Source organism: Lygodium microphyllum, chromosome 28 (assembly GCF_053477565.2).
Source record: "Lygodium microphyllum isolate KBCC chromosome 28, Lygodium_microphyllum_v1.1.10, whole genome shotgun sequence".
Classification (NCBI taxonomy): domain Eukaryota; kingdom Viridiplantae; phylum Streptophyta; class Polypodiopsida; order Schizaeales; family Lygodiaceae; genus Lygodium; species Lygodium microphyllum.
The window spans coordinates 97,118,783-97,190,871 of NC_141162.1; the positions used below are offsets into that span (position 1 = coordinate 97,118,783).

General features: G+C 42.7%; 1 protein-coding gene across 1 annotated transcript; it reads left to right on the plus strand.

The window, feature by feature from the left end:
- The first annotated feature begins 2,813 nt into the window (after positions 1 to 2,813).
- On the plus strand, positions 2,814 to 47,014 carry LOC148011781 (protein S-acyltransferase 8-like). Its single transcript, XM_087670148.1, has 6 exons — positions 2,814 to 3,008; positions 37,126 to 37,308; positions 37,447 to 37,707; positions 37,955 to 38,188; positions 38,329 to 38,364; positions 38,457 to 47,014. The coding sequence occupies exons 1-5, from the start codon at positions 2,901 to 2,903 to the stop codon at positions 38,335 to 38,337; spliced, it is 795 nt and encodes a 264-aa protein (XP_087526274.1). The 5' UTR covers positions 2,814 to 2,900; the 3' UTR covers positions 38,338 to 38,364; positions 38,457 to 47,014.
- The last annotated feature ends 25,075 nt before the right edge of the window (positions 47,015 to 72,089 follow it).

Genomic DNA, 72,089 nt, shown 5'->3' on the forward strand with positions numbered 1-72,089 from the left:
ATGGGATACACACTTGCCTCTACTTCAATTTGCATACAATAATACACCATACATAGCTACACAAAAAACACATTTTGAAATCATTTATGGACAAGATTGCCTACACATGTTACATTATTGTCGAGTTAAAGGTGCTCATGATATTATCAATACACATGCTACTATTTTTGTTGATGTTAAAGATATGATTGCAAAAGCCTAGCAATCATACACTAAACAAGCTAACAAGAAAAGAAAAGCCACGAGTTTCAATGTTGATGATTATGTTTGGTTAGATATTGAAAAGAGAAGATTGCAAAGTGTTGAGAAACACCCTATTATCAAGTTAGCACTTAGATTTTATGGACCTTTCAAAATAATTCACAATATCAATGATAATACATTTAAATTAGAACCACCCCAACTTTGAAAAATCCATAATACTTTTCATATCAGTTTACTACAACCTTTTAGAGACCAATTACGTGTTCACCTTGTCTATGAAAACTCTCCTTTGTTAGAAGAAGAAACTGAAATACTATAATATGAAACTGTTCTAGACACTAACTCTAGATATTTGGCTAAGTTTAAAAATCATCCTGTTGAAGATGCCCAATGGATGCATGTCTGCGACCTAAGTGTTTACCCCTCATCACTGCTCATCGTTCCACATTGAGCTAATAGTAATTGAGGACAATTGTTATCCTACCCCAGGGGTATGATGCCAGAGGCATATTTCATGTGGATTCTGTGAGACCATGGTAAATTTCGTAAGGTTTTTATTCCATAATGGATTCTGTGAGGTGTTTTGGTGGATTTCGTAAAATTATATTTATTTGTCGCGGCTCGTACACAAGGTGGATTCCTTGTGCAAGAAGTCGATGGGGACGCCTGTCCTTTTTGAGCGTCATGTTAATTTAATGTGCACGTGAGTGAATCCACAGCGGGTGATTCCACAAAATATATATTTAAATTAATGGACGTTTATGAGTTTAGAGTGCACTCGTATTACATTAAGGTTAGGACAGAGTTCCAACCTATTTATTTATTTTGTAGCTGAAGACTATTAAGTATTCGCTTTTGTGGATTTTATCTTATTATTTTATAACAATTGTGAATGTTTCAGTTGATGTGTAGAGCAGGCAGCGATGACGTTGGAAAGCACCGGGCGATGGCGTGCATTCAAATTATTGCGTGTATTCATATTACTTGGAAGAAATTATCATTTTTGATGGGCGCGCGCATTATCATTAAAAGTATGATGTTAGTATTTATTTAGACGCGCTTGATAAATATTTATTATTTTATAAAAAATCTTAATTTAAAAAGAGAAAGGATATTAGGGGGATGAAGTGGGAGAAGCTTTAATGAAAAAAAGCGGAAGAAAAAATGAAAGATTACACATGAGAAAGAGGGGAGGAGGAGTTTTGATTGAAAAAGGGAAGTTTAAGAAAGGGAGTAGGTTCAAGAATAGGTTTTGAAGCTATTCAAACCTACTAGGCATTCCGCGCCTAGACGAAGCACCGGGACATGTGCGATTTTTGCCGGGGGCGGGTACTGGACGCATGGCACCCGCCCCCGCGTTCTCTTTTTTTTCTTGTGGGGGAGGTTGGGGGGTGCTACGTGGCACCCGCCCCCCACCTCTCGTTAACTAATAGTATAGACTAGAACTGGCAGTAGATATTCTAGATATTTGGTTAAGTTTAAAAATCATATTGTTGAAGATGCCCAATGGATGCACGCCTGCGACCTAAGTGTTTACCCCTCATTACTGCTCGTCGTTCCACATTGAGCTAATAGCAATTGAGGACAATTGTTATCCTACCCCAGGGGTATGATGCTAGAGGCACATTTCATGGTGGATTCTGTGAGACCATGGTAGATTTCGTAAGGTTTTTATTCCATGATGGATTCCGTGAGGTGTTTCGGTGGATTCCGTAAAATTATATTTATTTGCCGGGGCTCGTACACAAGGTGGATTCCTTGTGCAAGAAGTTGACAGGGACGCCTGTCCTTTTCGAGCGTCATGTTAATTTAATATGCACGTGAGTGAATCCACAGCGGGTGATTCCACAAAATACATATTTAAATTAATGGACGTTTATGAGTTTAGAGTGCACTCGTATTACATTAAGGTTAGGATAGAGTTCCAACCTATTTATTTATTTTGTAGTTGAAAACTATTAGGTATTCGCTTTTGTGGATTTTATCTTATTATTTTATAACAATTGTGAATGCTTTAGTTGATGTGTAGAGCAGGCATCGATGACGTTGGAAAGCATTGGGTGATGGCACGCATTCAGATTATTGCATGTATTCAGATTACTTGGAAGAAATTATCATTTTTGATGGGCGCGCGCATTATCATTAAAAATATGACGTTAGTATTTATTTAGACGCGCTTGACAAAGATTTATTATTTTATAAAAAATCTTAATTTTAAAAAGAGAAGGGAGATGAGAGGGATGGAATGGGGGAAGCTTAATGAAAAAAAGAGGAAGAAAAAATGAAAGATTACACATGAGAAAGAGGGGAGGAGGAGTTTTGATTGAAAAAGGGAAGTTTAAGAAAGGGAGTAGGTTCAAGAAGAGGTTTTGAAGCTATTCAAACCTACTAGGCGTTCCGCGCCTAGACGAAGCACCGGGACGGGACGGACACGATTTTTGCCGGGGGCGGGTGTTGGACGTGTGGCGTTCTCTTTTTTTTCTTGTGGGGGAGGTGGGGGCTGCCACATGGCACCCGCCCCCCACCTCTCCTAAACTAATAGTATAGATAGTTAAAATAATATAGTAGTAGGAAATAAGATAATAAAATATGATATAGATATAGATGCAGATGTAGCATTCTGCCCAAGCGAAGGAGCATTTACCAAGTGGCAAGCCTCTCCTCTGCTGATACGGACACTTGGTATCTCTGTCAGAATGGCAGGTCTCTCCTACGTCTACGAGCCTTGTCGTCCCCATGGCAGGGCGCAGCTTTTGCGCAGGACGTCTTTGCGTATCAAAGCTTCGTCTTGCCGTACACTCAAGGTAAAGCAACCCCTGCTCTTCGCGGTAAGTCCCATCCCCAAAGTGCTGTTTGTGTGCTTCGATGGCACGCCATGGGGGAAGAGTGCGGAAGGAAGGAATCCCAACCTGGACACGTATATGGGAGCCTGCTCTGTTTCCCGATATCATTACCATCAGCAGAAATTCGTGAGGCTGTCCATATTTGGCACGATTACGCATACAGCAGGAAATCACAGGACGAGCTGATTCCGAATCCAATCAGCTTGGTTAAAGTATTCTTCAAGAATAGGGGGGGAAATTTTGCAGGTTTCGCGGGATGAGCACACCACAACTTCCGGATCCCTCCGGGGCTGGGACAAGCCATCGAGTATGGGAGGGTAACAATGTAAGCTTATCTATGCTTATGATTCTTTGTGCATTTGGGATATGAGCAGATTCGCTTCCCTCATTTTTTCCCTTTTGTAGTGCAACGTTTGGCCAGTTTGTCTTGCATTGAGGTAGTTTTGAGCGTTGCTCGAGCTAGAAGTTTAGGAAAGGCTCACCTATAGCCCTGTTATGGGTTTGTCCCACGCATAGGATCATCAAAGCTATTGGAAAGCTCCGGCATGGCAAAACAAAATGGTCTTCCCATTCTGGAGCTTTTCGTTAGATCCACACACCCAAACACCCAAAAATAGATTTGGGGGGGGGGGGGGGTTTGTTTCCATTCCCCTCCAAATATTAGCTATGAAACAATGTGGGTATCTCCTATGGATACCAAGGATAATCTGCGAGCCAAGCATGTGGTGATCAAAACACCCAAAAATAGATTTTTTGGGGGGGGGGGGGGGTTTGTTTCCATTCCCCTCCAAATATTAGCTATGAAACAATGTGGGTATCTCCTATGGATACCAAGGATAATCTGCGAGCCAAGCATGTGGTGATCAAAACACCCAAAAATAGATTTTGGGGGGGGGGGGGTGTGTTTCCATTCCCCTCCAAATATTAGTTATGAAACAATGTGGGTATCCCCTATGGATACCAAGGATAATCTGTGAGCCAAGCATATGGTGAGCTCGATCGGAACTGGGATCCTCCTCCTCAGGCCATTCCCTAAGGAGGACAAGAGCACCAAATGCATGAACACCTCATGTGAACACAGGTGTCCCTGCCCATGATGCATCTTGTTGGGATTGAACCCACAGCCTCTAGTTTATGGAACACAAGCTTTACCACTAGGCCATCACTTTGGGGACTAGCAAGGTTCATTCTTCCTAAATAGTAATAGCCAAATACCTCTCCTTATAGGATTGGGGGACCTTGCAAGCTAGCTTCATTGTTGTTTCTACAACCAAGAGCTTTCCTGGTTGATCTGGCCTTGTGGTGAATTTTGTTCTTTTGGAAAATAGAGTGTTGCATTAACGTGTCACTTAAAAGGAAAACACGAAGTACATGGGTTGAACAGCATGGCTGAAGCATAAGTCAAGGTGGGGAGTGGCACTCCACTGGGGTAATCTTGGGATGAATTTAGATGGAGTAGGGTATTGATGGTTTGTTAGGGTGTGGTATATTAGCTCTACCATATATCTGTAGAGGGGAGAGAGTGTTTTTGTAGGTGGGTTTTTTTATCCAACTGTCACCTATGAAAAAATTTATGTAATGGAGCAGATATGTTAAACCTTTTTTTCATAGTGCAAAAACTTTCTTTGTCCTTGCAAATGCCGTGTATGTGTGAAATTATATCTTCCTGCTCGAGTTTATTATGTATTCACCTCTGCAATCATTACAATTCTCAGCTACAAATTACAGCAAACCTTTGTGCATCCTGTCATGGCACTGAAACGATAGGATGAGAACTATGGGAGAACACAGAAAATTCAAACTTACAATGAAAATGTGGAAATCTGATCCTTTATGTGTCAAATGATAAATGAAAGTAGAATGCACAGAGGTTGATCTGCTGCAGACAGCAGGGAGTCTGAGAAGGCAGGATTGAGATACGACTGCCAAAGTACAACCAGTAAAATGAGTGAATGTCTGGAGGATCTTTGGGAATGTCTCCTTTGGCCGTTTAAAGTGCCTGACTGATAGGACAGCCTTTGACCTTCACATAAGACTGAAGCTCCTCATGCTGTTTGATTGTTTGAAATGATGCAAAAATATCTCCTCTAACTGCATGAGGGCTGAAGAGAGGCCTTCGACTAACTCTGTTTCAGGTGTTAGAGATACAACTAGCTCCAGGCATGTCACTCTAAAAGCAGGTGAATGTGGAAGATGAGCTGCATCTTGCAATGACTGGGAGGGTACAACATGCACTAACTGGGCTTGGCTTGTTGATGACCTTGATTGGTAGCCAACCCTTGGGCACAGCATTGTGAAACCCTTCTCGATCTATTTGCCTTGGCATTCTAAACGAAGGTGTTTTATTAGTAAAGAGGCATCTTGGGGGATGGGTGGGGGTTGTATGCCCGGGGGGGGTGGGGGGGTGGGGTTTCTTTCAATTGTTGCCATGCATCTAGATAGATTGATAAGATTTGAGATTGTGTGTAGCAGATGTGATCAATGTATGACTTGACAGTGCAAGAGCTGCCTTTGTGTTGGCAACTTTTATGAGAGTGTAGGATTATGTCATTTGGCTTGTGTATATTGCAAATTTGCCATTGCAAACTGCAAATTCTGTTCTAAAAATGATAGCAAACCCCACCTGGTGTATTTCTTGGAGGCATAGGCATGCTTGGGTTTTTGGGAACAAACTTTATTCTTAAGCAGTGATTGTAATTTATCATTATGTTGTGGGGTTTGTTTCTTGGTTGGGTATGATAAGTTGGGCGGCCAAAAGGACAAAGTGAGTATTGGCTCCAATTGAACCATTGCTGAGCAAGTGGGAGCGAGTTTATAAGGTTAATCAAGCTGCACCTAGGGGATGTCTTGATATTAAGTGTGAGTGAGAGCATTGATATACAAGCGCTTTTGACTTTAAGGCTGAGCATTAGCTCCTTTGCCACTACTTTTACCTTGGAGTGCAGCAAAGGCTCGATAAGAAGCTCCATTACTGATTGAAAATGTCCAACAGTTAAAAAAAGATACCTGGTTCGCTTCAGTGGAGCACTGAAGCCAGCAATTCTACATTCAGTAAGGGAAAAATTGAGCTTTTTGAGTTATTTCAATTTGTTTACACGATTATTTGCCACCTGCAGCAGTTTTTTAATCCATAGTTATAAGGTAGGAAAGGTACAATACTGTACAATACAATATAATACGGAACTAATTGGTATCTTAAGATTCTATAAGGTACGGTATGATATAAGTACAGGGAAAAATTCATCTTGAGTATTTTGGACTAAACATGATAGAAAAAATGTTTAAAGTCTAAATAGCAATGCTATTAGAGTATACAATATTACTTGAGGGTAACATACAAAAATCTCTATGGTATATGCCTCATGCACAAGATGGGCTACAACTTACAAGTACATAGATGGGAGTGGAGGAGTGGATACATCGTACATGAATGATCATACAAATAAGAGAAGTGTAGGCTAGAGAGAGAGAGAGAGAGAGAGAGAGAGAGAGAGAGAGAGAGTGTGTGGAAGGTTGATGCTTGAAAACAAGAGAGTTGAGAGGTGTGGCAAAAAACACCCGATTTTTTCGTACAAAATCGTACTAATACGTATAGTATTGTACCGTACAGTATAGATTGCACCATACGAAATAGTCCGTACTACATTTGGAGACAACCCGCTTTAATCATTGGTGCACTACAATGCATTGGCTAATGGGATAGTATGCCTAGTCTGAGGGGTTTTTAGGTCCCAATCAATTTGGTATAATTTTGATGTGGCTAATGCAAATGATATACCCTTTTATTGTTTGGAAAGTGTAAAGCTATTGGACAATCTTGTTAGAAGGATGGTCGTATGTGTCACAAACTCAAGACTTCAATTGGCTCCCTTTCATGCACCTTAGCGCCTTTCTCAACTAATGGATGGTATGGATCCATGTCAAGTTGAAATGTAAATTGTCCTCGATTGGAGAACATTATGAGTTGTCGTGCTAGTTGTATGTGTAGCAAGTGTTGCAAGCATATGCTTGGTATTTCTCTCTCTTGCCACTCAAAATAATTAAGCAAAAAACAAAAGTAAGAGCACTACACAAGATTGGGTACAATCTCTCCCAAGCATTAGTGACCCCTCTCTTGGCCAAAAAATAGCTTCTTTTCTATTTTTGCTATCACCCAGACCTTGCGCAAGATAACTATAGTCTAGGCTCAAAATTGAACTTTAAGCTTTGATACAGAATGTAATGGCACATAATAGTGTAAGGGAAAATAAGCATCAAGACTTAGAAATCAATCCAAGCCGTAATACAAAATGTGATGATACATAATATTGTAAGGAAAAAAATGCAAGTCGATAGCAAATATTTTCTTAAATAATATTCAACATAAAGTAATGAGTCCTTCAATAATAAATATGCATTGATATCTCATCCTTGCACTAATCTAAAGTTATCATCTACACTCAATCAATCGAACCATCAAGTCATTGAAGTAGAAATATATAAAAATTAAAACATCAGAATGAATGAATTCACAAAAAGAGCAATGCTATTCACAAATTGTAGAGAGTACAAAATGATTGAAAATTGCTCTTTTATGTTGGGTAATGCTATTAACAAATTATGAAGCACTGCTGCAACTTTTGAGCTTTAAGTACACAAATTACTTGAATAGGTTACCCATGGGAAATCCGCAAAGCATCAAGGTTTCAACCAAAGAGCCCATGGAAAAAGCTTTGAAAGAAATTATAAAGATATTACCCAATAATTCAAAATTTTAACATGTGTTCAAGTTAAAGTCTAAAATTTTGCACCACTTTATGGGTTTGAAAACATTGACTTTCATACACAAGTAACTCTTCAGAAAGTTTTATGAATGAATATAACAAAGCCAAAGTAAGAAAGGTAATGAGAGCATTTTTTACTTTTATGAGGAAACTTAACCTGCAATGAACTTGTAAAATATTTAATGATTTGAATTGCTTATGAAGGATATCATGGATTGACTTTAATGTCTAAACAATGAATCCATAATAGTATGAGCAAACTATATGTTGAGTCCCTTCTAAAGTCCAAAGCATTTTGAAATGCCACCAAAACTTGAGATCTAGGATTGAGATAAAGCAAGTCAAAGGTAAAAGTCTAGAAAATGTTAAAGAAGACGTTTAGGTAATCCTAATTTATGGCTAATTTATGCTTTTCTGGAGGAAAAAATTACAAACTGTTCTTTTCTCTCTCTAACTTTTCGTGCTTCTTAGTAGGCTTTTTTTGTTTATAAAAAAATTGAGCGTCAAGTATTCAAGGAAAGTGACATGGAAGGGATTGAAAATCACACAAGTTTATTAAGGGACGATACAAATCCTTCTTTCAGTGGTAGCCACTAACGGAAAGTGTGTTTACTTTCTCAATAGAGATTGATAGTACACTCAGGCAAGAGGATTTGGATTATTGGAGGATACCCTAAGAGACGATTAGAGTTGTGTCTCATTGTGACAAGTGTTGGTTCTGAGACCCAGGCCCTTAGACTTGCATGGTAGATGGATGGAGCCATTGGGCATACATGACATTGCTATAGAGAACCAGTGGGACCTTGTAGATTGGGTATGGAGGGATTCATTTGCAAAGATACCTTGGGATATACCCTTCTTTTGGGTATGCCACTAGGTTTGAAAGGAGGATATAGATGAGCAAGATTTGAGCAATACTAGTAGTTGCTTTAGCATTGGACTACCCAAGGTATATCACAACCTTTTCTTGTAGACTTCTAAAGGAGGTTAGAGGATAGCTTTAAACTAAGAAAGATTTCACTCTTTCTTTCGTTACTAGCACATATATTTAATAGTTGTACATGGCTTGGCTATGGTAAAGATCCTATCCCTTATGCTATGTGGGGAGTATGGATGAGGCTACATGTGAAATTGCCCAACAGCTTAGTAGGTCTAGAGAAGAGCCCTTAGGATGGTATTTCATGGTATTGCAAACTATATTATTTTTTTCTTTTTTGCAAGTAAAATGTGGTTGATTATATTACTCAAAAAACTAATTACAACAGAGTGCTCATGCTCAACAGACTAGCTGGAGGTGATGTAAAGTCACTAATACATCATGTATACAAGCCTCTCAAGGGGGTCTGGGGGGGATGAGGGCAAGAAGCCATTTGGGGGGGGGGGGTATATCGCCAATTGGGGCTGCCTGCCTGTATCACGAAGAAAAGACCCTGGCCACCCCAAGTGCGTATGAAGTGACCTCGGAGCTCTTGACGAGCCTTGGACTCGCCCTGCACTTGGTCCCATCAACCGCAGAGGGAGTGGATAATGGAGGTCCAGAGCTCTGCTAAGGTCGCATGTGGTGAAAGTCTCTCTCCGCTGAAGGCCTCTTGACACCGCGCCTTCCAAATATGCCATCTAGTAAGACTACCTATGATCTCCCATATCTCCGAGTAGTCTGTTGTGGGTTCCAGTACCTGGCGGATGGGTAGAGCCTCCAAACCGACCACTACACATGACCCTGCCTCGATAATGAATATCGCATCTTGCATCCCAGCCTCATACAAAAGGTGACGGCCTTGGCTGATTGCCTGCCAACAAAAAGCTCCCCATGAGATATAACCAAGGCTGGGTGCTATACGGCGAAGGATGCGGCATGCTTCTCTCCACACGAGCTGCGCCTCCTCACATGACCAAAGGCAGTGCTTTGGGTTTTCCAGAGGCTGCTGTGTAGCGCTTACAATCTTCCTCCTGCATTTGGGCAAGTTAACTTCCCATCGCCAAGCCTCCATGTGCCACCAGCCATAAGAAGTACGACACCCTCCTCGGCCTCCAGCTATCCCATAGGCGGCTCCACAAGGTCCGTCGGAAGGGCTCCGTGATGCTGTGCTCCGCTCAGTGTCTGCTACATGATGGTGCCCAGTCCATCTCCTCCTACATCAGTACATGTCTGCCTATCCTGGTAGTGTACTCTAGGAACCTGGGTGGCTTCTTGGCGACCGCAGAGGCCGGCCATAGCCACTCTCCTGGATCCCACTCCAGCTCATCAAGTGGTCTACCCTCCCAAATTCAAAGGCGCCACTCCCTAAGCTCCTTCCAAAAAACATAGGGGTCCAATCGCAATGTCTTCCCCTAAAGGCCCACCACCACCCGAATCCTCCTCCACGAAAGGGCGGTAATCCCCTCATCCTGCTGCCCTCTGTCAAGGGCCAGACGTCCCCCCTCCTGAACGATGAAGAAAGTCCCTTGCGAGGCGCCACCCACTCTACCTGCCACTTGAAGGGAGATGCCTACTGGCGAAAACCTAGCTGTCCATACCTCTGCGGGCTCTATCGGCTCACGTATCGGGGGAGCAAGCCACTCTAGAGGTATTGCTGTGTCTATCTCCCTTCTTCTCACCTCCACTCCTTTCTGGCAACCTGATACTCCCTGCAATACCTCCTCGTCCGCCATCCTGTACACCTCCCGCCATGTCATGATTGTACGGGCCAGGGGCTGGCTTCCCACCCAGCCCACTGGATGGGGGGGCGTTCACCTATCTGTGCCTCTTCCCGATCTTTGGGTTGGGGGTTCCAGATCACCGGCTGATGGTCTATTTCCTCTTGGCAGCTTGGGGGCCTCCGGATTAGGGCCTTTCAGAGGCCCTGTCACATGCGGAGTAAGCTGCGAAGAAAAGGTGATCTAGGGGGGTGATCTAGGCAGACGTGAAGATCCATCTCAGGGACAGCCTCCACTCCCCGCCAAGCCTCGGTCTACAGTCCTGAAGGCCTTCCTGCAATAGGACCTTCCAAGTGTGCTCTCCTGATGTGAGATCGCAGACAACTAGCTTGTCCAAGAGGGCCATACTTTGATACTCTGGGTCGATAATCCCAAGCCCTCCCTCTGACTTGTTGTATGGTCGCCCACACCACCTTGGCCATGGAATCCCTGGAGCCATCAGACCCTGACCAAAGGAAGTTCCGCACAAGGTGGCGAAGCTGCACTATACACGATGAGGAAAAGCACCAACACGAAGCGATGTACCATGCCATCACTAGGGGGACCTAGTTAACCACGAGGGCTCGTCCGGCTAGTGAGAGACGAACCGTGCTCCAATAGGTCAATTTCCTTCGAATAGAATCCAGGACAAGAAGAAACTGCTGGGTAGGAGTGATGTCGAGTCTCACTTGGAACCCTAGGTACCGGACGGACTGCCCTCTGCCCACCCATCTGAATCCCAGGTGGATGCCCCACTCTATGTTGGAGTCCGGGTCTGTGAGGAAACCAACGGACTTTCGCCAGTTGATTTTCGCTCCCGTTATAGAGCAGAACACATCAAGAGCCAACCTCACTCTCTCTAGCATCAACTCATCGTCCTCTATGTAGAGGGATGTATCATCTACGTACTTTGAGTCTAGCAACTCAGTCTCCTCTCTCACTGGAAGTCGGAGGCCGCGTAATCCACTCACACGTGACCTGCAGAAGTGAGACATCGCCTCTGCGAAGAGTAGAAACAGGTATGGGGCCAGGGGGCAGCCCTGTCGAACCGATCTCTCTAGCCGAAGCTTCTCCCCTCGCCATCCGCCTATGAGCACCCTGTTGGTGGCCGATCTGTACAGGGTGGAGACCCCACGAATCCAAGCCTGGGGGAATCCCAACCTCACCATGGTGCCCTCTAGGAAATCCCAGTCCACCCTGTCATAAGCTTTCTCGAAATCCAAGAGTAGTATGGCTAATCTCTGCCCACTGTGCTGAGCCCACTTTGTTGCCTCAAAGAAGGTAAATACATTGTCAAGGATGCTCCTATCTTGGATAAAGCTTGTCTGTGTGTCATGGATGATATTTTAAAGCACGGGGCGTAATCGTCTGCCAATCATCTTTGCCAGTGCCTTATAGGCCATTGGCAATAAGGTGATCGGCCTCCATTGGGAGAGCTCCAACCAGTCTCCCCCTTTGGGGAGAAGACTGATGAGGCCTACCAAGGGACTCCCAGGTATCTGTCCTGAAGTAAAAATCTCCTGGAAGGCTCTCAGTAGGGGGTCCTTCACCACTTTTCAGTAGGTATTGAAGAAGGCCTTAGAGAGGCTATTCTCCCTCGGGCATTTTTGCCCATCTTGTGTATGGAAAGCCTTCTCTAATTCCTTCTCTGTGAAGGGGGCTAGGAGGGAGTGGCCATCTCCTCTGTGGCGAGGGATGGGATGTGATCCCGTACTTGCTATCTACATCTCTGCTCTCTAGCTGAAACTGTCTCCTGTTGGAAAAGGCGCATGTAGTAGTCGGTGGCAATCTCCATTACCTCGTCTGGGCTAGAACGGGTCCTCCCATACTGATCTCGAAGGCTGCGTATTTGCTCTCTTGTGGTGCGGGGCTGGTGCACCTGGAAGAAATCCTTGCACATCGTGTCCCCTTCCGCGCCCAGAAGGCTATGAGGTTCGGAATGAGAACTCCGAGCGCTTGTCTTCTAGGCCAGCAATGGCTGCTCGCGCACGCTCCTCTTGTGCTTGGAGGGTGGGATCCCCTAGTGCCTCTTGCAATAATCTCTGCGTGGCTGCAAGGTTCCGCTGGAGTGCTCTCTCCTCCTCCCAGCACTGCTGCCTGGTTTGTGTGGTTGCCTCTTGGTAGGTTCTGCTCGACTCGGCTAGGACCTTTGCAACCTCCTCTACTATCCAGTCCCTCCTGCTTGTTAACCCCAATACGAAGAAAGCAAAAGAAAATAAAAAAGACGCAGGGCAAAGGCGGAAAAAAGGTAGCCCGACAGAAGAAAGAAGAGGAGAAAATGCCAAAAGCGCAGGGGCAACCTTAAAAAGTCCAAGGCAAATGCAAAAGGAGAAAGGTGCATTTTAAAGTACAAAGGCGCAACCTAAAATCTTGTAAAAGAGTGCCAGGCAGTGGAAAATCCGGAAAGCTAAAACAGAAGACAAAGACAAAGGCCAAGGCAAAGAGAAACGGAAGACAAAGGCGCATAAGGAAAAGCGCAAGTCAAAACTTTTGTAAAAGAGCGCAAGCGCATCATGGTTTAATTCAAGGAGCGCCGGACTCTCACCCGTGCAATTTGTAAATGTAGACGAGCGGTGGAAAGGAAGCTAGGAAAATAGAAGGACAATGGGAAAAATGGCCTAGGCTATGGCCGGCCATGTAAAAAAGGGAAAAAGGGGATGACGGTGCAAAAAGGGATTTAGGGTTTTGTATATAAAGTTGAAAAGCGAATGAGAAGCTCATTCTTGTGTGTGGCCAAAAGTAGCTCTCCTCTTCTTCTTCTTTTTCTTGTTCTTGCTTGCTTGAGCTTGTGCTTGAGAGAGGGAGTGTGAGAGTGTGAGGGAGTGAGTGTGTGAGGGTGAGGGACCGTGTGGTGGAGAAGCTCTCTATCCTCTCCTTTCTTCTTCTCTTCTCTTCTCTTGCTCACGGTGATAGAGCTTGGAGCGTGGAGCTTGAGGATGGAGATTGCTTGAAGCTTGCACTTGGATCGTGGAGTTACCGGAGTGCGCGGGAGAGGAGGTAACTCAAACGACATGGAGGTAAGCTCACTACACCCGTAGATATGGATGGCGCGTTGACTATGTGAGAGGTAGCGATTAGTGCTCAGCTTGGAATGCTTGAAACAATAAGCAGTCCGTGGGTCTTGGCGGTAGAGCGAAGACTGCCACTTTTTGGTTCCGTTGTCGGGACCAACGGATTCAAGCCTTGAGCGCTTGCGCACTTCGAATCGAGCATCGAAGTAAGGGTTTTCTCAAACCGGTGCTTGAGATAGGTAGGAAGTGAGGGGGTGAAGATGGTATTTGATCTTCTTGGCAAGTAGGTTTTTTGCTTTTTTGAGATTTATATTATGAGATGGAGTAGTGTAGGTATTTACTTTGTGATTTGGATGTATTAGAGTAGGAGAAAACAAAGAAAAACAAAGCAAATAAGCATTAGGGTTTACTGTTGCAAAACAGGGCAAAAATCGTGCAAAAAATGGTAAAAAGCTCACTTGTGATGCCTAAGATCAGCAAATGAGTGATTGGGAGCATCAACACCATACCCGGGAAGGGGTATAAGGGGCCAAGAGTGGCAAGAAAGGCCACATTGTGCATTGCAGGGTTTCAAGGGAGCAACAGAGAAGAAGAGGCTTCGTCGAGTGGATGCGCTTCGATCTTGTCATCCGGGATATATTTACCCAGCCCAGGTAATTCTACACCTTCCCCTACATAAGTAGGTTGGATCTGGAGCTGCTTGACTAGGGGGAGGGCCTCCAGCACTCGGCACGGCGAATTTCGTAAGGTCCGGTGAAAAACCGCTCCGCGCTCGGCGTGTCCGATGACAGCGATTCTGGGCCGAGTCCAAGAATCGGCCCTCGGCCCACTCGACTTAGCCCTCGGCCACTTGGTCCTCAGACCATTCGGCCCACTATCACTCGGACACATCCGAATTGAGCATTCAAACTAACTTTGGAACTCGGCCCTTGGATCACTGGACTCGGCCCTATTGACTTGGCCCTTGGCCCACTCGGCCCTCGGACATCTAGGCTCGGACTGGCCGAATCTGACATTCCGACCAGTTACATACGGTCCCTCCTACTCGGCCCTCGGACGGTCCAAATCATCCATTTGGCCCCTGTAATTCAGACCTGCGGGCCAAACTTAGATTTCCTTAAATTTTAACCCGAAGACAGTGAGATTGACCAAGAGACCGCACAGAGCCGAAACCGTATCGTAGATCAAGCACTGGGTTGAACCTGAGAGCAAGCAGTCCAAAATTTGGTTGTAAATGGTCTCTCAACTCATGTATGGCATTTACCGTAACAGCCCTGCGGGACGGGGAGGGGACTGCCCCCCGAACCCTATAGAGGGGGCTCTGTCCCCTCCGCACCTCCCCCAAGTAGGTTGGAGAGTAACCGCTCGTCATGACAGGTCCTCCAAATTTGACCCTAGTGTAGTAATGGCTCTACACAAGCATAGATCTTCACTTGCAAAGCAGCAAACAGAAGCCTATACCCAAACAAAGACAAACAAAGATCCTAGAACCTCAATGGGCCAATCTAGCCATCAAGGGCAAAAAGGCCACACTGCAAGAACACATGTACATTGTGTTCAAACTGCGTCTAGTCGAAGCAGAATGCAACATCATCAAGCTATCAATGCGTGGATGACTAGACATGACAGTCTTGACGATAGATGTACCTTGAGTAGCGCTGCACAGATGACCCAAGACCTCAGTAGAGAATCCACGTCTGATTGTGCAGTTAGGGACTTAAAGGCATGTATTAGAAGGCTTGAAGCTGTAAACCAAGACCTCGAAGATGAAGACATAGTGCCACTTGCTTATCTTAGGGTTAAACTCACTGCAAAAAGAGAGCATAGTGTTGATGCTCTCATTGATGAAGGAGCAGATTTCAATATCTTGACTTATGAAGCATGGACTCTACTAGGTCAACCAGAGCTCAAACCGATTGATGCAACTCTTAATCCTTACGGGGAATACCCACAAGCACTTTTGGGGAAGTGCAGGATCCTTGTAACTATTGAAACAAAAAGCTTGCCAGTCCTGTTCTATGTTTCTCCAAATAGCAAGAATTGTGGAAAGGAAATCCTCCCAAGAAGGCCCTTCAAAAAGGCAACGAAGTGTGAAGCCGACTATATAGCACAGAGGATACACCTAACACTACCAGGTGTGAGGATAATCACGACTTTTAGCAAGGGATCTCACCAAACCTCGAGGGAAGGGCAAGGAGCATTTCGATATACCAAGCAAGCCTAGTAATGAGAGCAAGGAGTTGTTGGAAGAGTTGATACAAGCGCAGGTTGAACGGAGAGAACCAGTGTGAGGCCATACTTGAAACAAAAAGGTTAGGGGACAAGGCTAAGGATAGGGTTTGGACTTACAAATATCGTAGAAGACCACGAAAGAAGCCCAAGTCTTATAGGCAATGACATCAATGGAGAGCTAGCACAACGCCACGATGGATATCCAAGGCGTTGCTTCGTGCTCAAGGGTATTATGCAGGCAATCGATGGATTTGGGTACCAAAACCCCCTGCTAAACCACCTCTGCCAGAAGCCCAAATTATGTCAAAAGCAAAGAGGCGTAGGAGGAAACCTAAACAAAAATCCAAGTCTCGAACCAAAAATATTGGAGCGATTAAGCCCCTCACGATTGAAATCAAGAAACCAAACATGACCTATCAAAAATTAGATCCTCAGCCTACCGTGCTTAGCAAGCAGATATTGGAGGTAACTGTTGAGCGCGCACAAGGTCCACTAGTGCCCAAGGAGCCTTTGACTTCCCAAGAGGATAATGAGCACCATAGGCACAACATCGTTCATGATAAGGCTGATTGCTCAACAAAGCTAATGACAGAATCGTCTAACAGTCACGAGCAAACCATTCAGCCAGTGCCAAGTCCACCTAAGAGTCCTAGATCTCCCACATCTTCTTTTTCCAAACGGACACAGGAAGCACAACAGCGGTCATCAATGGCGGCTGCTCACTCCCAATCTCTATCTCCATCAAAGCTCCCAAATGTCCAAGAGGGGGGACATGACACTAGCCGTAGCTCTCGGCCCAAGGATGTGCCTGTGCAACCCAATGTGACCAGATCAACTCATGCTCGATCTACACAGATGAATGCTCAAAGGGCAACAAAAGACGCGACCACTTCCGATCGCCCTAGGGACTTGTCACCGCAATCCACCAAGGATAGCCAGCCCATTGGACTAGCCGCTACTACTTCCAATCACGGATCACAGCAGTCATAGCCCTTGGTTGTGACAATGCCCCTTGTTGAACATGTCCTTAGCAGTTTACCTGTGAAGGAGGTGTCGCAACCAACTTCCTTGACAACTCCAGCACTTCCAAAGTGCCCAAAGCCTAGGCTGGAGACGTTAAACACATGGGAATTGGCTGAAGAGCTAGACTCTCCGAAAAGGGAGACAATTGTACCCTTACCACCTGGCGAGGCTATTCAGCAGGCCACGGCTATGTCCCATGAGGACACACTAGAGAAAGGAAATGCTGAGGCCCAACCAAGCACATCACCGGTTGGCCTAGTCTAGGGTCCTGAGTCGTTGAGAGATGCACCTTCACTGACCAAGAAAAAGAGGAGAAAACAGCGAAAACAACAACAGTTGCAGGTGGTTGTGGATCCCAAGAACATTGAGATGAAGAGCGCTGGAGAGCTGATGAACGAAGCATCGAGTCCATCCACCAATGGACCCATTGATGCCTCTCCTAATAGTGGTGAAACCTCAGACATATCCATGTGCTCTGAAAAATCAAAGCAGTTGTTACCATCAATGGCTGCTGGCAACACTCAATCCATCGACAATAGAACTTGCATTGACCAATCAAGAGTGGACATAACGTTGTCACAACAGGGTGACAAACCTATACTAGTCACATCCAAGGAGAACCATGACGCAATAACGAAGCCTCAGGAGAAACATGGAAACCCCAAGAGCGTAAGAAATCCTAGCATTGGCCAAACTTGCGCGTCTAGGCCTGAGCCCCCAGCTATGCTAAAGCCCAGGCAAACTCCTAGAACTTTGCATGAGATAGCAACCGAGCAAGCCCTCGTTGAATATAGAAGTGTCACAGAGTGCTTAACTGAGTTGGATGCTAAGCTCAAGGTGTTCGCACGTGTCTATGTCCTGGCAGACATGCGCACATTCCCTAAAGAGCAACTCGGAGAATACTTGCCATTTCCCTTATCTTGGGAAGAGCAAGAACATCTTGATGAGTACTATAATAGGCTCTTGCATGAACGCATGCGACTCATCTTTGGCGAGGAAGCTGACGAATTGTGCTTAATTGTCACATTCAATGATGCGCTCTGCCAACCAAATCTCTTAGAGATAGAGCAACTAAAGCGACTATCAGAGGACCGAAGTCAATTTGAACAGCGTTGGTGTGAAAACCACGTTGCAATGGCCGAACTAGGAGCCCAGATCATGACAGTCTCAGAGGAACGATTGACCAAATGGCGGTCTCAAAGAGATCCAACCTATGTGGCACCAACTTCCCTTCGAGTGTTGACTGCCATTCGGGGTACGGACTTAGCTGAACCTAGCCAAGAGAACTCTCCGTTTGATAAGGTTCTCACTGAGGAGGAGTTACATGTTGCCAGTAGACTCGGACAAGGTTCCATGCTACTCGATGTGGCAAAATATCTATCGGTATTGAGTAAGCTGCCACGTGTACTGGATGCGTGTGCCACGCTCCAGTACAATCCAGAGTTCTACAATTGGCTTTTATCCTCATGAAGTGACATGGATACATGGATATGTATGTAAATAAACAATGACTTTTGTGACCCTGTATAGACACTATCAACATACACAAGCAATAATAGTCGAGCGCAGGGAGAAGAGTTGGGGTCAACAGTCTAAGCTCGTCCGGTCCCCCTCTCACATGACCATTTCCCCTTACGGGCGAAGGGCATGCACCTCGCATTGCCACCATGGAAAGCCCTGACCAACATCTCTGATGGTGTAAGCAGGGTGCAATCCCTTTCTATATACCTTTCCCTTTCCCTTTCCGGTCTATCCTTCCGAGGATGAGCCCTGCCCAAATCCATGACCACCAGCCGATGTAACTCGGCGTGAGCCAAGATCTGCTAATGGCTGGAGGCTAAATGGACATCATCACGGGGGCCATCCCTTTACAACGAGCACAACACGTTCCACCTCTCCTCTTCTAGTCATATGCATTTGATAACCCACACTGTAATCCCTCCCATGCGAATGATCTTATTCCGTATCAAGGCCTAACCCTTGCTTTGCATCTTGCAGGCCCCCCCATAAGGAAAACATGGAGAACCTCGGGCAGCTGGCTTGCAGAGACGCTCTCTGCGGACGACGGGAATATGCAGCATACGCCCCTCCGCCGGTGCGCTACGTATCCACTCTCAAAAGGTATGCAAAGAAACGAGGTCCTAAGCGACACCGCTCTGAACGAAGGCCGAAGAATCTCCGGGCCAGGAAAGTCGAAGCTCAAAGAAGCACACAAGATGTGGCGGCACCAGTTGCACAAACCCCCAACAGACGCTCGGGCACCAGGTGTTCAAGGGCAGAAAGGGCAGCTCGGGACAGGGAAGAATTTAATGAATTATTTAAAGGCATTTTGGAAACAGTGGCGGCTCGAGACTACACCATTCATGTCCCGGCCGACATGTTCCTTGCCCAACCTTACAAGAGCCCCGCACCAGCAGAGCCCCAGTCGCCTAACCACACGGACTCACCCCGCCTAGTGCAAATCGACTAAGCCCCTATAATGTACAAGTAGCTTGACAAGTCATCATGCCATAACTTTTTGTCCTTTGATGAGTAAAGGAGCAAGCTTCCCACTTGTACACACTTCCTTTACCTATCGTTAATGTATGCGACCTTAGCAAGCAATAGAATAGGTATCGCAATAGACATCATAGCATTCCGAAAAATTATGTCTTAACATGATTGCATTTGTTCGATGTACTTAACGCAAGCAAGCATATACTCTCACGAAGTGACAAGTGGATGCAGGATGACATAGGTCTTTGTGCAAACGTATTCAATGGCTAGGCCACCGACCGCACAAAGAACCGCAACAAAGCCACGTTGCTCAACGCGAAAAATCACCCTTGCGAGTGTCCACATCGCACGAACCAAAGCATAGTCATGGGCTACACTCTCTTCTTGGGCCAAGCTCTACAGTGAGCTCACGACGGGTATCACTGCAATCGCACCAATATCGCAACAACGACTCCCCTAACAACGAGGCTCGGGCACAATCATCACGGTCATATCCATTTCCTGAGCCTTTGAGGCTTGATATTTCCCGACCCATTGAAAGGCTCATAGCCTCCGCATATTGCAATGATTGTACTGTGGAAAAAAAAAAGGAAGAAGAAGAAGAAGAAGAAGGAAACAAAAGAACGAAGAAATAAAAAACACCCATGATCACAGCACCGCACCAAGGGGTCCTCAAATTAGGTGCGTCCAGTGCCCTTGGTTGGCTGGCTTCGTCCCTAGTCTCCTAGCCCCCTAGCACCCTCCACAATAGTTCAGGGCACATCAAGGGCAGGACAGACCTACGGAGTTTGTCTCACCATGACCTGTCACCCTGACCCATTCACACAATTCCCTCTTACACTCTACCTTAAAACCATGGCAATCAATTGGGGTACGCACCGCACGAATGGCCATGAACAATACACCGTCCTCATCGCACAGGCCCAATGTCTACCATCTACGGATAGTATACTATCCGTGTGTTCTATCCTGCTACGTCGTGCAATCACAGTGCACAGAATGTCGCACCCACCTTCACGTGTACTTTTTCCCACCATGGACCACTTTGCTTTATCCACACGACGTTATGAGAAACTAGCCCGCGGTTTTCTACCTACGTAATATCTAAGTATGCACGAGCACTCACATAATATCTGCACCGAGGTATATACATAGTTTGGGTCCTCAAGTGCAGGACAATTCTCTCAGCTTGCTTAGAGTTCGACCTGTCTCCCAAACTAATTGAACTATGTGCACAATACAGAAGACTAGCACTGCCCCTAGGGAGAAATCACCTACGAGAGGTTTTCAATTGCAGGTATTAAAGACTCCAACAAGGGTGTCGTTTCATCTTCATCAACACTCAACTCTGCATTCCTCTCTATATCACCCTGTAAACTTGCCAGTGTACTCCCTTGGGCAACCCCCCAAAGAACAACCCTACCCCCAACTCCCATTGCCCTACCACCTACCACTTAGCCCACCAATGTGCCCTCAATGGTCTTCCCCCCCACCTCTACCAACATTCCGCCATGGCAACCACATACGCCCTTGCCACCCACGTCTTCGGTGCATGCTAACGCCTGCTACCTACGACGGTGAGTGCCATGGGATTGGCACTCGTCTAGGAGGGGGGTAAGGTTAACCCAACACGAAGAAAGCAAAAGGAAATAAAAAAGACGCAGGGCAAAGGCGGAAAAAAGGTAGCCCGACAGAAGAAAGAAGAGGAGAAAAGGCCAAAAGCGCAGGGGAAACCTTAAAAAGTCCAAGGCAAATGCAAAAGGAGAAAGGTGTATTTTAAAGTACCAAGGCGCACCCTGAAATCTTGTAAAAGAGTGCCAGGCGGTGGAAAATCCAGAAAGCTAAAACAGAAGACAAAGACAAAGGCCAAGGCAAAGAGAAACGGAAGACAAAGGCACACAAGGAAAAGCGCAAGTCAAAACTTTTGTAAAAGAGCGCAAGTGCATCATGGTTTAATTCAAGGAGCGCCGGGCTCTCACCCGTGCAATTTGTAAATGTAGACGAGCGGTGGAAAGGAAGCTAGGAAAATAGAAGGACAATGGGAAAAATGACCTAGGCTACGACCGGCCATGTAAAAAAGGGGAAAAGGGGATGACTACCCAAAAAGGAATTTAGGGTTTTGTATATAAAGTTGAAAAGTGAATGAGAAGCTCATTCTTGTGTGTGGCCAAAAGTAGCTCTCCTCTTCTTCTTCTTCTTCTTGTTCTTGCTTGCTTGAGCTTGTGCTTGAGAGAGGGAGTGTGAGAGTGTGAGGGAGTGAGTGTGTGAGGGTGAGGGACCGTGTGGTGGAGAAGCTCTCCATCCTCTCCTCTCTTCTTCTCTTCTCTTCTCTTCTCTTCTCTTCTCTTGCTCGCGGTGATGGAGCTTGGAGCGTGGAGCTTGAGGATGGAGCTTGCTTGAAGCTTGCACTTGGATTGTGGAGCTACCGGAGTGCGCGGGAGAGGAGGTAACTTGAACGGCATGGAGGTAAGCTCACTACACCCGGAGATATGGATGGCGCGCCGGCTATGTGAGAGGTAGCCATTAGTGCTCGGCTTGGAACGCTTAAAACAATAAGTGGTCCGTGGGTCTTGGCGGTAGAGCGAAGGCTCCCACACTGCCCCACTCTTTGGACCAAATCTGCTCTATCTGTCTCGTCACCTCCTCCCTCTTGTAGATCGAGTCAGGGATCTGAGAGGATCGTGTGTCTAGGGCGGATGCTGGGGGGTCAAGCGTCAAGAGAACCGGGCAATGATCGGACAACGTGGTGCCTACCAACTGCTCAATCTGGCCTTCACGAGAGCCACCCCACTCTCCCACATAAAACCTATCCAGTCGCTCCAGCAAGACTATCCCAAGAGAAGTCCAACGACCTCTCCCTCCTGTGGAAGGCATGATCTCTCTACGCATCACGTGCTCCGACTGCAAGCAGAAAGACCTTCCATGCCTCCAGCTCTTCCCCACCCATGCCTTGGTAGTTTCTGCCTCTACCCTGTTGGTCCTCCAAAGCCTCCAGGTTGTTGAAATCTCCTCCAATGATCCAGGAGTCCACCTCGGGAGTCCATTTGCGATCTTTACCCAGAACCTATTACGTGCCCTAACCTCCGTAGGGGCATAGACATTGAGGACTCCAATGCACGAGTCCCCAATATCTAGTTTGATCCATAGAACCCTTTCTACCACTATCGTTCCGTGATCTCGTACACAAGCGGTGAGACTCGGGCCAATAGAGGTGCATACGTCTCCACTTCTGCCGTGGGCACCTATAGCGTGCTCCCAGTACGTGTGTGAGCTGCTCGGAAGTACCTTCCCAACCTGCTGGACCTGGGTGGGAGTGAGCTTGTGCTCCTGCAGAAGCAAGATGTCAATCCGTCCTGCAAGGGCAGGCTGCAGCTCCTGCCGAACAATCAACCTCTAGAACTACGTGCCCCACTGTAGTGGAGGCTATTCACATTCCAAGATGCAAGGTGTAAGCTTATGGGGAAACCTGTGAGGACTGACCGAATAGGCATCTGTTCGGTGTAGATGCTGTTGATGAGGATGAGAGACTGTGGGGCATGCAAGTGCGCTCTGCCACCGGTCTGGACGATGAGCTCCAGTTCCTCATGGTGGCCCTCGGCTGAACCATAGGGATGATAGATGCACCAGGTAGCACTATCAGTGCATCTATCAACCATGCTGAGAAGCGCGACTTTGTACACTGGTAGAAACGGGCCGCCTGTGCCGGGGGCTGCTCGATCATGTCCCTCGGAGCTCTCCACTGTGGAGGGGGCTCTAAAAATGATGCTTAAGTGTGGGACCTTGGCACCAGCCCACTAGTTAATGTCCATCATGTAACCAGGCCACTATTGTGCAAACAGTGCTAATCCTTCATCTCCCATCCCCACTGGGAGATGTGATCCGCCACTTGTTGACTCTTCAACTCCTCAATCTGTGTAGTCGTCCATTTCCTTGAGTGAGAGGCCTGAAGAAAAAAGACGTAGTTTGGTCTATCCGATAGGTGGACCTTTGCCCCTCCTTGACTTACGAACCACGAAGATCCCCACACCTCTAGAGGTAGTGGAAACTCTCCGTGCTCCGCTACTCTCAAGTAGAACCATGGGCCACTGTGGAAGAACTGTGACAACAGCTGTGCGTGTCTCGGGAAAGTATGGGGAGTGGCAGGGGCAGATGAGCTGGTGGCTGTGTGGGAGGGGGAAGACTGCTGGTGCGCGGAGAAGGTAGGTGTGTGTGGCTCATCACCCCCTGTGGGAGGAGGGGGGATGGGTCCCCTAAGTCGAGTGTGGATTAGAGGGGGTGCTCGGTAGGGGGGGTGGTGGGGGGGAAGAGGATCAAGAGATGGTGGGATGGACGGAGATACATGGCGGGTGTGGGGAGGGGGGTGGTGGCTCTGGAGAGGGGGGTGTGGGCCAAGGTCAGTGGGGGGGGAGGTGGGTAGGTGAGGGGACTGTGGGGACTCGGGCGGGGCAGTCTGTGGCGTGGGCGGAGGAGGGACTACGGTCTTGCCGGGTGGGACGGACAGGGGGACTGTGGAGTGCTCTGCTGAGGGGGCGTCGCACGCCCGCTTGCACCCTGTTGACGAGGCTGGGTCTGATGAGCTAGCTGCATCCCCCCTGGCCATCTCCCTCTCTGTCGTCTCTGGACCCGAGTAAAGCCATCGGCGTCCACCTGCGAGCCTGTGGGCGGAGCCGCCTTAGCTCCGAAACGCGTACAAACTGCTGCCTGGTGCCCAAAGTCGTGGCAGCGCAGGCACTGTCCTAGTTGCCCAGTCACAATGACTTGCTGTCTAAAGGAATGCCCGCCTGCCTTAATCTCTAGGAATTGAGGGATATTCTTGACCTCTTTCATTGCCACCCGTACCTTTGGGACTCCTACTGTTGTCACTGCATCCGCGAAAGACGTGGGAAGGACAGTGTCGAAGAGCTGTCCAAAGTCTTTCACCAACTCGCGATACTCAATCGCCAAGCCGGGGAAAAGAAGGGTGATCTGGTGCCGAAGAAACGTGTTGTGGAGTCCAAATGCCTCCACAGTAAAGCCACTGTACCAAGGGACCATGTATATGACCCCTTTCGTGGACGCATATGGTGCACTGGTGAGTAACTCAGGAGCTGCGTTTGCCGAGTTGAGCCGGGCCATGAAGATCCCTTGACCCAATAGGGCCGTCTCCACGATCTGCGCTGTGCCGATGTGCAATGTGGAGTAAAGCCAGTCCCGAAGTTGGGCCCTGGCTGGGGTATGTCCTACTACTTGACCATAAATCGCTGTTTCCATTAGCTCTAACTCCTTAGCTCGGACGGCGAAGAGCTGCTCCTCAGAGAGGAGTACGCGTAAGGTGTTTGACTGGGGGGCACTCATAGAGTGCGCCGGCGTTTGACCAAAGGTTTCCATTGTGCGTCCCTTCTGAGAGAACTACCAATCATATCGCGGTGCTACTTGAGGGGGGGGGGGGGGGCAGTTGCTGCAGATAGAGGGAGCAACTGGAGGGTGGGGGGATCAATGGCGAGAGGGGGGTGGGGGAAAGAGAATCTGTCGTTTTTGATCCACCGCGGTTGGGTTTGGGATTGGGGATGGGGAAGCGCGCTAGAGGGGGAGAATTGGAGCAGAAAGTAGCTTGGGGGAGGGGGCAGCGAAATGTCTGGGCAGGGAGGGGGAGGGGAATGACAGCTTGGGGGGGGGGGGGGGGGGGGCAGTCACGCCTGGTTGGACAGGTGGGGGGAGGCGCCAAGCTTGCAAGTTGGCCAGTCACGTGGGTGGCCAAAGGCGGGGACAAATGCCCGCGAAAGAAAAAAACGGTGGGCCACGATCTGGGGGCATGAACTGGCGGGACGTAAAATGGCAGGGGCGAGGGACGTGAACCCCATTGGGGGGCGGGCGCGATCAAACGGAGTGGGGGGTAACGCCGAGCGTCGCGATGGTGGTGAGCGATACTTACAAAGGATTTCAGGCCAAGGTTGCAAACTATATTATTGCTACATAGGGGTCACAGATAGATGATCAACGTGTGGATATGAGGATGTACAAGGGTGTCATGCCTATCTTATTTTGAGGTAGCTCGTTATCTGCCAAATTTTTATGGCAAATACTAAGAGAGAAGAAAAACTTAGAACCACAGGAACATGGTGATGATGCATTGAATCATGCTATGGGAAGAAAAGTTGATACAACGAAGCTGAAGCTCAGAAGATGATTGCAGTGTCCTATGCGAATCAGGTAGCAGCACTGTGGGAAATCTGCATACTGAAGGGAGCGAAACGCAGTTCTTCGAGCAAGTGGGCTATGGAAGTAATCACTGGAAGATGAAGGACAGGTGTTGAGGGAGTGAACCGTAGTCCTCAAATGCTAGGGAATTGCTTGGGCAGCAATCCTAGAGTGTGTCGGAGATGTTAAACGCAGGGAGAGTAGCTGTCGTGAGGACATGTATTTTTTAAACCTCACTTAACATGTGGATTAATTTTTAATCACATGGTTAAGTAAATGTTGCACATGTGAGGTGTAATTGGGGTTAGAGTACATTTACATGTCCAAGACCCCATGAAATCACAGGATATCAAAGGCAAAAGTTCCTATAAGTTATGCCACACAGGTACTTGGTGGTATCTAGTGTCAGTTGTTGGCCTAGGTCATCCATTTGGCAATAAGTGTTAGTTGGTGACACTAGAGAAGTGGTGTTTAATGGTACCTAACTCCAATCTGATGGTCAAAGATTGCACAGAGATACTCGAGAATGGAAGTTGCCTAGCCAATTTAATTATTGGCCAGTCAAATTATTTTTTAGGGCACTGAAATAATTATTAGATTAATTTTCAGTATTTGAAGACTGAAAATTAATATTTAATTATGGATAATTCTTGAAAAACGATTTGAGAAGGCTGCCACTTGTAAAAAATAACCATGCAAGATTGAAAAACGTCTTTAGAGGCTGGAGAGAGGCATTTTTAATGTATTTTGCCTGTAAAAGAGAGGGAGGGGATGCTGCTGGTCTGATTTGCAGCCATTGGAGGACCTTCTGGCAGCCAAGGGCACGAGAAGACCAATCAACAATAGGTGACAGTAGCTACAAGCTGTTGAGATAGGGTAGTAGCAGTAAATGACTGATTTTCTTTAGTTCTTTGCATCTACAAGTTGTTGAGATAGGGCAGCAGTGGTAAATGACAGATTTTCTTTAGTTCTTCGCAAAGAAAGTCTGAATTTTCTCTCTCAACATTCTCTCTCATTTCCCAGCCTTTCAACAGTCTTGCTCCAAAGATTGCAGTATTGAGATCACTAGAGGCTAAGAAATTTCAGATTTCTTTGCTGTAAACCCTAATCTACAGTAGAAATTAGGGTTTAGCAGCATCCTTGGGAAGCGTGCCAGAAATTGGAAGCTCTAAGACTCAACAGGGCTGAAGCTGTTTTTAGTCTATTCAAGTGGAGGGACTAGCAAATAATTGAATTTGGGGCATTTTCCATCTCCATCAAAGCGGTTGAAGGCCAATTGATTGCCCGAATTAAGGGGAAAAACAGATTAAAGTCTTGCTGGTCGTTTTGAACAGCAAGGGGAGTTGGAATACCGGAAGGGATTGGGAGACTCCCATTGTACACCAACTTCTTTTTCAATTAAGTTAAATAAATATTGAAAGGGATGCTAGTTTGGGGCCAACAAGATGTCTAATGTCCAAGATTATATGGTAAAGTGTACTTTTCAGTTTTTTGAATTTGTTATTTGCTGTAAATAGTGCTTAATCAGGTTATTTACCACCCTATCGGAGAAGGAAGGCTGGTTTTAGTAGCCTAGATGCTGATGCCAGGGGATGGATGATAACGCCAAATGAAGGGATAGCCACCAGGAGGACAAATGCATCATGTGAAGGCCTGTCAACCCATAAACATAGGTACTTGGGGTTGCAAAAAGTGACAGCAGATGTGGGGTGATGCTAGGTAGAAAGATGCTGACACTAGGCTAGGGAAGGTAGCACCAAATGTGGAGGAGGTCTGCAAGAGTACAAATGCAAGCAGGGTGGAGCCTCCAAATGCAGGACTTGAGTGATGGGATAGGGTGCTTGAAGAAGAAGAGGAAGGGTGACCACGAATTGCGATATTGTGGGGGTATGGGCAGTAGCGGAGAGAAGAGGGAAGAGTGTCGGAGTGATGGAGGAAAGAGGGGTGAAGAATGATTGAGGGTGGTGTGTTAGTGGTGGTGAAGAATGAATGAATGGATAGTCTATTTATAGGCATAAGCTGTCTAGGGTGGTGCACCATAATGTGGGTGCTCTGAAAAAGTGACCAAAATGTGGACAACATACGTTTTTGGGGTTGTCAGTACGAAGCCCTAAATGAAGTGTGTAAATTGAAGAAGTGGTTTCTTAACACCCTCTCTCAGGTCCAAAAAGAGATGAAGAAAGAGGAGCAAAGAGAGATACGAAGAAGATATAGAGGATCCTAGAGATCCAAGATTTCCACCTAAAAGGTAACCTGTAGTAAGGAACAGTCGATATGATGAATTGTAGAATGGGACTCCACCTCGGGAGAGAAGCCACTAGCTCCGTAACTCCATGGTTGAAGGAATTCAAACACATCGTCACCAAGTTGTGGCTGAATCTCCAAGGCCCCGATCTACATGGTACTTGAAGATCTCGGGTATCAATAGGAGAAATGAGTGCTCAAAGATAGCCATCCCTAAAGAGTAAAGGGTGGGTGACAAACTTTATGATAAGGAGGTGCTCCCCTTGAGGGTGGAGACGCAGGGGCCCCCTTTGCAAGAGATGGGGAATCTAAAAACTCATGGATCATGGACTCCAAATCATTTGATGATGAAGTGCCGCCATTTTTATCGAAGAAGGTATTTGGGGTATCAAAGATGTTGAAAAATTCCTATTGGTGGCCTCTCGGACCTAGGTAGTCAAGGGTGGGGAAAGGTGAGGCTCGAGCCAAGGGTGGGCAATAGTTGCTGTCTCTTAGTGGAGCAGACTACGGAGCCGAAGTAATAGAAGATGTTGAATAGCCATTGTCTTGCGAAGGAGCAGACTGCTGAGTGGACGGTAGCCAACAATTAGTGTCTCTCAATGAAGCTGACTGTAGAAATGCGGTTGTCAAGATGGCATTCTTGAAACCCTAGAAGAAGTAGAAGCAACCTTCGTAGTGCATTGTGGTGGTCACGAGTAGGCTGTGGTGCTAGTCAATCCTCTTGTGGCACGAAAGGGCTTAGTGCGCATCAGTTGCGTCTTATTACCTTGAGCATAAAGATTTTAAAGCCAATGCAAAAGAAACTTTGTGGCCCATAAGGGAGAGGTGGCATGAGTGCCTAGGGATAGACACATATACTCTGGGGGTATAGGAAGTAAAGGTCCATGGTGGTAAAACATTGGTGGGGGTTCCGGTGATGCCGAAAGAGGAGCACCTAGTGGACTGTCCATTTGCCTGTGGAGAAGTCATAGCACCGGAGTGTCAACCTGTAAAAGAGAGGGTGGGTAGGAGAGGAAGAGAAGGGTATCTCTATCTCTTGGTGATGCAGTAGAAATGAAGAGGGAAATCAGTGGATGATGCCACACCCTATCTTTGCCTTCTTTGATGTAGAGGATCTTTGTAGCTCAATGAGCACCTTTGGTTCTAACACCATGTCAAAAAATGACAAAGACTAGAGAGAGAGAGTAGGGCTTGCAGGGAGAAACTCTGTGTACAGCAAACACTGAGAGAGAAGAAAAACTCAGAAACACAAGAAGAACATAGTGATGATGCATGGAATCATGCTACGAGAAGAAAATCAGATACAACAAAGCTGAAGCTTAGAAGACGATTGCATTGTCTTGTGTGAATCAGACGGCAACACCTGTGGGGAATCTGCATAGTGAAGGGAGCGGAATGTAGTTCTACAGGCAGTGGGCTATGGAAGTAATCACTGGAAGGTGAAAGACAGTTGTTGAGGGAGCAAACCGTAGTCCTCTGATATTGTCAGAGACATGGAAGATGATTACCAGCTATCGAGGGAGAAAAACATAGTCCTCAGATGCCGGGGAATGGCTTGGGCAGCAAAATGCAAATCCCAGAGTGTGTCGAAACTGTCAAATGCAGGAAGAGCAGCCTAGATGTTGACGCCAGGGGATGGATGATGACACTAGGTGAAGGATCAACCACCAAGAGGGTAAATGCAGCATGTGAAGGCCTGCCAACCCAAAAATGCAGGTACCTGGGGCTGTAGAAATGGACACCAGATGTGGGGTGATGCCGGTAGGAAGATGCTGATGCCAGGATAGGGAAGGTAACACTAGATGTAGAGGAGGTCTCTAGGAGTACAAACGCAAGCTTGTAGCTTGACATCAAGGTGTGGATGTTGTTGCCACGTGGAGGAGTGAAGTTGCCAGCAGTCTGATGATGATGCTAGTAGGTTAAAGCCTCCAAACGTAGGACTTGAGTGATGGGATAGGGTGCCTGAAGGAGAAGAGGAAGGGTGACCATGAACTGCAATGCCCTCAAGTAGGGCTATGGGCGGCAGTGGAGAGAAGAGGGAAGAGTGTTGCAGTGATGGAGGAAGAGGGGTGAAGAATGACTAAGGGTGGTGAGTTGGTGGTGGTGAAGAATGAATGAAGTGATTGCCTATTTATAGGCATAAGCTGCCTAGGGTGGTGCACCATTGTGTGGGCACCCACTGAAAAAGTGGCACCGACCTTTTTGGGGCTGTCAATGCGAAACCCTAATTGTAGTGTATAAACTGAAGAAGTGGTTTCTCAATAGTGCATACTCTCCGTGGGAGACGAGAGAGAATACAAGGCAGTTCAGAGACTATGAGGAGGAGGAGGAGAGATGCTTTTCTCAAGACATGGGCTTAGGGCAATTCAGAGACCATGAGGAGGAGAGATGCTTTTCTTAGAACATGGGATTTTGGCACCTTCTTCCTTTTCCAAACCCACATGGTCTGGCATTATCGACATCTCAATTCGTTATTGATTAAAGCTTTGTAATAGACTTTTCCTTGTTACATAGTTTTTGATATGGAAGTCCCTTACAGGGATGCTTTATATTTTACATTTTATCTTGATATATTTTGTATTGAGGAGTCTTATTAATAGGATTATTTTCTCTTCTATGAAAAAACAAGAGAAATAAAAGTTCATTATCCAAGGAGCTACCATGAGGTTCATTATCTAAGGAGCTGCAGGTGTTGATGGGAGATCTAGGTTAGAGATTCTCTAGTTAAAGGGTGGATATCTATTAAATGCATACTACATAGATTATTTGTACATTCAATGTGAGGATGTCTAGTATATACAATCACTGATCTAGAGAGAGAAAACATGTAGATGTAGAAGCTAATCAGGAAGTTTGAATCCACTTCAAGTGGAGCCCTATGGTGATCCTTTGCTTCATTCAAAGGTTCTACTTTGAGACTAAGCTAAAAAGAATACCATCAGATTTGCAACCCTTGCCACTTGCATTTTGCAGTTAGGAGGCTCCTCCACCTTGCATTTGCTGCTCCCAAGATTTTGGTGTTATCTTCCATTTGGTGTTTTGCTACCTAGCCCATCTTCTGGTGTTCGAGGACTGTGCTTCGCTCCCTCTATAGTTGGTGATCTTATTCTTCCTCCCTGACGGCATTAGAGGATTGCAATTTACTCCCTCAGCATTTGTCCTTCACCTTCTAGTGATTACCTCGATAGCCCACCACTCGGAACTTTGTAGATCCCCACAGGTGCTGCCACTTGATTTAGACAAGACAATGTAGTCATATTCTGAGCTTCGGCTCTGTTGTATTAGCTTTTCTTCACATACCATGATTTAGTGCTTCATTATCTTGTTCTCTTGTATTTCTGAGTTTCTCCTCTCTTTGTGTTTGCTGTACACATTCTATGTTTCTCCTCGCAAACCCTACTGTTTCTTTGCATCGTCCCATGTCAAAGCATCGTCGCATATTTGACATGGTATTAGAGCGTAGGAGCTTAGAGAGCTAGAGAACTTGTTCATCAGAGAAGGCAAAGACAGGTTGTGGGTCGACAATCGTCTACTTATTTTTCCCTTCATTTTTGTTGCATCATTGGGAGATGGAGAAATCCTTCTCTTCCTCTCCCTCCCACCATCCCTTTTATAGGTTGACACTCTGGTGCTATGACTTTTCCATAGGCAGATGGACAGACCATTGGGTGCTTCTATTTTGGCATCACCCCCAACGATGCTTGCCGACATCGAACTTTGCTCCTGACCCTATCATAGTATATGTGTATATCCCCAAGCGCTCGTTGTGCCACCTCTTCCTTCTGGGTCACAAAGTCTATTTTGCACTAGATTTCAGATTTTTATGCTCAAGGCAATAAGATGCATTTGATGCATGCTAAGTCCTTTTGAGCCAAAGGAGGATCACTTGGTACCTTGACCTCCTTGCGACCACTGCAGTGTGCTATGGAGGTCGCTTCTACTTCTTTTAGGGTTTTAGGAATGCCACCTCTACAACCTGTGGTTTTGTAGTCCACTTACTCGAGAGATAGTGATTGTTGGATACCATCTCCTTGGTAGTCCACTCTTTCGAGAGATAATGGTTGCTCGACACCTTCCATTACTTTGGCTCTATAGTCTACTCCATTGAGAGACATTGACTGTTGCCCTCAGTATGAGCCTCACCTTTCCCCACCCTTGACTACTTAAGTTTGAGAGGCCACCTCTAGGAGTTCTTCAACATCTTTAACACCCCAGATGCCTTCTTCGGTAGGACTGGTGGCACTTTCTTCATCATCAGATGATTCACAGTCTGTGATCCATGAGTTTTTAGATTCCCTATCTCTCACAGAGGGCGATTCGGAGGGGGATTTTCTTTCCATGCCCTCTGAGAGGGCTTCTACTTCTTCTTGGACTTTCGAGGGGGCCCCTAAATCTCTAGAGAGGCACCTATTCATCATGAAGTTCTTTACCCACCCTTTACTCTTTGGGGATGGCTGTCTTCGACCAATCATTTTTCCTCTTGATACCTAAGATCTTCTGATATCACCTAGCTCGGGGCCTTGGAGGTTTGACGAGGCCTTCAAATTCCTTTCAACATGGAGTTCCAGAGCTAGTGACTTCTCTGTCGAGATGGCGTTAGGTTCTAGAGTTCATCCAGTCTACTATTCCTTACTACAGGTTACCTTTCAAGTAGAAATCTTGGATCTTCGAGATCCTCTATATCTTCTCCTTACATCTCTTCACTTCTCTTTCTTCATCTCTTTTTGGGCTTGAGAGGGGGTGTTGAGAAACCACTCTTTCGGTTTAGTTGCTTTAGTTAGGGTTTCATCATTGACAATCCCAAAAAGGGTTGGGTGCCCACATTTGGGGCGCCATCCTAGAGTGATCAATGGGGCACCACCTTAGAGTGATCAATGGGGTGCCACCCTAGAAGACTAGTGCCTACATATAGGCCCCCCCTCACTCAGTTCATTCCATCTTTTAGTCACTGTTCCTCTCTCCAGCCCTTCCATTGCCCTCACACCCCTTCGAGAGGACATTACGGTTCGTGGCTCATGGATCTTTTCCATCACTATCTTCCCCCTTAGCTTTAGGTACCATCACCCTTTGCATTTGGAGCACCTTCCACCTAGCATCACCATCCCTCAGCTTGGCGTAAACACTCTTCTCTCTCAAGCTCCACCTTCAATTGCGTTTTTCAATTTGGAGGGCTTCCCCTTGCTGGCATCATCATCCTTAGCTTGCTGTTAGCATTCTCCAACTTGGCATTAGCCTTCCGGCACTCGATGTCAGGTTTGCAGCCCCTGCCACTTGCGTTTTGCGATCAGGAGGCTTCCCCACCTTGCGTTTGCTGCTGCCAAGCTTCTCGCATTATATCCCATCTGGCGTTTTGCTACTTGGCCGATCTCCTAGTGTTCGAGGACTACGCTTCGCTTCCTCGACAACTGTTGATCATCTTCTTCCTCCCTGATGGCATCAGTGGACTGCCTTCGCTCCCTCCACAGCTATCCTTCACCTTCTCGTGATTACCTTGATACCCACTGCCTGGAGGACTGCATTTCACTCCCTGCACTGTGTAGATTCCCATAGGTGCTGTCGCTTGATTCAGACAGGACAATGCAGTCATCTTCTAAGCTTCAGCTTGCTATATCAGCTTTTCTTCACATACCTTGATTCAATGCTTCATCATCTTGTTCTCTTGTGTTTTTGAGTTTCTCTTCTCTCTCAGTGTTTGCCATACACATTCTGTGTTTCCCCCTGCAAACCCTAGTGTTTCTTTGCATTGTCGCATATTCTGACAAGTAACACTTGTATTGTAAAGAAATACTTGAGCAGCAAGGATAAAGACATGTACCAAAAAATAGAAAGTGTAACAGAAGAACACAGAGGTGAAAAGTAACTCAGAGATAATGAACTCATAAGAATGAATAGTGAATGGATACAATGCTCAATGCAGTAAACACACTATGCAAAGTGAATGCAAAACCTCAACTCTTGTGGCCTCAAGGACCGGGGTAGAGAGTATATGAGATGGAGAGTATGTCGTACTCAAAGTGAATGCAAAACCTCAAACTCCTGTGTCGCTCAAGAACCAGGGCAGAGAGTATGGGATGGAGAGTATGTCGTACTCTATACTTTGTAGAGTCTGGATTAGGTTGAACATGTAGTGGCAGCATCAAACAGTGGCCAATTCCAACTGTGGAATGTCAGGAAGATGAGGGCTCTGGAAACTGAAAAAACAGCTGTTTACTGCCCCTAGAGACAATGGTGACAGCTGCATGCTGCAAATGCAAGCAGCAGATGTGCTAGCAACAGCAAAAGCAATGACCTGGAGCCTCTGATACTGATAGCTGGGAACAATGTGGACAGGTTGGAAAGCTGCTGCCTGCAGCAAACACAATATTTGGAGGGCTGTAGACTGCTAGTTGCCAAGAGCTGATGCAGGCTGGTTGCTGGCACGAGCTGAGGTATCCGCCATGGGGGTTGTAGAAAGCAGTGGAGAAGTTGATGCCAGCTGATGGAGTACCTGAAAAAGCAAGAGATGGGCTGAGTGGATAGGCTTCCTCTTATTTATAGATGAGTGGATCCTCCCAAATGAGGGTTTGGCTTATGGGACACAGACATTCCCTTGATAATAAGTATTGTTTTGGGGCTGTATTAAAGAGCTAATTAGTTTATAATGCATTTTAAAGCTCAGAACCCCCTCTTACGCCCAAAACTAGTACCTACGAGGGACTACAAAGTATACCTCAGTCCATTTTTATGCCCCGAGGCTTCCTGCCCCAAAGCAGCTAAGGCGTTGGACAAAGGGTGCTTGCTGGCTGCCCAATGGCCTATTAAGACTACAGAGATGATGGTACTCTTATTTTGGGAGCCCAAAGGTCACGTGGGAGAGGGCAAGGCAGAGGGTGCTCGTCAATTGCCGAGTGGCCTACCAAGACCTACAAAGGCGATGGAACTGCTTTGAATTCTTTTTTTGATTAAGGCTTTGATCCTATTAAAGATCTGTGCCCCACAAAGAAATAAAGGGTGGTTAGATCCAATACATCACAAAACAAAAAGCAATCCCATCTACTCATGGGTGTTGGTCAAGATGATAATTTGGAGCGTATGTGTGGGATGCTACCATAGAGACTACCTTGGGAGATTGCTTTGTGACCTATGATAAATATGCACAAATGTGTGTTTACAAGAATAGAATGCCAATGAATGGGGTAATGCAAAATGTCATTCTCAAGAAACATGCTATGAAATGGTGCCACTTAGATAGGCCCCTCACAGGGGGATTGTTCAATTGCCCAAGCATCTTTTTACAATCATGATCATCAAGATGCAACCGGATGATGATAAAATGGTACGGAGAACCACGACCCTCTAAGCACCAAGAGAAGAATACCTCCTTCTCTCACCGCGGATGGTGAAAGAGGAGAGAAGCATCGCCTTTCTCCCAAAGATATTGATACCGATGGGGGGAAAGGAGAAGCACCCAAAGAAGAAGAGTGAGATGCATGTCTAGTTGAAAACCTATGAAATGAATGCCCTCCAAGGTCGCCTTAGGAAAGGCAAGAACTCGGCCTTGAGAGGAGAAGTCTCTCTGTTGATCCAAAGTGTGAAGCCCCATCAAGAAAGGGAATCCAAGATAAGGAGTACTGAATGATCCAAGTCTTCACTCCGATCAATTGGTAGGTTGTAGGGTTTAGTGCCAACTTGAAAATACAAGGAGCAATAATACCACATAAGACCTTAAAACACGCATACCTCAATGAATTAAGTCAGCTGCTTATCGACTTGTATCTACCTTGCTGTGTGCTTCTCCACCTACATTTTGACCATCTACACCTTGGTTTTTGATAAAGTTGTAGCTGTTTTGGCTTTATATGCAGCCATCAACCTGATTCAGACATCATCTAACATGCATTTTTATGCTGGTAGTACCTTTGATCCTAATTACCCTCAAGAGAGGGTCCATGCATGTCAATTGTTGTACCTAAAGTCACCACACTTCGTACACTTCATGTTCCTATCTCTTGTGTTATCTTGAACCGTTAAACCTCTCATCGTTGAAAAATGAACCATAAGCGGCTCAGGTACTCTCTCAAAATCCTTAGCATTTTTCTTCATTTCATCAATCAATGACGACTCCATGTTGTGATAGGTCACATCATATGTTTTTGAAAAACTTATGGGCATGTTATCCACGTGCCACCTTTTTAGTATTCAAAAAAATGGGAATTGGGAGATTCCCAAACTCACTAATATTGTGTTCTTTGGCTAACTCGTACTTTTTGGGCATTTCCCTAGCTGGCTAACTTGCTGCATTTTGTGCCTATTCATGGCTTATATATAATGCTTTATCTCCTCCTCCGTTTGTATGATCAGACACTCAACACGCCCGCATTCTGTTGGAGAGAGTGAGACTGGGAGCACTCCAATAGTTACGCCAGCCCATGTGATTTGTATTCACTCTCATGCTTTGGTACATGGATTCAATTGATTGGTCCTTCATTCACTAATTTCACATGTTCTTGTCTTCTTGTTCACTTCATCATGTATTTAACAGTTGCTTTCTTTTGCTTCCATCGCCTATCTCTTTCTCACAAAATCAGGGTGTTAGTTTGACGAATGCATTGGAATTCTTTTTTCAATGCATGCCAATGATTTCAAATGGTATGGGCAAGTTTTGCTACCTCATGGTTAGGCGCTCAGAATGCAAATGTGGGCCTTGGCTACATGCTAATAAGATTATGACATCATGCCAAGCTAAGGGTTTTTGACTCGTAACAAATCGCTTTTCAATGCATATCAGATCAGCCATTCATTCTCAGCCTAACCAAGGTAGTAGTGTATAGGATGAAGACATATGGCAAGGAGAGTTCACAGAAACAGGGTTTTTTCTTTACACACGCACACGAATGCCCACAATGGGGGGTGCCTCCCCTCCAATATTAGCTATGAAATAATGTAGGCATCTCCTGTGGACACCAATGATAATTCTGGAGCTTGATCACAACTGGGATCCTCCTCCTCGGGCCACCAGCCATGGAGAAAGGCTCACCCGAGTGGTCAAGGGACGAGTCCATGTAAACATAGGTATCCCTACCCATGATGCACACTGTGGGGCTGGACTCACAACCTCTAGGTTGTGAAGCACATGCTTTACCACTAGGCCATCACTTTGGGGACATGCAAACAAAGGTTTTGTGGTGATTTGGATTAGAATTGAGCGAAGCTCTTTTGTTTCCGGGATTGTTGGCAATAAATCTAGTTGGTTTTCCATAGGCTGGAAATGTTGGGCTGGAGCCCTGTATAGTAGGTTTATAATTGAGTCCATGGTGCTGAGATTCCTCAATCATAGATGCCTTAAGAATCTAGAATATTTGTTTGCTCTCTTTAGATCATGATTTACAAAAAGAAAAATCATGAAGGCTCAAGATTTAATATTTCCAAGGGTTAATTAGGATTTCAATGACATGTATTTGCTTTGTTTTTCTGCAGATAATTCTGTTTGGTGGGAGATTGGTTTTGGGTCCTGACATCCAGTATTTGGTCATCACATTGTTCCTCATCTTTGCTCCTATATTGACATTCTGTTTGTTTGTGGGTCGATATCTTATGGAGGACTTTCCACACAAAGCTGGTGTGGCTATTATGGTGGTGGCTCTATTTCACACGTGTGTTGTTAGTATGCGGAAAACCTTGCTTAAACCATCAGATCCACTTAATACTTTTGCTGTTGTAACAAACTTTTGGTGAGTAAATTTCTATGGCACTCTGTACATGCTTTATGCTGAAATGGAATGTTCTTGCTACATTCAGGTTTTATTGCTTCTCCTGCTTACAGCAGGCAGAGATCCTGGTATAATTCCTCGTGGTGAAGTCACTAAGCCATCTGGAGAATCTATTACAGAGCCGTCAAATGGGCCAGTGAAGGAGAAAATTGAAAATGGGATCACATACAAATATTGCATCACTTGCAAAATGTATAGGCCTCCTCGGGCTTCACATTGCTCTATATGCAATAATTGTGTTCAGCGTTTCGATCATCACTGTCAATGGGTTGGACAATGTATTGGGCAAGTATGTTACTATTCGATCTTCTATAATGTAGTTGCATCAGTTAGGTCTATGTCCAGTGTAAACAGTTGAAAATGACCCTGTTCTGTCCGTTTGATGTTACCCAGTGCAAAGTAAGTTGCATGATGCTGTCATTGAAGCTGTGAAGTACTAAGGCAAAAAATTTGGTTATACGAAGCAATCACCTCTCTTTTTGGGGGGGATGTCTTCTCTGCCTTAAGTTTGACTTGTATATTATATGACGTTGCAGCGGAACTACATACACTTTTTCTTCTTTATACTATTGGCAGCATTGTTGTCCATTTACATCTTTGCAATGTGTGCTTTGAGAGTGAAAATGTTGATGGCTGACCCTCCACATACAGTATGGAAAGCTTTGCAAAGGTCTCCGGCTTCTGTGATTCTTTTGGTTCTTGCAACCTTGATAACCTGGTTCGCTGGGGGGCTTACATGTTTTCATGTGTACTTGATAAGCACGAATCAGGTATGCCTTTTGTTATACATTTCAATATGTTTTTCCCCTTATATTATAGTCCTTTAGCTGCTTCGTTTTTCTTTCCTACCATTCCTACTTTCATTCTTATCAGAACATTTTCGTTTGAATGGTGCGATGATTGACTGTAGAGGGTATAATGTTGAAATTGATGGCATCCAAGACAGGTAAGTGCGATTATATATGAGGGATCAGTGTTTTCTATGATTAACCATTTTGTTTGATGTCACTAGAGTGATACTTTGGTTCATTGTGTTAGGACAAGCAATGTGGAGAGACTGATGTTTTGATGTTTTTAGAGGCATTCGGGCTTTTTCTTTCTAAAACTTTGTCGGCAGCTTGTGATTCCTTTCAGCTGTAGGCTGAAAATAACCTATCTATAACCTCCATATAGGGGTACACTGTTGTTACTTCAATGTCAGCCATTTCTCTGAAAGTACGGAGAGAGAAGGTAAGCCACTCATACTTAAGATTAGAGAGCGGTGACTTCACCATTAGGATCTCAGTCTCACCTGAAAAAGCTCTTTCTACTTTGGAAAGGGCTCCAATAGCATGACAATGCAGAAAACATCAACAAATGGACTGTGTTCTTAAATGCAAACTGGACATTGGAGACTCAGGGTGACATAACATGCCTTTACATCCTCCTGTTAAGACTGCACAATCAAGGCAGATTCTATACATTGAGTGGCTTTGGCTCATCCACAATTGGCAACTCTCATGGAGGCTGAACCTGTGGTTATGGTGGGAGTGTGGGGTGGATGTCCTCTGCAGAATAGGAAGCAAAGATGGAAGGTGTGGATTCTGTGAAGCAATGGTTTGTGTCTCCTTAGAAGCGCCACATCTTGATCATGAAGAACCGCATCATGCGGTGGTACATTAGACACCATCATTGAGGAAGATAACATCCTTGCTAACTGTAACCTGTGAAGGCTCTAGATCATAGGTCTGATATCCTGGAGTGAGCTGGCTGTAGCAAATGAAGATGTGGCATATGGACTTTCCATCCAAGTTCCCATTTGCCTCCTTTGGAATATGCACGTGTCACATCTGAAGTCCCTAAAATGAGCAATAGATGGTTTACACCTAAAGTAAGCCTCAAAAGGAGTCATATCTGACATGACACCAGTTAAGGGATCAGTTGTGGATGGACCACAGTGGATGGTCAAGAGGGAGGCATGAAGAGAGTACCCTCGAGGTATTACATGATGGAATACCTCTATGGTCTAAGGCAAGACTTGCATATGCTATATTTTGCTTGGTTTAGTACGCACTTCTTTTGGCTAGCCTTGGAAGCTCTACAATGTAAATGGGCCAAGGATGGATAGGTTCTATGTGTCCAATGAGAGCAAAGATCCTGATCTCAAACACTTGAGGTATTCACTTGGATAATACCTCAATGATTCCTATCCAAGAGTAGGTGAGTTATTTTCCTCTCCAAGCAATTCAAGCATGCAATACTCCCAACTCAGCAAGGTGCTCTTTGCATGCAAGGAGTCTGATTCACAAGAGGAGAGGCTCTTGAAGTGATGTAAGGCCAAGGTCGTAAGCCACGGGTTCTTAGTTGAGTTGAATGGCTGGTTAAGCTTAATTTCACGGCAGTGTAGCTTGCTTGAACAAATGCATGCCTGAAAAAGTTCAATATGGCAAATGAGGTCCCATTTAGGATCATTCTTGAAACTATGATTTGGAATGGAACCTTAGACACAATTAAAATGAGCTTTTAGTGATTTTGTAACAAAATTTCATGATTTATTCTTGGTGCACTATCATATTTTATTCAAAGTATGCGTGTTTCCCTGATGTCTTCATATGTTGCATACCAAAACATTCTCAAATTTTCAAATCATACCAGATATTGATTTTACGAAGACTGTGTTCATATAATTGCTGGGAAGAAAGAAAAATTTAAGTTCACTAAGTATACATATTACTCATGCTATCAAATTCATAAAAAGCATACATTGCATTGAAGATAATTGATTGGAACTCCTCATGGTCTTTAGGGAACTTTTATAAGCTTTCAGTTGGGCAGCTTTATGGGCAGCTGGGCAGCTCATTTTGGGTCTGATCTGTCATCTAGGGTCTCATCCCGAGGCCTATGTATAGTCATCTCCATTCTCAGTTGTATCACTGCATCATTCTCAGTTGTATCCTGAGGCCTATGTACAGTCATCTCCATTCTCAGTTGTATCATCTCCATTCTCAGTTGTATCATTGCATCATCACACATCCTTGGAAAGAGGGAGATTGGAGGCACTGCTGGTAATCAGCGTGTTGGTACCCTGGTGGTACTGTACTGTACATCTTATGCTTCTCTTTATGGATTCCATTGCTTCATTTTTAGTGTTTGTGTTTTGTTGTTTTCATGCTTCTGTTTGTTTGTGCATTCTCACATGGTATCAGACTTCTGGTGCTGTTTGCTGCAGTGTACTTACCGATTTCAGGTCTGAATTTGCTGCATTTTCTACTGTTGGAGCTCTTACACCCTGCGTTTTTCTGCCCCAGCCCTTCTTACACTCAGGCCTGCCTGTCTACTAGCTGGGTGACTTGTTTTCTAAGCTGGGCGACCTGTTCTCTCTGCTCAAGAAGCTGAAAACCTTCTGTTTTCAGTGCTCCTGCCAGAGTTGCTACTGCTATTGCCTAGTATTCTTGACCCTCTTGGACCTTGCGTCTTTGGGCTGGCTCTGCTTTGGACTGTCCTGAGTCTGCGTTTTCTGCTGATCTGATCTAATCACACTAGTGTTTTGTTTTTTCAGCTTAAGAGACAGTCTCCTGTGTTTGTTGTTGTGCCTCTGACAGTACACTCACTTCACTGTTGTGGCATCAAATGCTTGTGTGTGATTGAACTGTTGAACTCCTGATAGCTTGGGTTATTGGACCAGGTATCTCTCTCGAATTCTTTCTCCTTTCCTATCTTCATTTACTCCTATGGCGCCTCCATATACTACTGCTGATGATAATCTGAAAGGGCTTGATTATGCTACTTGAAGTGCTGTTATAAAGGCGTGCTTTGTGTAAAAGTTATTGTGGTATATTGTTTTGTGATCAGTGCCTCATCCTCGAGGACCTTCTCCAATACCATCTGGTTGGGATGAAGAAGAATTCAAGAAAGTAGTCCTTGATTGGGGCTTTGAAGATGCCACAGCGTACTCGACTATTCTCTGATATAGCTCCAAGGAAGTCCTATCTGTACTCAGCTCCTATGGAACATCCCCCACAGATGTGGGTGAAGCTTCGTCTGCACGAGGGCTATCACTCTCTATGATCTACTCCAGACCATCAAGCTTGAGCTGATTGGATTCAATTCAGTCCTTTCTTTTTCAAGTGACGATCATCCAAGACCAACATTGCCACATGCAAGCTGGCCTTCCTGAAGCATCTATGGTGGGGATGGTGCTTTACAAGCTCCTTCTTGAGCTTATGATGTAGCCAATGCCTTGAGGGCTTCAATTTCATTGGATCTTGTAAGCTTACCTCCATGTTGTTTTAACATGAGTCTGCTCTAGGCTACAAGGGAGATTGCTTACTCAAGTTCAAAGCAGATAAGTGATAGCCCTTTTGGTTGTATAGAGGGGTGTCAAGGAGGGGAAGTACTTTTCTGTGGTAAGAAGGGGCATCTTTGAAAAGATTATAGGAGAAGCTAGTGGCTTGGTGGAAGAAGCATAAGAAGGGCAAAAATTGACTCTTCATCCTCCTCCAACTTTGACTCTCATTCCAATCATGCAGATAAGACTGTGGTGGCTAAAGAACCAATCTTCTAGCCCTAGTAATGTTGTCATCCCTTACAAGTTCCTAGGCCAAAGAGGGATTCTGAGAGGGTGGTGGCAAGGCTTGCTGGCCTTACGAATATCTTGATATTGTGGATCCTATGGAAGGCTTTTTACACGTATTGATTTGATATCACTAATCTAATCTTTTTCTCTATGCGGTCCTTCTTGAGTCCTAATTTCCCTTAGTATCCCTTTCCTCCCCCTTCCTTGGGTATCCCCCTAACGCCCCCTTTCCTACTCTCTTCTTGTCATCCCTTCTCGCCCCGAGGAGACAACGAGGTATACACCTGGATGACCCCCTAAAAAGCTGCAGAGTGGACCTTTCTATCTGGTGTGAAGCCCCCCGTCATTCTTGATAGCTTGGGGCTTTCCCTTGCCACACCCAACTACTTGTATGGAATTCTACAAATGTGGGCTATGGTCGTACATAGGAGTGGCGAATCTATGGGGAATTCTCACTTCAATTGGAGGTGGGAATCTTCATGCTTCACAAATCTTGGAATGAGAAGGCGCATCTGTTGGCTCCTTAGGATAGGCGAATTGGGGGAAGGGGGCCGATAAAGTGAGAGCCCCCTAATTAGTGACATTGTTTTGTTGCAGGGGCAGGCTAGTTTAGGTACATCACGAGGCTGATCTGACCATAAAGGAGGTGTCGTGTCTTGCACCGATTGGAGGTTAATGTTCTGAAATTGGTGAACAATGTTCTCAAACTGTCATATTACTGGTTCCTCTCTGCGTTCTTGGGGCCGCCTAGTAGGGTAGCAGGGCCGATAACCCCCTGAAGAAGGACGCTACCCCCCTCTACACTGAGAGCCAAGCATCCCTAGATGGCACATGATCCCCCCTCTTTGTCTTCAACTACGCTGAATAGGAACTTGTTGAGGAGACCCTAGAGTTTCCCATGAGGATACACCTTGCATCTTGGAACATGAACAATATCCACTTCAATGGAGTACGGGGTTCCAAGAAGCTGATTGTTCAATAGGAGTTGCAGCTGGCCCTTGCTGACATATTGATATCATGTTCTGACATTAGCATCAGCTCTGCTCTTAGGCCAATAGGGTCTGGATTGCTCTAGGTGGACTGTGCGATCTTTGAATCCTTTAGAAAACATGAGGTTATTGCCAATAGTGGTGCAAGGCCAGAACATGTAATCTATTCTTTCCTGCCATAGTGAAGGAACTGTCTTATCCCAAATGATAAATTTACCCATTGGTAGTGGCCTTGAGACAGAGAATGTTGCCTTGTTCTTGACTACTTGAGTGATCTTATATGGCCAAAACCTAGATTTCAAATCAAATTTGGAGAAGACTTGGGCTGCTCCCCCCTTTGGAGTAGGCCATCTTTTATTAACAAAGAATGCTTGTTGTCAACTAGGGATTGGTTTAGTTGTTTGTAGTTGATCACCATTTTCTTTTCCCCACTCATTTTGTTTAGGCTGTTTCTTGACATAAAAGGCTTGATAGACCCAAGGATTGTTATTAGCTTTTATTAGTCCTCTAGACAACAATTTATTGAATTCATTGTGCAAATAAGCACATCTTTTGGACTCATCCCAAGATGAGTTGCTTTTGTAGGATTCATATGAGGAACTATAGGGAATGAAATAAAATATTGTTTGTTGCTCTAGAATTTAAGTGGATCATAAGAGGAGAAAGTCTTGATATCTTGTGAGTTTTGGTGGAGGGGAATTTCTTAGGTTCTTTTCTCTTTTTCAAATCACTTATTGGACCTATCTTCACAAGCATTGGAACATGATGGCGTGATTAATAATAGTGTTTTGGAAAATGCTATAGTAGTTGAGCAGTATAAATGTATCCTTTATGGGATAATATTACTCTTGAAAAATGGCGTGATTAATAATAGTGTTTTGGAAAATGCTATAGTAGTTGAGCAATATAAATGTATCCTTTATGGGATAATATTACTCTTGAAAAATGTAGAGTGATAGGTTTTAGATGATTGATGATATCAGTCTCTATTATCCTATTGAAGCCAACTACTTTGAATAGATATAGACAATCTTAGATCTCCAATCAAGCAATGTAGATTATTCTTTTGAGCAACTACTTGCTTTTTCTTAGAGACAGAATAGACATTGATGATGTTATTTATCTTGGATATTTTTTTGGAGAAATGTTGGATATTCCAGATATTGTGTTTGAGGTGCTAGTGTCCAAGAGTGTGTCAAGTTAGAGATCAAGGATTTTAGAATGTAGACTATAGAGTTTTTTGAGGAGGTGAGGAGATTATCTCCTAAATGATTCGTTGAAGGGTTCTAGGTTTAGGTAATGGATCAAAGAGATTAGTTTTTTGCAAACTCATTGTCTTTAAAAAGCCTATTGGAAGACTTCATTAAATCTACATTTTGATCATCCTTTTGAATACTTTGGAGAAATCAATCATCTTGGTAGTCTTCATATAAAGCGTCATCAAATGGGGTGATGTTGAAGAGAAAATTTGAGTATCACCTTGCAACATGTCACAAGGGGTGTTCCATTTGTACTTGGGTGGAAAGGAGTAAAGTCTTAATCCTCTTTGCTTATGGCTTTTGTGCTTGTGCATTTCTCTTCTAAAAGCTTTTTGGAAATTTATCATTGAGGGCATTGGTGTGGATTACTTCTTTATATTCATGTCTTGAGGAGAGTCTTCATTAGAGGATTGTGAAATTGACCTTCAGAAATAATCTATAGAGTAGTGATCATAAACTATATTGTTGTAAATCAACACTCTCTTAATGTCAATGATTTCCATGTGCCTCATTTTTTATATAGCCTAGACTTCCAGGTAGTGTCCTTAGTTGCTTTCATTAACCTTGATAAAATGTATGATAAGTCTATCCATTCACACTCTAACAAGTACATTGCATATATGTACATGTTCTTCTTAGTTCAATGACTTGCAAGAATGACATTGGAGATACAAACATGGTCCCATATTGCTACACATTGCAATCAATGTGTAATATATGCAAGTCTCAGTTCCAAACCTTAGCCTTATTCATGCATCGATCATAGTGCTTTGCCCTAACCTTGCACACTCAATTCATTATCAAACTGAGTAAATTAACTTGTACTTCAGATGTACAATGGTATTGTAGCAAATCAACATTGAGACTTGTAATGCTATTGTAGTAAATTGGGTAAATTCACATGTACTTCAGACTACAATGTTGTCATAGCAAATCAACAAATTTTTCATGCTTGAAAGCAAAGGTCAAATGCAACATTGGGAGGGCTTCTTGGTAGGAGTCTAGCATAACAAGGGGGAGCAATAGGCTAATGGTAGGGAGGACAAGGAATGATAACATGTCTAGGTTAGGGGCACGTAGCATCATTGAAGGGGCTACAAGTCATCAATCACTAGAGCACAACTAGCCACTATGTTAGTTGCATGCTTACATTTTGGAAGAACATGTCATGACATGTCAAGTTGCTACTAGAAAGAAGCCAAGTTCCAAGAATGCAAGAAAGTAGAAGAAATACTCAAGAATATCGAAGTTAAGATGCTATTATAGTGGAGTTGCATGAGGACTCTATATCAACCGCTCCACTTGATCTATATGGACTTTTCTAGGGTCATATTCATTTCAAAGGAAATCATGTAGTAAAAGTCAAAAGTTGTCAACTACCTAAAATGACTCTTACAAAGCCATTGAGCCATGAGTCCGAGTGTGTTCTAATAGGTCAAACTTAATGGGGGGATTCTCTTTTAAAATCATGTAAATATAAAAGGATCAATACAACGTAGCCTTGAGGGTGGAGTGTTGAAAATGCAAAGGTGGATTAGATCAAATATATTTATATAGGTTCATTAAGGATGTCAATCTCAAAGGATGGTAACAATAGTCAAAAGTTATTTTGCAGTTACCAAGGTATCCAAGAGTTTTAGTTAAATTGCCACTCTTTATGCTAAATGAGATGGAGTGAATAAAGGGGTGCATCCCCATGTCTAAGGAGGTGGAATCAGATTGGGCTAATCCTTGGGAGCCACACAACTACTCAATGGTACCTTGATTAATGGGCTATTGCATTTCTTGATCTCTCTTATGCACAGAGGTCCAAGACAATTCGCATTGTTCAATTGCTCTAATGTTTTCTTCATGGCACGCTACAACATAGATCTTGATCGGTCTTTTTCATCTCACACAATACAAATTGCATGTCTATGGTTGGTGTTATTGGAGGAAACTTCTTTGGGATCCCTTTGCTAGATGTAGTTCTAATAGTACTTATCCATTGTATGGATGCCCCTATTGTAATGATGGCCTTCTTGGAAGGTCTACCCTAACATAGCTAGAGAGGGGAGTAGAATAACCTTGTGGCTGATACTGGGGTAGGTTGTAGTTCCACATGAGGCTAGGTGATGATGTTTAGAGGCAGTCCTTGCATGTGATAGAGTTGTAAGTGATTTATAAGATTAACAACACCTAGTAATGAGAAAATTCTTCATAATCTTATTCTTCAGTATCAATTTAAGTGACTCATATATGACTGAAAGCTAAATAGAGACATTGAAGTAATTGCGATGAGATCAATGAAAGCTAGTAGGGTAAGGGCCTAATCATAGAACACTTGATGGAGAACATACACTATAGGGGATTTCACATTTTGTATTTTCTTCTAGATTTGAATATATGAGTATGTAGGTGACATCAATAAGAAATAAATGAGCTTAATATTGAAATTTGTATTTTTAGAATCTTATATACAATTCAAAAAAATCAATTTGGGGGGTTTCTCAAGGTAGCGGTGCACTTATGAGCTAGTGATGTGATATCTTTAAGCAAATAAATGGGTGAAAACTAAGTAAGATTCTTAGCATATTCCTTACTGTCACGCTATTAGCCCTAATGTGTTGTCTTTTGGCACTTGGTTCACAATTGGCCCTTATATCCTAGGCATTGAAGTTTTATTCTGTGATAATGATGTAGAGTTGTTTGAGAGAGAGAGAGAGAGAGAGAGAGAGAGAGAGAGAGAGAGAGAGAGAGAGAGAGAGAGAGAGAGAGAGAGAGAGAGAGAGAGAGAGAGATGTGTCTAAAGGTGTTTTGATTGTCAGACCACTGCTGAGTTTTTCCGGCGTCGTCGTGTCCATGATCATAGGCCAGAGAACCCTTATGATAAGGGATTGGTCCAAAACTTTAGGGAGGTGTTTTGCTCTCCCATTCCACAGTCACAAATTAATTTTCGTGCGATGATTCAACATGCTTCTTAAGGTTATGAGATGCATAAGAAGAGGGAGATACCTATCTCCCATATTACAAAATTTGAGAGAGGATCCATGTATTTGTGGGCTCTTAAGGTGCAAACGGAGGTGTTTCAAGAAGCACAATGATACTAGCATCATCCAATGTGTGTGATTGGTATTAGAGAAAACATGAACAAAACTATTCCTATTTGTTGTTCACATTTTATTTTTGTTTGCTAGTAGTTTAATCATAGTAGATTTTGGTCATTACTTCCAAAAATTGGTTTTATAGAATCTTCAATCAAATGGAGTTCATCTTTGGCTAATAGTTTCCATGTCTCAAAGTAGTAGCATCCACTATCGTTGTGTTATTTTGTATATGAGGTTGAATCGTTATTCCAATACATATTGATAAACTAAAGTTTTACATTGGGAAAATAACAATGAGCAATGGCGATGATAATTAGAACGAAATGGTCATTAAATGTGAAGGAACAAGGATTATACTAGGTGCAATAGTCTTTTTAGTTTGTTTAGTTATTCTTGTATATGTGGGTAAATTAGCATTTGATGAAATGAAAGATCATAGCAACATAAGATAATAGTTAATGACAATGAAAGATTTAAGGCTCATAATAATGGAAACTCATAACAAGAGCTAATGAGGATTGTTTTGAAGACATGACAGTTGTAAGGACTAAGACATGCCCACTACAACAAAGGCATGAAAAGAGTTGTTGGATGTATACATGATAAATAAAACATGTTACACAAAGGAAATGACAAAATCGATGTAGAAAAGTGAAGAGTGATAGCCTAAATAATCATAACATGGAGGTATATTATTGAAATACCATGATCAAAATATCTCAAGATTGCATTAAGTCTTGTAGTTTTGTGTTTAAAAGACTTCTTATAAGGTATTTATTTTTCTCAAAGGCCCTTCTATAGTTGTTTAAAAAGTTCAATGTATCTATGTAAGAGATTGTAAACTATCCCCTTGGGTTTGATTTGTTGCTAGAACTTTGTACTACAAAAAAAGAAAAGAAAAGAGGAGCTTTCTTGTCACTGGTTGCATAGTTTAGTACTACAGATATATGCATGGATGTATGTAGATTATGTGATGTATGCATGTACATATGTATGGCTTGGATCTTTATACCCAAGGCTACACTAGTCTTGATGGCATTAAATAGGTGATTTCAAACGTACTATATTATTTAACATTGATCAAGCTCACTATGTTCAAAGTATTCACTCTTTTTAATCGATGTTCTGATGCTTGTCAAGTATGAAAGAAGGATTGTTGTGAGAGAGAGAGAGAGAGAGAGAGAGAGAGAGAGAGAGAGAGAGAGAGAGAGATGTATTAATGTCCTTCTAAGACTCCCCAAAGTTACATGGGACAAAGCGACATGCACCAAAATTTTAGTTAATCCACTTTGGGGTACCATTAGAGGAGATACATGAAAACTGAATTGGTATTGATTATTCCCTTGGTGAAATGCCATTGTACCACCCAATTGAACCCTTGTTTCCCAATATTGGCCTTAGTTGGTTCCCTAGTTTGCTTGTACAACTATGAACATGGTTCACAGCCTTTACAATCTAGTTTCCCTTGCCTTTCTTCATGCAACCCACTAGGGAGGCCAATGCAGCTTTGATAAAAGATCTTAAAGAGCAATTGATTGTTATTGTAAAATATATTGTACCAAATTGTTCACTTGTCTTGCAGATGTTCTCAATGGTCTTCTTAATTCTTATCATAATTTTGAATCTACTCTTCATTTGATGGTGAAAGGCAATCAAAATGTGTTGTCCTTTGATGATTTGGTTTTTATTTGCTATAAGAAGTTCACTGTTGGAAACTCATGTCCATTACATGTATTATGGAACAAGATTTTGTGACTATTCAGAAAAGTAAAGAAAAAGCTACATTGTCTACGAGTAAAAATTTACAAATACTGTTTAGACAAAGAAGGATGATAAGGATGAGAAAAAAAGAGAGAATAAAATATATTGTAGATATTATAAGGCAAAAGGAAAAAAAAGAATAAAATCTAGTGTAGATATTATAAGGTAAAAGATCATGTCATTAAGAATTATCATGAACATGCTATGAAAGAGGTTAAGAAGAAAGAGGCTAGAATGGTTGTTGCAGATGCATCTCCTTCTAAGTCATAAGTTGCAAATATTGTGTAGGATACAAAGTGGGCATTTAGTGCACAACATAGCTATGTCCCTAGTTTACATGATTATTGCATTTTTATTGTGGATTAAGGTGTATAGTTCTTTGATAGTGATACTACTAATTATATTACTTCTAATGATAGCTTCTTTTATCTTGCTAAAGGATTTTGCAAAATTGTGTTGATTGTGATATATGATACTTTGATAGTGGTGCCACTAATTATATTACTTTTTCCAATAACTTCTCTTATCCTATTAGAGGATTTCAAAAAATTGTATTGATTGTTTTGAATAGTAATACTTTTACGCTTACATATGTTTTGTATGTAACTGATATCAATAAGAATTTATTGTCAATTTTTGCACTTCTTAGGATTGGCTTGATTATGAAATTTATAGGACACATATACAATTCATGATCTCTCTTATGGTGATATGATTATTCATGGGGTTCATTATGTCATGGTTTAGACAAGCTCAAAAATTATCGTAAAGGTGTGGAGGGCATGGCATGTGCAGTTGCACATTTGTGAGCTATTTTAGATGCAATACTTTGGCGTGCACACTTTGGACATATTTTTGCTACACATGCAAATATTTGATATGGTGTCTTCATTGCATACTATTGAGACACCTACCATCAGCTCATGGATATCATGGCTGAGGAAGTAGCCCAATGTGGCCACTTCTAGTTATGAAACCAAGTACAAAGAGCAACTTTCATAGCTATGATTGAGTGTGCTTGGCTTAGATGCCTTTGGCTAATTTGGGAGTTAGATAGTCATCTACCTCAACCATCTTCACTGATAGTTAGAGTGCATTGGTAGCTGCATGGGATCCATTACTTCATAAACCTACTAAGCACATTGAAATGTATTATCATTATGTCAAGGAGAAACACTTTATAGTAGAGATCATATTGGCCTATGTGCCAATACATGACAAGCTTGAAAATTTCACAAAAGCTTGCCAATACATGACAAGCTTGCAAATATTTTTACAAAGGCTTTGCCTTGTGAGAAGTTTGAAGTTTTTTGTAAGGCCTTGGGCTTACTCCCCTTTGTGGATTGATCTAGTCCACTGGATTTGACACTTCCCTGTACATGAGTGCTAGCTCTTGTTTACTAGGATTTGTGGATTGATCTAGTCTACTAGGTTTAGCACTTCCCTATACAAGAGTGCTAGCTCTTGTTTACCAGGATTTGTGGATTGATTTAGTCCACTTGGCTTGACACTTCTCTATACATGAGTGCTATCTCTTATTCATTGCATTACTTCCAAGGGAGATTTATTACCATGTTTTGATAATAATGTGTGTGAACACACTTAGGACCATTGGCGTTCCTATCAATAGCTCAAAAATCAAATTTTAAAATGTCTTCAATACCCCTAAATGGTATTACTTTTAAAGCTTACTCATGTATAATAAAACATGCAACATTCTTGATTACTTTTATTTCTAAATATTTCATAACTTCTAAGGTGCCAAGGAGTGCACAATATAGAAAGGAATGACAAATTTGACTTCCCCTCATCTTCAACATCAATGCACAAAGAGAGAAAGACAGTCTTAAGTTTTAGAAGCAAAACCTACTTCTCTCTTTCAAGAGCTTCATGTTCAAATTTTCTAAGTATTGAGCTCTAGCCTTAATCATCATGTGAAATTATGTGAGATTTCTCAAATCTTACTTAATCAACACTGAGTGTTAGAAGAAGAGGGTCTCCATCCATCATTCTTTGACATAAATACATGTATCCGTATTTTACAATGGTTAGATTGATCCTTTGAGATAGTATGTTACCAGCCTACCACATCAATCTATTGGAGGACATGAATGACAATTGGTTCACAAGACTTTGCAACCACCCATTCTTAGCCACTACTCCATTATCGATATGAATAGTTATGAACAACTCTCTTCTAGCCACACAACACCCATCTTCTCTCTTTTTTTTGGGCATAGCCATAGCCATTTAGCCCCCAACTTCTCCTAGCCATAGCCACACAGCACCCAACTTATTTCTTTCTTCCATAATCATTGTCTTACCTCAATTCCACAAATCTTCTAATCTTTCTATACTCACATAACCATAACCACACAGTCCCCCAACTTCTCCCAACCATAGCCACATAGCACTTGACTTCTCTCTTTCATCCATCTCCATATCTACCATCAGTCCATTCCAATGGCATCTACATGTTAGCAAAGGAAACCCCATGATTCCATATTTTCTATCTATGTACATAATACAAAGGATGAGCATGGAAAATGGAAATGAACATTATTCAAGAAGGATTCATGGGTCTACATGTAACCTTTAGTAATAGCACCTCATCGAGTTCATTGTCATGGAGTACTACAAAATCATTTGAATGGTAGAGTGCTTTGGTTTCAGGCGGCTCAAGATGGTGGTCTTGTTGCATCAGTTCAACATGTCTTAAAGGTGGTAGCTTGGTAACTTCAAGCTCTAGCAAGGTCATTGACTATATCACCTCACTTGAATTAATTGAAGCTTACTGCGCAAAGGCATTTCACATCAGAAGGGATCCATTGATGTCTCTGGTTCATGTTGCCATCGATGTAGGAGAAATAAGAGGTGGCCATGCACCAATCATCTAGTAGGTTCCTATTTTAGGCTCTTCATAATGACACTATAGGCTTCTATCAATGCAATCAAAATACGTATCTATCTTCTCTATGAAAGTTCTTGAGGCCTCTAGTAGATTCATCTTGATGTAACCATATCCTCCATTAGACTTACTTTAGGGATCTCCTTATATTCAACAAGCAGAGACCACCTCCCTTCCTTGTAGCCCTTCAAGCTGAGGTATACTAATCACCGTTGCATAGAACTCCTCCTTTCCATATCCTTCTTCTCCTTCCCTTCCATAAATGCATTCCACTATTTCTTTCTCTTAGCTGATGATAATGGCAATTGTACTCATCACATTGATAGCCTCCTTTGTCATCAACTTCATCACAATAGAGATATCATGCCAAAAGCTCTCTACCCCACATGCTTCTTTGGTGCCATGGAGTCCTTCTTTCTCCACCACCCTTTTCCACCTTTTTGTTCTCTTTGAGCTACATTAAGCTAAAGCTTTCTTCATTATCATATCCATTGTTGGTTGATATAATGAATTCACTAGACATCAATGAGGATTACAGTCCTGCTGCCTTAGAGAAGTTTAGTGAGATAGTGGACGGGATAGATCTACATATCTCAATTGATTCTATAGTCAAAACTGAAAATTTTGTTATATGCAAGTAGATCCTTGAAAGCACTGAAGTGGAGGCCATGGATTATAAGTGATATTAGTTGCCTACCATAGAAGAAAGAGTTGCAATAATTGAAAGGCTCAACCTAGCCCACATTAGAAACTATGAGGCATCAACTGTGCACGAGGGATGGGAGTGGTAGAATCCCATTGTGAACACCATGTTTGCTTGAAAGTGATGAAAATCAATTGGTATTTAGTTAATATAGCTCATGCTCTCCTTGTTCTTGGTTAATGATAGTTCTTAGTTTTTTTTCTAAGAATGTATCCTTGCAACTAGGTCCTAGTGTATAGTGACGACTCCCTTACTTGAGGAGGGGGACTCATGAATATCGACTACTAGAAACTCCCTGTCAACATGGCACAAAAACAATATGGCTCTTTTTAAATACATTGGCAAACTGGATCATACAAAGGTAGATGACATGTATACACATAAATACTATGTCCTATAATTTATTGTAGAGTTAATATGAAAAAATAATGAACATTATTTTCCTCATTATAGATTATATTTTTTCACAATGATTATTTCCCTGACAATGCAAAACTCCTTCTTTGCATTGATGATATTGACCAAGTTTTGTGGAGGCTATCTCCTTTTCATAAATGCAGAGAATATAATTTTGGTCAAAAGGAGTTGTGAATTGCGGATTTTTGGCATTGGGTATGGATGGAAATCTTTAAAGGCTCCTTGCTACATATCATATGGTGCTCATGCTATTGCAATCAGGGTTGAGGACATACATAATTTGCATCCATACTCAAAAGGAAATTTTTTGCAGCAGATGAAAGGCAAGGTTCCTATGAAGTCACTGCCTCCAACAATTGTGCTAGCATCATGTATACACCTGCCAATCTTAGAGGATGAGGATGATAAAGATGATGAAATGATGACAAAGAAGATGAAACCATCCTCTTTGAGCCCACATAGTGAGGAATAAAAGCGTGTATTATTTACTCTTTGAGCCCCATTTTCGGTCTTGCCTCTCCCTAGAGGGCAGCCATTGTAAAAACTTCTCATTTGCACATGAATTATTGTAAGCTTCTTATCTATTTTGTTTCACCATTTGTAATGCAAGGGCTATATCCAAGTTTTCTGGCCTTTGAGTCCCATTTCTAGCCTTACCTCTCCCAAGAGGCCCAACCATTGTAAAAACTTCTTGTTCACACATGAATTATTGTAAGCTTCTTGTCTCTTTTGTTTGGCCATTTGTAATGCAAGGGCTATGTCTAAGTTTTGGCACATTTTCTTTGCTTCTTTTGTCCTAGTTCTATATCAAATTACTATGTAGTAAAACCATTAGAAAATTGATAGTAGGTTGTTTGCCTTTTGTCTGCCCCATTGTTGTGACTTGTAGGTCTAAAGTACCTAGTCCTTATACACAATGCATGTCATGTGCACATGTGGATGTTTGCTAAAGGAATATCTAGAATGAAAGTTTAGATCTTTGGTATATCTACTAAGCACCTTATTCTAACTAGTAGTATTGCACTCCTTGGCCATGTGCATGTAGTAAATGCAAGGACTCTTAGAAGTAGCACCTCTTGACTCATTATACATGCACTCCAATGTGTGTCCATAAAGGTGGCATATGGACAAAAAAATGGCCCTTTAGATTAATAAGAGTTAATGACCCTCTTAATGAGAAGATATTTGAGTGGACTAATCGGAGAGGGGGTGCACACATTTTATCTAGTCCTTGTTTCCCCTTGTTCCTACTACTTATAGGCTTGTTACCCTATATCTCTTTTTATCCCCCCTTTACTTTTACCACCCCATGTTAGGTGGTTCCCATTGGGCATCCAAAAAGTCACCCAAATTTTGAAGACTCCCTGCCTCTCCAAAAATGGATTTTCCCTCCCCAAAACCTCTTCTTATATCATTATAGTTAAAACAATAAAATTTTGGTGTGTTTTTGTAAGACATGCTTCTAGTTTGGTCATTCTCTTATCATATTCCAAAACAGGAGGTCCAATAAATTCGGGTGGTAATTCTGCTATAATTCTTGCTTATGGTGGTATGCACGGAGATGACTACAACAATATGTGTGACCTACATAGCTCCATAGAGCCATGTTATTGGCCTTACTGAATATCCACTGTATATTTGTAGCCTTTGGGCTATAATGAGATTAGGAGAAAACATCAAGATTGGTATGGTTAAGGAGCTCATTAAAAAAAATCATTGTAGTTAATTTAAATAAGGAGCAGGCTCTACCATATTTTCTGAATCAAATAAAACTCTTTAATGGTGCAATGTCTCAAGATATATGAAACCTTATAAATCAAAGATGGAGCTATTTGGTGTAATAGCGCATATGATGAGCCAATATTTTGTGTGGCTAGTGACTTCTTTACTAAAGACACATATCAATGAGATTTATGCCTTGAGTCCATGTTGGCTTGCCTTTAAGAAATCCTTGAAGAGGAAGAGTACTTCCTAGAAAATATTGGGATGGATTCAAGATGCAACTTTCGTGAATGGATGCACAAGCCAATCAGAGGCTTGGTGGTTATTACAGAGCTACTATGAGAGTTAGAGTCAACATTTAATAAGATGGATGCTATAGGTCAAACAGCCTTAGAACTTGAGAAGGTGGAATTTTCCTACAAGTTGCACATCCAACACTTCAAGCACAATTAGGCGAGCTCTTAGAAGATAGATTGCAACCTATAGCTCGTAAGGTCAATTGGCAAGATGCAAAGGATGTTGTCACTACTTCGCCTTCTACTACCTTAGCTATGGCTCCTATCTCTATGCCTACAACTACCTTGTCTACACATGTCTTGCCCACTTCTACTTCTTTACTTGCAATCATCTTTATGCCATGCCATTACCAATGTATATGGCTATGCCACTAGCTTCCATGACTCTGCCACTTAGGAATGATGTATGGATGACCTAATTAAAAGTTTGAGAGATCAATAGACTGATGTTTCTAGAATTTCAAGGCTGTCTATTATGCATGAAAGAGCAAGTCCTTCATAGGCACCTCCTAGAAGGAAATATGTTAGGAGATGTATTTGGTGTAACATTTTTGAGCACCAATGCAAGGATTGTGATATTTCAAAGATGCCAAGAGTAATAACTTGGTATTTTGGGGGCCTGAAGGTAAAATTATCCCGACAAAGATTCGTATGCCTATGACTCCAAACTTTGGCAAAGGAGGAATGAGACGCACTCTTGAGGACATGACAACGTGCACCTCTTATGTGGCTAGAGGTGATGCTTGCGCCTATGGTATGAAAATTGAGAAAGGACCACAAAGTAAGTTGACTTTTGCATTAGATATAATAGGTAGGGGTAAAATGCTGCAATCAAAGCTACCTAAGTGTAGAAAAAAGCACAAGGAAAGAGATTGGATGGGATACACTAGTGCATGCTTTATCTATGCATACCTAGCAAAGACCTAGGGGATTGAGATACTTGTTGAGGAGAAGAGAAGGCAAGATAATGATGCTCCTAGTAGGTCTAAGAAAACTAGAGGGGGTGAGTCTAGTACTCTTCCTCCTAGACTAGGTCTTAAGCAAGTTATGGATGATGCATAGAGAAAACAGAAAAAGCATGATGCATGACACAAGAAATAGCCTAGCTATAAGTTCTTTTTAGATATTGAGAATGCTATTGAACTCAAGAGAGTGCTTGAATTCTAGTTTCTAAAGTGTATCTACCAAAATTGATTGAGTTGCTAAATGAGAGGATTTGGATGGGGATACTTGAGCCATCTTTAGCATCCTATTTGAATCAAGGATTTACAGTGCCTAAGAAGAAGGGATCTCTTAGGCTTATTTAAGATTTGTAGCTAGTGAATAGGGTGACTGTTAGGAATGTTGACGTGGGCCCAGTTGTGGATAATTTACCTGATGCTTTTGTAGTGCTGGTCTAGTTTGCATTGGGAGACTCCATTGAGCCTTGTTAGGATGTGCACTTTATCATAGGGGGTTAAAAATTTAGTAGCATATATAATAAATGCCATGAACACGGTCCTATGTGATTATATCCCTCAACTTACCATGCCATTTCTAGATAGTGTGCCTATTAAAGGCTACGCAAAGGATGAGACATTTGATGCTCATGGGTGTAGAAATCTTATTTTGTAGACCATATTATGGATTGTGAGAAGATTTTCTCTAGGTTAGAAGAGGTGAATTTAATCTCATCAAGGCTAAAATCAGTTTTTTGAGTAAATGAAGTGCTTTCTGTTGGACATATGTGTGGCTACTATGGCAGGAAATCTTCTCTTGCTAAGGTGGATGCTATTAAGAAGATAGTAGAGATTTGCACTTTAGTTTCAGAGGCGAGAAGGTTTCCTGGTGCATGTGTGTTTTGCATGATATAGATTCCACATTTTGCCCTTGTAGTGGATGTGTTGTATTAATTGCTTCGCAAGAGGAAGAAGTTTCTTTGGAATGAGAGGCATAATAGAGCTATGAGGAAGCTCAACCAATTATTGTAGCTTTCTCTAACTCTTAGGAAGGTAAATTATGCTTGCAGGAGGCCTATTGTGATCACAATTGTGACACTAGACCTTTTGGGATTGGTTGGGATGTTTGTCAGGATGACGAGGAGGGATAGAGGTATGCTATCCACTTTGAAGAAAAGGTTTTGGATGAGAGGCAATGCAGGTATCCACAAATCAAAAGAGAGCTTTGGGGAATTGTGAATGCTCTTAAATGCAACAATGATTACTTTATTAGCACTTCAGTTGTGGTGGAAACAAATTGTTTGCCTCTATTGGGGTTGATCACTAGTTGTTCTACCTCCGATATTGTGATGATCCAATGGATTGCATACATTAAGTCCATGAATCCAAAATTTAGAAATATTATAGGGAGGGAAAATCTAATGGTGGATGATATGCTTTCTAGAGCCAAGTTTGAGGATGAGAATTCACTTCTTGTAGAGGATGGAGTTTGAGATTTCAACCATGGTAGATCACATGTGTCATGTCTCTTTTTTTGAGGCATTTTTAGAGGAGCTCTATACATGAGATTGGTTTGCAGATTGGTTAGTATTTGGGTACACTAATTGAGTGTTGAATGGTCAAATGTGGAGTACAAGAAGATAAGGTGTAAGGCCTATGGATATTTTTTGAGAGATGGGTTGCTATGGAAGCATCCTAAAAGGAGAGGTGTGATACCCTTGTGAGTAGTCTATGACAAGACTATGCGACTGTAGATTATGAGTGAGTTTCATGAGAGTTTATGGGCTATACATGTGAAAATCAAAGAACGTTATTGGTGGAAGAAAGGGATGTACAAAGATGTATCTCACTTTGTAGAGACATGTAGGAAGTGCTAGTTGTATTCTTCGGTGTGGCGTAGGGATGAGCTTCATTTGACATATCCACTTTGTATGCGCTACAAGTGGGTTGTTGATTTGATTACTATATTGATTGGGATTTGAAAGATGAGGTATATAGTCCTTACAAGGGAAGATCTTACCCAATAAGATTGAGGGGAGAGCATTAAGGAGGAAAAAGGCTACTAGTGTTATATGCAAGTTTTACTTGAGGAGATCTTTTGTAGGTATGGATGTGTGGAAAAGATTATTGCAAATCGAGAAGAGTTGGAGGGTAGAGAAATTTTCTCTAGACATGGCATTAAATTGGCTAATTTGGAAGGAAATGGGAAGAGTGAGAGAGGTCATCCACCTATAGTGAAGGCTTAAGCCAAAGCTTCTAGTGGGAAGATTAGGGATTGACCAATGATGTTGCCCTATGCTATTTGGGTGGACTGCAATAAACATAGTATTACCATTGGATATATGCCTATAGAATTAATGTATGGGCAAAAGCTAGTTATGCCGAAAAAGTCTTGTGAACTTAGAGTGTTTTACTTGGCAGGAGGAGATGTCTAGGGAAGAGCTCTTAGCTCTTCACATTTTCTAGCTTGAGTGAACGTCAGAGGATGTACAGTGTGCAGTGCAAAAACTTAAGGAAACTAGGCTATAGAATAAGCCCGTTTGATAGTAGGCATAGGCTATGGCCTAAAGCGGTGGAAGAGGGAGATTGGGTATTGGTTTACATAGGAGCCTACACAATTAGCAAAGTACTATTTGGAAGATGGTGAAAAGGTGGTTTGGACCTTATATGGTGAAACATGCATATTAAAATGCTACTTATGAATTGACTGAGCTTGATGGGATAGTTTTGAGCGTAGCCATTGTGGGTAAGAGGATTAATATTCAAAAGGAGAGATGATGACACTTATGCAATGAAAAGTTTAGGGGAGGATGACCATATGGTTAGAGGAATTAAAGAAGAGATAGTGGATGATGTAGATGAGGACATTGATACTTTGGATGTAGAGGATGAGGAAGAGATCAAGTTGTTTGTAAATCTTGAAGGAGATGAGGATGGATAAATGTGGCCCATTTAGGGGATGAGCATGTTTAGAGGGGATGGCTATTGTGACACTGCATATCCACCTATGAAAACCCTAGGAGGATGGAAGTAGGAGAGTCAACTAGCAAGAATAAAATCAACTTCAATTTACATATTTGATTTGTAGATTGTATTGATTTTAGTTTCTTCAATGAATATAAAGATGTTAACCCTTAGATGAACATGGTGGAAAATTTGGAAAATTTAAAGCAGAAGATAAGGCCAAGGCAAAAGTGAAATGGAAGACGAAGGTGTGCCAAGAAAAATCTGGAAACACAAGAAGTGCAAAAAAATCCTAAATCAAGGAGAGAGGCACACAAGAAAAAGGGCAACTCAATACTTTTGTAAAAGAGAGCAAGGCACACCATGATTTATTTTATAAAAGAGTGCCAAGCTCTCACCTGTGCAAATTGTAAAGGTAGATAGGCGGTAGGAAGGAAGCTAGGAAGATAGGAGGACAATGGAAAAGAGGACCTCAGCCCATAGGGTCTCAGCCATGTAGAAAGGGGATAACCGCCCTAAAGGGATTTAGGGTTAGGATTTTGTATATAAAGTTGAAAAATGAATGAGAAGCTCATTCTTGTGTGTGGCCAAAAGTAGCTCTCCTCTTCTTCTTGTTCTTGCTTGCTTGAGCTTGTGCTTGAGAGAGGGAGTGTGAGAGTGTGAGGGTGAGGGACCATGGTGGAGAAGCTCTCCATTCTCCTCTCTTCTTCTCCTCTCTTCTCCTCTCTTCTCTTCTCTTTTCTTGCTCGCGGCTTGTAGCTTGGAGTGTGGAGCTTGAAGATTGAGCTTGCTTGAAGCATGCACTTGGATCGTGGAGCCACTGGAGTGCTTGGGAGAAAAGGCAACTCGATCGGGCATGGAGATAAGCTCACTACACTTGTAGAGAGAGGTAGCGCATAGGACTATGTGAAAGGTAGCCTTTAGTGCTCGACTTGAAACACTTGAACAATAAGCGGTCCATGGGTCTTGGCGGTTGAGCGTGAGCTCCCAACATTTTGGTTCCATTGCCGGGAGATTTAAGCCTTGAGTGCTTGCGTGTTGCAAATCAAGCATTGAAGTAGGGTTTTCCTAGAATTGGTGCTTGAGGTAGATAGGTAGGAAGCAAGGGAGTTTGAAGAGGTATTCGATCTCCTTAGCAAGTAAGTTTTTGGTTTTTTGGATTTGGAAAAGCAAGTTGGAGTAGTGTAGGTGTTTGCTTTGTGATTTGTATGCAGTAGGGTGGGAAAAAACAGAGAGAAAAAAAAAGAAAAACAAGCATTAGGGTTTCTACTGTCATAATAGGGCAAGAGGGTTCGATCTGTTTGCGGATTTGTATTTTTGAGTTTATTTGCTATATCTAGTATATAAAACTCTTCTTTTCTATCCATAGCTTTGATCTAGAGGTGCGTGCTATATGCCGTGACCTAAATCGTACAATTTGATCAATTCATCATCGTATTTGCCAAAATCGTGTCTCATTCGGCCTACTCAAGTAACGATGATTCTGGGCCAAACCCTAGAATCGGCCCTCAGCCCTCTTGTATTCAGGCATTCGACCCACCACCATTCGGACGCTTAGGACAAGGCCTGGTTGAATCAACCATTCGCCGTATCTAACTTGAATACTTGAAAATTTGACCCTCGGCCCCCAACCCCACTCGGACAAGTTGACAAGTTGACATTCGGCCTGCGGTCCAATTCACCATTCGGACTAAATTTGCATTTGGCCCACTCGACTTAGCCCTTTGCCATTCGACCCTCCAAACCCATTCGGATGAACCACTCTGCCCTCATCCTGGTTGATTCAGCCCACTTCTGTTGGGCCATTCGGCCCTTGGACAACTACATTCGGACTAGCTGAATTTGACATTTAGACTGGTTGCATTCGGCCCCCCTCAACCATTCAAATGGCAGGCTGAATCGGACATTCGGCCCCTGCAATTTGGACATGCTAGGCCGAATTTTCAAATTTTCAAATTTTAAACATCTAACCCCTAAAATTGACCTAGAGACTACATAGAGTCGAAAGCACATCATAGATTCTAGGCTAAAATCTAGAGCAAGTAGTTCAAAACTTGGCTACAAAACTGTCCTTCAAATCGCCCATGGTATTTAGCGTAATGGCCATGTGGGCTGGGGGGCCTACCCCCTAGACCCCCATAGAGGGGGCTCTGTCCCCTTCACACCTCCCCCAAGTAGGTTGGAGAGAAAATGTGTGCTGTGATAGATCCTCCAAATTAGATCCAAGTGTAGTAATGGCTCTACGCAAGCATAGATTCTCACTCGCAAAACAACAACCAAAAGTCCATACCCGAACAAAGACAAACAAAGACCCTATAACCTCAATGGGAAAATCTAGCCAATAAGGGCAAAAAGGCCACACCACAAAAAGATGTATATGTTGCATCCGAACTGCATCTAGTCAAAGTGAAATGAAACTACATCAAGCTACAACTACGAGGATGACTAGACATGGTAGTCCTGACGATAGATGCATCTTGAACGGCACTACACAGATGGCCCAAGACATTAGTAGAGAATCCACATCTGGTTGTGCAATTGGGGACTCAAAGACATGTATGAGAAGGCTTGAAATTATAAGCCAAGACCTAGAAGATGAAGACATAGTACTGCCTGCTTATCTTAGGGTCAAACTCACTACAAAAAGAGAGCACTTTGTCGATGCTCTCATCGATGAAGGAGCTGATTTTAATATCTTGACCTATGAAGCATGGTCCCTAATAGGCCAACTAGAGCTCACATTGACTAATGCAACTCTTAGTCCTTACAGGGGACACCCACAAACACTTATAGGAAAGTGAAAAATCCTTGTAATTATTGAAATGGAAAGCTTGTCTATCCTATTCCATGTTCCTCCAAATAGTGCTAATTGTGGAAAGGAAACCCTCCTAGGAAGACCCTTCAAAAGGGCGATGAAGTGTGAGGTTGATTATGTAGCAGAGAGGATACACTTGACACTACCGGGTGTGAGGATAATCATAACCTTTAGTAAGGGTGACCTCATCAAAACCTCGAGGGAAAGACAAGGAACCTTCTGACATACTAGGCAAGCCTAGTAACGAGAGCAAGGACTTGTTGAAAGAATTGATACAAGTGCATGTTGAATAGAGAGAACTAGTGAGCGAGGCCATGCTTGAAACAAGAAGTTCAGGAGAAAATACCAAGGATAGGCTTTGGACTTACAAATATCATAGAAGACCACAAAAGAAGCCCAAGCCTTATAGACGAAGGTATCAATGGAGAGACAACACAACACCGCGATGGATATCCAAAGCGTTGCTACATGCCCAAGGGTATTATGCAGGTAACCAATGGATTTGGGTACCAAAACCCCCTACTAAACTACTTCTGTCAGCTAAAGGCCAGATTGTATCAAAAGCAAAGAAGCGCAGGAGGAAATCTAAATGAAAATCCAAGTCTGGAGTCAAAAACATTGGAGTGACTGAGCCCCTCATGATTGAAATCAAGAAACCAAATATGACTATTCAAAAGGTAGATCCTTAGCCTAGCATGCTTAACAAGTGGATATTAGATGTAACTATTGAGTGTGCACAAAGACTACTAGTGCCCAAGGAGCCTTTGACTTCCCAAGAGGATAATGAGCACCACAGGCACAATGCTATTCATGATAAGATTGATTGCTCAACAAAGCAAATGGCAAAATCATCTAATAGCCATGAGAAAATTTTCCAGTCAGTGCCAAGTCCAGTTAGGAGTCCCAAATCTCCTACAACCTCTTTCCCTAAACAAACACAAGAAGCACAACGACAGTCGTTAAGTGCAGTTTCTCAATTCCAATCTTTATCTCCATCTGAGCTTCCAAATGTCCAAGATGTGAGACATGACACCGCCCTTAGTTCTCAGCCTAAGGATATGCTTGTGCAATCCACCGTGACTAGCTCAACAGATGCTTGATTTGCACAAGTGAATGTGCAAAGGGCAACAAAAGACACAACCACTTTTGATATACTTAAGGACTTGACACCACAGTCTACCAATAGTAGCCAGTCCACTGAACTAGCCCCTACTACTTGTAATCAGGAATCACAACACTCACAACAAAACAATGTGTCCTTAGCAATTCACATATGGAAGAGGTGTCACATCCAACATCCTTGACACCTCCAACACTTCCTAAGCACCTAAAGCATAGGCTTGAGGAGAAATCTCTCAAAGATTTGGCCAAGGAGATGGCACATCTGACCAATGAACCAAAGATGAAGTGCATGATGAAGCTTGATCACAACCTGATAGCCATCACATGTGCGTACATCCATGTGGACATTGTAAGGCCAACATGAGAACACGCAAAGCTCATAGTTGAACCCTTGACTTGGGATGAGAAGCAATAACATGCTTGCTCCCGCTATGCAGTTGTTGCTGAGGAAGTCATAAAGAACATCCCAAAGGCCACAACTAGAGAATTGGTGCTTTGATACCCTCACTCTATATTGCTCAATGTGGGACAAACAAGAAAAATCTAGAAGTAATCAAATGAAAAGGGAAAGGAAAAGGTAACTTTGTGCAAAAATGGTACTCCAACTAGAGTTTGGTAGCCAAAATTGGCCACCAACTAATGACACTGGCTGAGAAAAGAAAAGCCCTTTGGACATCAATGCATGATCCCATGTACATTGCCCCAATCTTATTAAGAGTGTTGGCAATGGTCCATTAGGTCGTCCAGCTTTTTGCCACTGTCCAAAAACATCCCTTGTACAATAAACTACTTCTAGAAGAAGATCTACATGTGGCTAGCAGGCTTGGAGTAGGGAGCATGGTACTTGATGTATGCGCATATGTCTTCTACCTCCCTCAAGACCCTGCAATCCTAGATCTCTATGCTTCCCATCAATACAACCCTAACTTCTTCAATAGGTTTCATCCAAGCCTACATGACAAGAACCCTAAACTATCTCTTGGTTCTACACTAGAGTCACTTGAACCTCTAGAGCAAGAGAAAAACAACTCTAAACACAACACCTGCTCTAATAAGAAGCAATGGAGGCATGTCCCAATGGGTAAGGGCAAGAGTCTAGAGAAAATGCCCAACCCAGAGCAATTGCCAATGCAATCCAATGAGGGGCTAAATGGAGGGGAATTAGCTGAAGAGCTAGACTCCCCAAGAAGAGAGGCAGTTGTATCCTCACAACCTTGCGATGCTGTTCAACAGGCCGCGGCTATGTCCCATGAGGACATACTAGAGAAAGAGAAGGATGAGGCCTAACCAAGCACATCAATGGACTGACCTAGTTCAGGGTCCTAAGTCTTTAAAGGATACATCTCAATTTCCCAATAAAATTAGGAGAAGACAACGACAATTGCAAGTGGTTGTAGACACCAATAAGATTGAGACCAAGAGTGCTGAAGAGTTGAGGAATAAACCATCAAGTCCACCCACGAATGAACCCTTGCCATCTCTCCTAATGTCAGTGAGACCATAGACACATCCATGTATTCTAATAAATCAGAGCAACCATCACCATCAATGGTTGCTTGCAAAACTCAATCCATCGACAATATAACTTACATCGACCAATCAAGAGTGGATACAACACTGTCATAGCAGGTTGACAAAACTATACTAGTCACATCCGAGGAGAACCATGACACAATAGCAGAAAAGCCTCAAGAGAAACATGAAAATCCGAGAATACGAGCAATCCTAGCATTGACCAATCTTGCTCATTTAGGCTTGAGCCCCAAGCTATGCTAAAGCCTATGAAAACTCCCAAAACTTGCATGAGATAGCAACTGAGCAAGCCCTCGTTGAACATAGAAATGTCATAAAGGGCTTGACTGAGTTGGATGCTAAACTCAAATTATTTTCACATGCCTACATCCTTGTGGACATGGGTACATTCTCTAGGGAACAATTTGAGGAATATTTGTAATATCCGCTATCCTGGGAAGAGCAAGAATATCTTAACGAGAACTATGACAAGCTCCTATATATGAACACATGCAACTCATCTCTGACGAGGAAGCCGACGAACTACACTTAATTGTGACATTAAACGAAGCGCTTTGCCAACCAAATCTCTTTGAGATAGAGAAACTAAAGCAACAATCAGAGGGTCAAAGTCAATTTGAGAGACGTTCGTTTGAAAACCACACTGCAGTGGCCGAACTTGGAGCCTTGATTATGATAGTCTTCGAGGAGGGACGGTCTCAAAGAGATCCAACCTATATGACACCAACTTCCTTTTGAATATTACTGACTATTGTTTGGGATATGGACTTAGCTAGAACTAGCCAAGAGAACTCTCTGATTGATAAATTATCACTGAGGAGAAGTTGCATGTTGCTAGTAGACTCAGACAAGGCACCATGCTACTCAATGTTGCAAAATATCAGTTGTTACTAAGTAGGCTGCCACCACGATCACTGGATGTGTATGCCCCATCCAATACAATCCTGAGTTCTACAATTGGTTTTTATCCTCATGAAGTGACATGGATTCATAAACATGTACATAAATAAACAATATGTTTTGTGATTATATATAGATAATACCAAAAGAAGCAAAGCCAGCACACACACAAGCAATGATAATCAAGCACAGGTGATATGCATTGAAGTCAACACTATGGGATTTAGATAAGTGATGTCTTTTTGAGATGCACCTACTCATTATGGTGGAACCATATGACTTGCATGTACTCTCAGGAGTTGCCAAGTGAATACAGGATGACAGAGGCCTCTGTACGAAAGCATTCAATATCCAAGTCACCATAAGACTACCAACCACACAAATAATCATTCTGGAGAAAGCGACATAAATACCAAGAAACAAAGAGCCATGATAGAAGTCTTGTTGGAAGAGAAAATTACCCTTGCAAAAAGCACACATTGTGTTTGAGCATGGCCCAAAGCATAGTCATTGGCTACTCTCTCTTTTTTGGCCAAACTCTACATCCGACTCATTACAATTGCTACCTCAATTGTTTTGATGTCTCACATGTTACAAAGAGGTTTCCAAAGTCTCGAGTGTATCTCTTCATCTCAACAACTCTTTCTCTAGCATCAAGGCTAGTAACACAATCATCCTTGTAATATCCATTTTTCATAGCCCTTGTATCTCTCGATGAAAGGATGATAGCCTCAATGTATTGCAATGGTTGTATTCATTTTACTTTTAAAAAAAGATGAAGAAAAAGAGAAAACAAAAATAAAAGAAAATAGAAGAAAAGAAAAGCACCCACGATCACATTGCAATAGCTAGGGGTCCTCTAATTAGGTACGTCCACCAATGACCTTGGCCAGTTGGCTCCATCCCTAGTCCCCTAGCCCTTTACACATCCCCCACAATTGTTCAAGGCACATCAAGGGTAGGACATACCTAGGGAGCTTGTCTCGGACCTTTCACCCTAATCATTTGCACGATTCTTTTTCGCATTCCATCTTAGTATCATCACAATCAATAGTGGTGAGCAAGGCATGAATGACCATGGAAAGTACATCGTACTCTTCAAACACTACAAGTAGCCACCAGCTACCAAAAGCCAAGGCATTGAAGAGTACACTACAAACACTAATCAAACTACATCTTGTGCATTATAAGAAGAATAACACTAACCCCTAGGGAGAGACCATATGAGAGGTTTTCAATTGTAGGTATTGAAGACTCCAACGAAAGTACCGTCAGCTCTTCATCAACACTTAACTATGAACTCTTGTCCTTTATCATCATACAAGCCCACCAAAGAATCGTCACGAGTAAAATCCCCAAAAATCAACACTTGTGCCATCCATGAGTGCAACTCTCAACAAAGAATAGCCCTATCACCAACTACAACAACCCTATTACCAACCAGTCATGCCAACTAAGTACCACCAATGGCCATCATTCACACCACCACCAAAACTCCACGGCAAACCACAACAGTCCCTTTCACCCACATCTTCGGCGCATGCCAAAGTGTCCTACCTACAAGGGAGAATGCCATGGGAATGACACTCATCTAGGAGGGGGTAATGTTAACCTTCAGACAAAAAATGTGGAAAATTTGAAAAATCTAAAGTAGAAGACAAGACCAAGGCAAAAGTGAAACAAAAGACGAAGGCGCGCCAAGAAAAATCTAGAAACACAAGAAGTGCAAAAAAGTCCTAAATCAAGGAGAGAGGCACACAAGAAAAAGCAAGTCAATACTTTTGTAAAAGAGCGCAAGGTGCACCATGATTTATTTTGTAAAAGAGCGTCAGGCTCTCACCCGTGCAAATTATAAAGGTAAATGGGCAGTAGGAAGGAAACTAGGAAGATAGGAGGACAACGGGAAAAAGGGCCTAGGCCACGCGGCCATGTAAAAAGGGGATAAGGGGATAAGGGATTCAGGGTTAGGGTCTAGGGGCTGCAAGTGTTTGTTAATGGGATAATACTAGCAATATTAGTGGGAGATCCCATTCTATAGTTGAGCTATTTGTTCATTGGATAGAATGGTTGAGAAGAGGGCTAAGAAAATGATAGTCCTAGTTAGTTAGTAATGAATGGCCTCATAACCAAACCTTCCACCATTCATACAAATGCATAGTCATGGATTAGTGCCCTTTGATGGGAGGTGATTGTTGCCACAATGGATGCATTGAACATGTGGTCTTGTGGGCCATCTCAATATTGAGCCTTTCTTGCTACTTTTCCTTCTTGAGCTCCTATATATTGACCTGTAGGCCTAAAGGGAGTTTTCCACTTCCATATACTTGTACCCTTGACCACTTTCTCCTTTCCCTTGCTATAGATTTTTTCTCTTTTCTCCCAATCTACTCTTATTCTTCCCAGAAACTCCACTTCTCTCCTCCACATGCCATCCATGAAGGATTCTCAAGCTAGGCCTAGAGCAAGTTATCCTAGTCCTTGAGGTGCTTCTCTTGCTCTTGTTGCAATTATTTTAGGGATTCTTTGATGGCTCAATTGAAGTATTCTCTCTCCTTCTTTTTCCCTTGAGATTTCTCCTTGTGCTACTTCTTTACCTCCTCCTCCAACTCCTCTATGTCATTATTTACATCCTCATCTTTGAGCCTCTTATGACCCTATTTCTCTCCTTTCTCAATGATGGCCTGCTTTGAGGTTTCTTATTGCTTTTCCCCCTAGTGTTGGTTGTGAGTTTTGTTTTCTAAGGTGCCTCCTTTGGTTTGGTGGGATTCTACTCAAGCCAATCCATTTGGGTTAATGTTTTCATTGTCTAGGATACTAATGGCAATTGTTATAATTTTAGACAAGGCGGAAGCATACACTATCATTTGTGACTTTGCATCATGCTGAATAGTGGTTTTTTGAGTGGCTGCTTTAAGAAAATTTAGGCTTTATTGATAGACTCAACTATATTGACTTTGCATCATGCTGAATAGTGGTTTTTTGAGTGGCTGCTTTAAGAAAATTTAGGCTTTATTGATAGACTCAACTATATTGCCTCAAGCCATAGATAATTCCAATTCTACTTGGTGATGCTTGTTGTCATTAGGTTCTCCATTAAAACTTTAGGGCAACCATCTTTCTGAACATTGTAACTTCCTCAACATATTGTCCATCATCCACCATCTTTATCTTTATGTTTTGATCAAATGGTGTATCCATTGGCTTACATGTTATCACCCTATACTTCTCTAACATCTCCAATGAGTATTTCCTTTGCACTAACCAAACTCCATGTGGAGTGTCAATCACTTAAATGCCAAGAAAGTACCTTAATAAACCAAGGTCCTTGATATCAAACTCCTTGTGCAACCATGCTTTACTTCAATAACCTCTCTCTCAAGAGTGCCTATAATGATAAGATAATCAATATAGATTATGACCACAACAACATTCCTATAGATGACCACAACAACATTCCAATCCTCTGTATGTTTGAGATAAAGTGAACAATCAACTATGCTATATTGAAATCCCATGCTACATAAGAACTTGTTGATCCTCTCACACCAAGATCTAGGTGCTTGCTCCAATCCATAGAATTCCTTCCTTAACTTGCACACATAATGTGAATACCGAGGGTGCACATACCCTTTTGGTTGATCCATATATACTTCCTTTAAATTTCCAATGTACCATTCAAGAAAGTATTCTTCACATACATTTGATATAATTTCTATCCATAAATCAAAGCTAAGGTAATCACCAATCTCACTGTATTCATCTTAGCCACTGGACTAAATGTCTCATCGTAGTCCAATCCATATGGCTATGCATAACTCTTGTAACCAATCTTGCTTTGTATCTCTCAAAGGAGACATCCAATTTTCACTTGAAATTATACACCCACTTGTATCCAATTGCCTTTTGCAATAAGGCAACTCAACTAGATCCCATGTCTTGTTCTTTGTCAATGCATCCATTTTCTCATCCATGGCTCCCTTCCAATCTTTGCTTCCAACTGCCTCTTCAAAGTAAGTAGGATCTACATGTTGAATATAAGATACCATGCATGCATAATGCATCTTCATGAAGCCATTATATGTCAACTTATCAATTGGATGCCTCACTCTATGTGATCTCCTCAACTGAGATGCACTAGATGGTGTCTCGACTATTCTTGCATGTGGTGATACATACTTTCCTACACTCTTTATACCTAGATTTATCATATGTGGTATCCCAAAGTGATCATCCATAGACTCATCCTTTGAACTTTCACCCATAGGATTCTTTCCTTGTGCTATTCTTTCTTCTTTTGTGCACTTCTCAACTTGCCACTCCATGGACTATAAATGCCACTTCTTTCTTCATGGTCTTGACGTTCAAACATATTTCAATATGATGATTTCTTTGACCATTATCTGTTGCAATTTTCTTTCCATAACTATCGTCACCATACTCTCATAAATATCCATCTCAATTGCAACTTGCGATCTATACCAGGATTCATACTCATTGAATCTTACATCCTTACTTACATAGACCTCTCTAGTGACAGGATCATAGTATTTATAACCCTTTTTCTCATCTGATACCAAGGAAAATGCATTTGATAGTCCATCTGTTTTCTCAAATTATCAGGGACATGAACATAGCATGCAAAACCAAAGGCTCTAAGATATGCAATTGTAGGTGTCATTCCATACATCTTCTTATATTGAGACATGTGATGAGTCAAAGCTATAGGTGTCCTATTCATGATATGAGCTGTAGTATGTATTATCTCATCCAATAAGTCAAGGGCATGTGCATTTGATTCATCATAGCCCTCGCAATTTCCACAATAATCATGTTCTTCCTTTTTGCAACACTATTCTCCTAAGGTGTATACCTACATGTAATCTATATTTTGATCCCATCGTCTTCCAAATAGTAAGAGCACTCATTTGACATATATTCTCCTCCATTATCTGATCTCAAGAATTTTATGTAACTCCCAAATTGCTTTTCCTCCATGGAATTAAACTCTAAAAACTTTTCAAAAGCATTACTTTTATGTTATAAAAAGTATACCCATGTCATCCTACTGAAATCACCAATAAAAGTGATATATGACCTATATTTTCCACTCAATGAAACATTCTAACATGGACTCCAAATGTCTAAATGTACCATTTCCAAATAATAAGTGCTTACTCTCTCCCTCTTTGGGAATGGGAGTCTAGACTGGTTACCGAATTGACAAGCGTTACATACATGATTATAATTTACATAATCAAATTATGGAAGCCTCTGAACAACCTATCTAGGACTGCATTTGTTTCAACCTTTGCAAATTCACATGCTCAATTCTTTTATGCCATAATTTGACATATTTATCTTTTCCATGCCCAACCTCAACATACATAGAACTTTGTATGATGGGAGTTCGTGCATACAAAGAAAATAACTTGCCTTTCTTTTAACCATGAGCAATAAGCTTGCTAGGCTTTCCATTTTTGAAATCCTCAATGAAGCAACATATTTGTTAAACCTTACTTGCATCCCTTGATCAGCATTGGACCAATTGAAGCCAATCTTTTAGTGAAAGTACGTACATACAAGACATACCCAAGATACTTCTCTATCCCATCTCTAGTCATCAAAGGAACACTCCCAATATGAGTTATCTAATATAATGTGTCATCTCTTGTAGCCACATACTCTTCAATTTACATTTATTGCTTTCTATAAAACCACTTTGCATGATGTGTCATATGGCTTGTTACCCTTGAATCCAAAAACTAGTCAACCTCTCTAAGGGGATGCGTCATATTGCTAAGTACATGCTCCATAGCAAAGAGATGACCTCTAGGTTGAACCACCTCTAGAACCATAGCCACAACCACTATATCCACTTTCCTAGCGCCTAAATGGGATCCTTTCTCAACCCCTAGATATAGCATTTTGCTTATAAAAGCACTTCCTCTCAAAGTGACCAAATAGCCCACAGTAATGACATGCTTCATCTCTCTATCTCTATAAAGAGCCATAACTCATCTCTTTCTTTGTCTCTATAACGTAAACCCTCTACTTCTTTTTTCAAAACAAGCCCTATGCTTTTGAAAGGTAAGCTTTGTGCTTTTGGGCTCAAGTAGGTCTCTTGCTTAAGCAAGCCCCAAGCTTAAGTTGCCCCCTTACTTCTGGCAATAAATACATGAGTTGATTCGAACCCAAAGACCATCAAAACCTTGTTGCCATACATTCATTTCCAACCTTTCATGGCTTCCAAAAAGCATTCAAAGCAAGCACCAATGCTCAAAATATGAGGGGATTTTCTTTTTACCATTTTTCCTTTTCATTCTTTTGCAATCAATTCTTTTTTTTAAAAGCTTTTTCATGCAATGTACCAAGTATTTAATATTTGTGAGCTTCTAGTTTCATGCTTTTGCAATTTTTTATTTTTTTATGATTTCAAAAATAAATGTTCCCACATGTAAACCTTTTGGTTAAGCTTATGTCAAAGAAATATAAAACAAGCCATGAGAAACCCTCAGTAATATGATTAATTGTTAAGGCGACTTTCTTGAACTTTTTGCAAATCTTAAGTTTAGTGGAATATGAGAAGAGTTTGTTGAATTTACAAAATAGGTGGTGTTTTTAAAAGCATACAAAGAACCCACATACATAGTTAATAAGAAAAACCACATGGTAGAGAATGACAAAGACTATTTATTGTCTATGG

Excerpts from the sequence above, each read along its gene's own strand:
- LOC148011781 (XM_087670148.1), top strand. The coding sequence starts at position 2,901 with ATGGCAGGTCTCTCCTACGTCTACGAGCCTTGTCGTCCCCATGGCAGG. Across the intron at positions 3,009-37,125 it reads CGTCTTGCCGTACACTCAAG|ATAATTCTGTTTGGTGGGAG; the intron begins GTAAAGCAACCC and ends GTTTTTCTGCAG. Across the intron at positions 37,708-37,954 it reads TTGGACAATGTATTGGGCAA|CGGAACTACATACACTTTTT; the intron begins GTATGTTACTAT and ends ATGACGTTGCAG.